This window comes from Tamandua tetradactyla, chromosome 2, assembly GCF_023851605.1.
Source record: "Tamandua tetradactyla isolate mTamTet1 chromosome 2, mTamTet1.pri, whole genome shotgun sequence".
Taxonomy (NCBI): domain Eukaryota; kingdom Metazoa; phylum Chordata; class Mammalia; order Pilosa; family Myrmecophagidae; genus Tamandua; species Tamandua tetradactyla.
Genome location: NC_135328.1, coordinates 175,927,949 through 175,999,081, shown reverse-complemented (window position 1 = coordinate 175,999,081; position 71,133 = coordinate 175,927,949). Strand labels below are relative to the sequence as shown.

Below are 71,133 nucleotides of genomic sequence, written 5' to 3'. Positions count from 1 at the left end.
TGCAACTTGGCTTACTTCCTTGTCCCCATATCCCCGTCTGTGCACTTCTGAGGGCTTCAGCCTTCCATTTGGAAAGGGGCACATTAGGCTGTTTGTACCAGCTGGACGGTTTCAGGTTCTCTGCATCTCAGTTCTTCAACTTCGGCAACCAGGGCCTCCCTATGTGGTATAAAAGACCCTCCTAGGTCACTTACACCCTGGAATCACTGTCCCAGTTGCCTTCCCATCCCTTCTCAAGCTGTTCCTTGGGGCAGAGGTGAACTTGACCTAGCCTGTTCCACCATCTTCCTGGAACTTGCCTTGTACAGTCTTTCTCTACCAAAGGAAACATCCTCTAAGAACAATTCCACTCTCTTCTTAAGTCAATTGGCCCAGACTGCAGAGGACTTTTAAAAATAATGTTTTCCCCTTCCTGTTAGATAATTATCAAACAATCATATGATTATAAAATAGAGCTCTGCTGGAGGCTGGAACTGTAGGGAGTTAGAGAGAAGGGAGGGACTTTCTGCCAGGGGAGGTCATGGAAGGCTTCCCAGGGAAAGAGACATTTGAGCAGGGAGAGCATTTCTGGCAGAGAAAAGGGCACAAGCAGAGCTGCAGAGGTTGTCCTGGTCATGATAAGCAGGAGATGAGGAGAGACTACAGTGTAGGTACTAGGGACACTAGGTGGCCTATAGGAATCAGCCTGTGCAAAGCATGGGAGGCAAAAGTTTTGGCTTCCATCCCAAGGGTAAGAGGTGCTAGGCCATCTGAAGGTTCAGGGTAGGGCAGTGCTGTGATTCAAATAGTTTCCTGTCTGTTCCCTCTTCTGTTATTTGTTCATTCCATTCTCCCACCTGAAGTGTTCTGTGCCATTCTCTTCCTTATATGAGAAGAATTTCTGACCTCAGTCCCACATTCTACTTCCTTCACCCCTTCTCCTTAAACTTACATCTCATGGCACTTTGATTATAGCTGCCATGAACTTCCAGGCTTCTGAATTTCTTTTTCTCTCCTTTATCTCCAAATCTTTGCTTTTGCTGTTCCCTCCTCTTCCTATAATGCCCTCCACATGAATCTCTTTGTCTGGCTATCTCTTTACTCATCCTCCAGATCTTGGCTTTCTAGCTGCCTCTCCAAATCATATCCAGGCCCCCACACTGAGCCAAGACCCTCCCTCAGATGTTTCTGATGCAGATCTTTTGTAGTGCTCCACAGGTCGGCCCAGCCTAACTCTTGGGCTGTTGGTTCAACCTGTAGCCCAGACCTGCCGGGACAGGATGGCAGAGTGGCCCTCTGGAGTGGCTGCCTTTGGCAGAGGGAGCAGGGAGGTGGGGTGGGCAGCACTCCCAGGCCTGGAGTCTGTTTCTGACCTTAGGCTCAAGGCACATAGTGTACAATAGGATTAGTGAGCAAATAATTTGGCAGCTGTAAGTGAGGTGTGGCCCCTGGGAGGGGAACCAAACCTTATTCTAGATTTTGTAGGCCTAACTCTGGTCTCAGAATCAGAAGATCTTGTTACCAAGCAAGAGCTTCTTGCCATATGTGCACAGATGTCAATGCTTTGACACCAGGATTTCAACAAAATAGTTTTTATTGCAGGGCAGCCGAGCAAGGAGACAGGAGGAAATAAAACCTCAAATCTATTTCCCTGAGTTTAAAGAGCTTAGGTTTTCTTTTTTTATGGGATTCAAACAAAGGAGGTAGAAATAGTGATGTCATATATTGATTGGTTATGTTTCGGTTAAAGTTAATAAGGTATGTAAAAGCAGGCACTCAATAAGCCCTTTGGTAGTTGGGGTAAGCACACACTGGCTATAAATGAGAGCTATAAATGGCAGGCTATAAATAATAAACAAGCATCTGGTTACAGCAAAGTTATAGATTACACAGTTCAATGTTATAAATCATTATCTTAAGATAACAATAATAACAAGTAAAGGACTGGAGATAAGACCAAGACACTCAGCAAGCTATGAGAATTTCCTTGGAAGTTGTCCTAGGCCTAAGTACTGTCTAATGGCCTGAACTGCCACAGGTAGGCTCCACAGGATGGCATTACTATAGCCTGAGCCAGGTAACTTGACCACTTGCCTCAACTTGCACCTGCCCTAGCAATCCTTGCTCCTTGCTGGAAATTGGCCCACCATCTGGCCTGTTTTACTAAACTGGAGCCAGTCTCCCAGAACTAGAGAGGAAGGGGTCTCTGAGGGCATAGGTTCAGTCTTCTTCCTCTCCCCCACCAATGGGAGCCCCAGCCCCTGCTTGCTCACTTCCAGTGACAAAAAACTTGCTATCTCATAGTTCAGAGGTAACTGCCTGGCAGGCTGGTTGTGTAATGGGGTTAGTATGGGAAGAGTTCTGTAACCGTGAGTTCCTTGTCCTTCACCGTCTCTAGGTAACGGTGTATGTTGAAGAGTTTTCTACCCACTGGTTCTGAACCAAGCCTGTTGCATTTTTTATGAATCCCTGTAGTGGCTCAACCTTGCCCTATGGCTCAGGAGAAACCCAATGAAAGGTCCAAGAATGTACATAGAACTCCTTCTTTCCATGCATGCACAAATGTCATGGCATCTAATCTTCACAAGAACTCTGGTTGGTATAAGTAAATAAGTGGTAGGTTTTGGAGTAAGTAAATAGGAGGTGTGTTTTGAAGATGCCTAGAGGATTTGTCTGCTACATTTGTATAGCAAGTGCTTTGCTTTTACTTAAATTGCATTTCTGAAGGATGCATTGGTGGGAGGCTATTGGAGACTATTGGGCTAAAACACCCAAGCTGCTCCTTGGGCATTGTCACCAAAAATGTCTTCAGCATACATATACACCACTGTTCCCACTCCGTCCCCTTTCAAAAGTGCCCTCTTTTCCTCCCCTAGCCCACCCACCAAGGGCTACACCATCTTTTTTCCATTTTATTTTGTGAGTTCTACTCGTCCCATTTTTTCCATATTTCTTTTTCTCTCTTTTCTTGAGTTCTTTTGGATTGATGGAATATTTTTCTATTTTTTACCTACTGGTTTAAAAGTTATTAAATTCTGTTCTTACATGGCTATCCTAGAATTTTTTTTGTTTTTTTTTGGCATGGGCAGGCACTGGGAATTGAACCCGGGTCACCAGCATAGCAGGCAAGAACTCTGTCAGTTGAGCCACTGTGGCCCACTCTATCCTAGAAATTTTATCATGCATACTTCACATATCAAAGTCTAAAATTAAAGTGAAAATAATATTTTTATACCCTCTGAAATAATTCAAGGACCTTCAAACACTAACTCTGATCTTCCCTGCAGTCCCCCCACCTATATTACTATCAGTTATCTTAGTTCTATCTTTTTTTTTCCGTCTCACTAGACATTATCATTGTTGCCATATACAGTCAATGTTTATTTGAATTTATCCACATATTTGCCTCTTTCTTTTTTTATTAATTAAAAAAAGAATTAACAAAACAATTAGAAATCATTCCATTCTACATGTACAATCAGTAATTCTTAATAACATCACATAGTTGCATATTCATCATTTCTTAGTACATTTGCATCGATTTAGAAGAAGAAATAAAAAGACAACAGAATAAGAATTAAAACGATAATAGAAAGAAAAAAAAACAAAAAAAACCTATACCTCACATGCAGCTTCATTCAGTGTTTTAACATAATTGCATTACAATTAGGTAGTATTGTGCTGTCCATTTCTGAGTTTTTATATCCAGTCCCGTTGTACAGTCTGTATCCCTTCAGCTCCAATTACCCCTTCTCTCTTTTTTTTTTAATTAACGGAAAAAAAGAAATTAACCCAACATTTAGAAATCATACCATTCTACATATGCAATCAGTAATTCTTAACATCATCACATAGATGCATGATCATCATTTCTTAGTACATTTGCATCGGTTTAGAAGAACTAGCAACATAACCGAAAAAGATATAGAATATTAATATAGAGAAAAAAATAAAAGTAATAATAGTAAAATCAAAACAAAACAAAACAAAACAAAACAAAAACCTATAGTTCAGATGCAGCTTCATTCAGTGTTTTAACATGATTACTTTACAATTAGGTATTATTGTGCTGTCCAATTTTGAGTTTTTGTATCTAGTCCTGTTACACCGTCTGTATCCCTTCAACTCCAATTGCCCATTATCTTACCCTGTTTCTACCTCCTGCTGGACTCTGTTACCAATGACATATTCCAAATTTATTATCGAATGTCTGTTCACATCAGTGGAACCATACAGTATTTGTCCTTTAGTTTTTGGCTAGACTCACTCAGCATAATGTTCTCTAGGTCCATCCATGTTATTACATGCTTCATAAGTTTATCCTGTCTTAAAGCTGCATAGTATTCCATCGTATGTATATACTACAGTTTGTTTAGCCACTCTTCTGTTGATGGAGATTTTGGCTGTTTCCATCTCTTTGCAATTGTAAATAACGCTGCTATAAACATTGGTGTGCAAATGTCCGTTTGTGTCTTTGCCCTTAAGTCCTTTGAGTAGATTCCCAGCAATGGTATTGCTGGGTCGTATGGCAATTCTATATTCAGCTTTTTGAGGAACCGCCAAACTGCCTTCCACAGTGGTTGCACCATTTGACATTCCCACCAACAGTGGATAAGTGTGCCTCTTTCTCCGCATCCTCTCCAGCACTTGTCATTTTCTGTTTTGTTGATAATGGCCATTCTGGTGGGTGTGAGATGATATCTCATTGTGGTTTTGATTTGCATTTCTCTAATGGCCAGGGACATTGAGCATCTCTTCATGTGCCTTTTGGCCATTTGTATTTCCTCTTCTGATAGGTGTCTGTTCAAGTCTTTTTCCCATTTTGTAATTGGGTTGGCTGTCTTTTTGTTGTTGAGATGAACAATCTCTTTATAAATTCTGGATACTAGACCTTTATCTGATATGTCATTTCCAAATGTTGTCTCCTATTATATAGGCTGTCTTTCTACTTTCTTGATGAAGTTCTTTGATGCACAAAAGTGTTTAATTTTGAGGAGCTTCCATTTATTTCTTTCTTTCTTCAGTGCTCTTGCTTTAGGTTTAAGGTCCATAAAACCGCCTCCAATTGTAAGTTTCATAAGATATCTCCCTACATTTTCCTCTAGCTGTTTTATGGTCTTAGACCTAATGTTTAGATCTTTGATCCATTTTGAGTTAACTTTTGTATAGGGTGTGAGATACAGGTCTTCTTTCATTCTTTTGCATATGGATATCCAGTTCTCTAGGCACCATTTATTGAAGAGACTGTTCTGTCCCAGGTGAGTTGGCTTGACTGTCTTATCAAAGATCAAATGTCCATAGATGAGAGGGTCTATATCTGAGCACTTTATTCGATTCCATTGGTCGATATATCTATCTTTATGCCAATACCATGCTGTTTTGACCACTGTGGCTTCATAATATGCCTTAAAGTCAGGCAGCATGCATATTTGCCTCTTTCTTTATTCACTGTTGCAACTCAGACTTTCCTTCTATAATCTACTTTACTTAATTTTAAAGTATAGCCTTAGACTTCTTCAGTGAGGGTCTATTAGTGACAAACTTTCAATTTTTGTCTGAAAATATCTTTAGGTCCTCATTCTTGAAAGATAATTTTTCCGGGTATACAAATCTAGGCTGACAGGTCAATTCTCTAAAACTTTAGAAATATTATGCTACATCTTCTGGCTTCATTGCTGCTATTGATAAGGAAGTCATTGGTCTACTTGCTCTTCCTTTATTGGAGATCATCTTTTTCTTTTTGTTCTGCAGATTCACTATGATGTGTTGAGATTTATTCCACTTAGAATTCATTAAGTTTTTTATTTTGAAGATTGTTGTCTTTTATCAGTTCTGAAAACTCACACCTAGTTTATAATTTTTCTTTGGTTTTGTTTAATCTGTTATTGAAATTATCACTTAATTTTTTAATTTTGATTTGAATTTTTCTCATTTCTAAAAGACATCTTTGGTTCCTCTTCAAATATACTTTGATATTTGTTAGTTTCTTGATCCTTATAGTTTTAATCTCTAAAAAATTTCTTTAGGCTTGTCAACATACTTTATAAATTGTCTCTGATAAATACAATATCTGAAATCTCTGTGGATCTGATTCTACTATCTATTGTTTCTTTTGGCTTTTGCTCACGGTATCTTGTTTCCTTTGGTATTCTGTGAGTTTTATATAGAGTTGCTTTTATTTTCATGGATTTTTTTTCCTGTGGGAATTCTTTGAGGTCTATGTTGCATATAGGTTTCTCCTAATAGGATTTGCATTTGCTTTTGCTATGGGCTGGAGTTGGGGTTAGGGTGGGATGAGGACTACAAATCCAAGACTTCTCTAAACTAAATTCTTTGTTTGAAGTACTTCAGCCACCCAAGTAAATTTGGGTTGCTGTCTCAAGCTTGTGATTATAAATTCTCTGTGGACATTTTAGAAATTCTTCCCTAGCACTAAGGTTTGAGACAAACAATTTTTCCAGCTGTCTTCTTGGGAGGAGGGTAGTTTCTAGAAAATTCTTAAATAAATGGTGCAGATTTTTTATGTCTCAGACTAATAAATAATAAATACTTGAAAATTTTTTTCTCTTTTTCCCCTTAATCTTTTATTATGAAAAATTTCAAACTTACAGAAAAGTTTAAAGCATAGTATAATGAGTATACATGTACTCTCGATTCAGCAACTAATACTTCACTATGTTTGCTTTCTCTGTGGCAGCGATGAGAATGTACTTTGCAGACCTCCAGTTACTGAGAGTACAATTGACCAAGAGTCCTGCTACACTCTGAAATATACCATGTTTGCTCCAAGGTCTCTTCCCTTGGGCTGATCCCAACCACTGGCTGATATGGCAGGAATACTGAGGCAAGCCTGTTCCAGGGAGACTTTGTGCTTCTCTGATGTCCAACTTTGGTTCCTAGATGAACTTTCCTTAGACTATATGGCAGTCTTAGATATTTCCACCCTACCTTACTTCCTCCTTCACTTAGGGTCAGTCTTGCATCACAGTCTGATGGCTCTCCTAGCCTCTTAGGTTTCATCCTTATTTTTGCACACAGGCATTTTTCCTAATAAAAATCCTACATATTTAATCTTGTCTTGATATCTTCTTTTCAGAGGACCCCGGTTAACTCTCTCTCTCACTATATATATATATGTATGTATATATATATATATATACACACACACACACAGACACATACACACAAATACACACACATAAACATATGCACATATATACATATATACACAGTTCTACACACATAAATGTATTATTACACATGTGCCACATATATTATATATTATACACATGCATTAAATCTATATACAGTATACATATGTATTATACATAAATATATGTTTTTATGTTTGCTAAACTATTTGCAGATAAGCTGTATTAAACATGTTACTTCATTCCTAAATACTTCAGCATTCATCTGAAGTATGCATTTGAGCATTTCTTCAATAAAAGTTACAAATATATCATTCATCTGGGTAGAAAAGACATTTATTAAAAATTCCCATTTCATGCTCATTGAGCAAGTCCATGTAGGATTATGTACTTCTGACTCAATTATCCAATAAAGGAGGATCTGGGCAGTCCTGGGGGAGGAGGTGTTCCTGTAGCTGAGTCCCAAAGGATGAGTAAGATATAAAGGGGATCAGAAAGGGAGAGGCAACCGCATGCTCAAATGCACAGAGGCAGCTGGAATGAGCTTATAAGAAGGGGCAGAGAAAAAGTCAGCCTTGTGTATCAGATGGTTTACATGATTCCCTGGAAAAATGTTTGGAGGTGAGATGAGGCTGGATTGTCAGGCAGGAGAGGCAATGCTGGGTGAGGTGGATGATGGGGAGGTTCTGCTTTGTTTGAGAAAATTTTGGTAGATACATTATTCTGAAGCGTATCCACCTTCTGTGACCTGGCCTTGGGTATGCTCCCTCTGCTCTGGTGTTCTGAGAGTCATCTGTGACTGTATTGAAAGTTCCATGATCACTTTTGAGTTTGAGAAAGAGAATAAAAGGCTGAGAGAGGTTCTTGCCACAGTGAAGAAGCCAAGATTGCAGTTGCAGTTTGTGGTAGAGGCAGATGTCCTGAGGTGGGGACAGTTGGCCTTTCTTCTGAGCTGTTCCAGGAGTTGCTGGAGTTGCTGATTACTTGAGCTGTATCCTAGAAGGTCCAGGTGGGATGCTGGATCTAAACATGGATGATGGATGGAGTCGTCCATCAAAGAGGTACAGGAGTCAAAATGAGAAGAATGGAGGAATCAGGAATGATGAGCATGAGAGGAGCAAGCTAATGAGGGTGGGCTTTATCACCACAGTTCTGCTTGGGTGGGCTAGGTCCATTTAAGGAGATGACAATGGGATAGAGAAGAATGGACCCAGAAGGCTAATAAGTCATCAGGAGCCTCGAGGCCATGTTTGCAACAGGACTGGGTAAGATATGTCCAGAACAGAGGGTGATAGAGTGTGCTTCATAAAGCAGAAAGAGGAAGGCAGAAGCTCCTCGATTTCCTTCCATCTTTTCTGTCCTGAATAAGAGTCTTTATGTGTAATGGATACATGTGGCTAATCCAGGGTTCAGGTGAGGCAGGAGGTCATCACAGATTTCTGTTCTCTGCTCTTAATAAGCACGTGGAAAATGTGTCCAACGCTGGGAGTGTCAGTGTGATGGTAACTGAATGTGGTCTCAAGGAGGTCATGAGAAGCCAGAGAGAAGGGTTAAACCCATTAAGATGATATATACCAGGGACAATTGTAAAATCCTGGAAAATAGTTCAGAAATTCATCTATAGGTATTACAGGATGGGCGAGATATTGATTATCATCAACACAGGAACAAAATTGAGGCAGGCTTAACTCAGTACAAGCCAAGGCAGAATTCAACCAGGGGAAACATTAAAACAAGGAAATCTTTCTTGAGTTCCAGCCCAGTGTTGTGGACACTGAAATTGAAGTCTGTAGGGACCACACTGTGCCAGGGCTGAAAATCCTGTGAGCTTCTCTTTCCTGTCTCCCATCTTCTCTATCCCCCATTATTCATGACTCTGGGCTGCACAGAGAGCAAGCCACCTGACAAATCTCTGAGCTGAACGGATTGTGATGAGTTTGGGTGTGGGTGCCCTTAATCCAACTGTTAATTCTTCAGAAATAAGACCAACTAGAAAGGAGGAGGCAAACGGCTGGTGGCGGAAGCCAAGGGATCAAGTTATTTTGTCTCCCGCCCCATCTCTTCCCTCCAAGCTTGAGTCCCAGAGGGAGCAGTTTGCCCTTTCCTGAAGGAGGGCTGTGCCTCCTTCAGTTATATGTGCCTTTCCCAATTAATATGACATAAGGCAAAGCAATGTAGGCCCAAGTGCTCTGGAGTTGGGATGCAAATGTGTGTGCAGGAGTAGATGGCTGGGGATGACCCAAGGGTCACCCTAGAATCTCCTAGGGTGACTTCCCCATTGTCTGAAAGGGGAGGGTGCCAGTCTGTTGGGAGATGGGACAACATCATAAAAGAACACCAAGTGATGCAAAATGATGAAAACCAAACTCTTGAGAGGAAGAAACTGCAGCTGCAATTTTCAATGCCTCCTTCAGCAACTGTGGAGAAATAGGCCTCCCATGTTCTCAGGTGCAAGCAGAGCTCCAGTGCATATGAGTGAACTTTGAAGGCATGAAATATCTGATGAGCAAGGGAAATGTTAGAAGACCTTTTTCTGCTTCTCTTTCTCTGCTTTCTTACTCTATGTACAAAATCCTCAGGGTCCTAACCATTCTGAAGGACACAATCCTGGTTCTTCTTGATCAGCTTCCATTCCCCCTTCTGGTTTTCTGCATGCATCACTCATTCTCTTACCACATATGGTCTTGGTGAAACTGTCTACCAAGATGCCTGCATTCCTGGTGAAGGAGTGAGAATGTGACTCCAGCTAGACCAATCAAGTGTGCTCTTCTTCAAATCCAAATTTGGAATTGACCCATTTAGTCTGAAACCACTGGACATGATTCATCTTAGCAGCAGCATACTGATGAGACTGACCACTAATTGTTGCTATCTGGATCCCAGAGTGCCTCTGATTCTTCTCACATCTGAACTGATACAGTTCGCAAGACTTTATAGTTGATTCAGACTCTCTGTTGTGTTAAAGACTTGTCTAATGTGTATCTCCACTGGGATAGGCCCACAGATATGTCAAGTTCCTACATCCAACTCTTTTTTATAATCTCCCACCCCTTTCCTTTTTTCTTAGTCTTCCTTCCTGAACTTTCTTCTCTTCCAGGCTTCTCTCTCTCAGTGAATAGCATCGCTATCCACACAGGTACTAAAATCAGTAATCTAGGAAATATTCCTGATTCCTTTCTTTCATCTTCCATCTCCAATAAGTCATTAAAACCTGTGATTTCTTCTGTGTTAATATAACCTCCAATACTCCATGCCTCCTGGGATTTATACCCATGTATAATTCCCTCTCATATTGTATCAGGGTCCTCTTTGTGTTCAGTAGAATATGGCAGAAGTAATGATATGACAACTCTGAGATTAGATTATAAAAGACACCGTGGCTTCCTTTTTGGTCACTCTGTCTTACACTCTCTCTTTCTTGGATCACTTGCTTTGGGAAAGCCAGCTGCCTTGTTCTGAGCAGCCCCAAGGGGAGGAACTAAAGCCTCCTGCCAACAACCACTGAGTTAAATTGAAGCGGATCCTCCAGTCCTTCAGATGATTGCAGTCTCATCCGAGAGCTTGAATATAACTTCATTAGAGACCTGAGCCAGAATCGCTCAGCTAAACTGCTCCCCAGATCCTGACTCTCAGAAACTATGTGAAATAATGTTTGTTATTTTTAGATGTTAAGTTTTGGGGTAATTTGTTATGTGGTGTTTTAGTTTGTTAAAGCAGCAGAATGCAACATACCAGTAATAGAACAGCTTTTAAAAGGGGAAATTTATTAACTTACAAGTTTATAGTTTCAAGGCCATTAAAATTTCCAAGTTGAGGCCACAACAAGAGGTTACCTTCACTCAAGAAAGGCTGATAACATCTGAAACACCTCTGTCAACTGGGAAGTCATGTCACTGGTGTCTGCTGAGTTCCCTGGCTTCTGGACACTTCTCTCAGCTGGGAAGGTATATGCTGACATCTTCTAGTTTTCTCTCCTCATTTCACAAAGCTTCCCTGGGGGTGTTTTCCTTCTGCATCTCCAAAGATCTCTGGCTGTGTGGGCTTCATCATCACTAAAGCTTTTTCCAAAATGGTTCCCTCTTAAAGAACTCCAATAAGTAATCCCATCTTGAATAGGTGCAGATTCATCTCCATGGAAACCAACGAATCAAAAGTCACTACCCACATTTGCGTGGATCACATCTCCATGGAAACAACAGGAAAGATCTCACCCAGCAAAATTGAATGAGGGTTAAAGAACATGGCTTTTCAAACCAGCACATGCAGCAATAGATAACTAATATGGATAAGAAAGAAGGAGCCAGCAAAAGGAATGAGATGGAATGGTCAAAGAGGGAGGACAGCCATCTGGTGCTCTTGGAGGGAAAGGTTATATCTCCCCTATCACATATGGGTAACATGGATATACTGGAGTAAGAGATAAGGTCAAAGGGTGTTGCCAACTGGGTGAGCTGGCTAAGGTACTGTCTTCACTCCCCACTGCCCTCTCCTCTCCATTGCCCTGTTGGAGCTGAAGATTTCTTACCCCCTTGGGTTCTAGGTTGTATACTCTGGGAAGACCCAGAGAATTAGAGAAGATGCTGGAGTTTACACCTAGTACTCCCACCCTCTGGTCCACAGAGCTCAGGACCGTCTGGCAACTTTCAGTTACTGGGGACCCCATTGAATGAGACCTGTCTACCCACCTTGGGCTCCATTCACCAGGTAGCTCAAACTCATTTCTCCCTTGACAGCTAATTTCCCCTTAGGACTTCTAGCTTCAAAGCCAGGTACTTTCAGTCTCAGAGAATATATAACTCTAGAGAATGCAGTTCCCTTTCCCGGCTCCACAAGTGACTTGCTGGTCAAGTCTCTTTCCTCTCTGGGACTTATCTGTAATTGAGGGAGTTAACTCTAAGTTTTTCAGCTCTGAGCTCTGGGGTTCAGATGATAGGGCATGATAATTGACCACAGGCCAAAGAACTAAGGGGTGAGGTTTAGGGGTGTTTCCTGTGTGCTCCTGGATGTGGAGCAGATTGGAGAGAGGGATGTCAGATTTTGAAGGAGGCCTTAGGGGTTTCATGGCAAAGAGCTGTTCTCAATACACAGCCAGAGTTGTATGTGGTATCTCCAGGTAACATTCCTACCCTCTACCAAACCAGAACCTTCCTTGATGCTGAGAACTGTGGAATGCTGGAAATTTGCTGAGATGGCAGCAATGGATCAGCTAGGAGTCAGGACTCAGCTCTACTCCTAGCTCGGCCCAGGATTTCCTCTGCCAGAGACAGTGGTTCTTAGTCTAGGAACCTAAAATCAGATATGGGGTCTTCCAGCAATTTCCACTCAAAATGGAAGTGGCACTATTTCCTTTACTTCTCCTTATAATATTCCAGTAAGATGGCTGGAGCCACTACATGCCCAATCTCAGAACGTTCTTTGCTCCTCTCTGGTGTTTCTACTACTGCGATTATCTCAAGAAATCACCGGGAGCTTCCTGGGGTCAAAAGACCAGATATGGTTGTGCTTAGTTAATATGAGTACTCCACCATATGAGCCACCAGAAGTCAGGAGACCATGTCCTCACTGTCTCTGGTGTTGATGAAACCTGGCGCCATGTTATGTCCCAGCGAAGGCTGTTCCTGACACTGCTCCAACCCTTGCCGTGGAGCCAATGCAGATATTGCTCTTACCAACAAGGCATTTTAAATTTAACTTTTGAAACAAATAGAAAATACTGTATAAAAAGCAATAAAACAGGGTGGTACAACATGGCTCAGTGGCAAGAATTCTCGCCTGCCCAGCTGGAGACCCAGGTTCGATTCCCTGAGGCTGCCCATGCCAAAAAAAAAGCTATAAAACAGAAACCTATGAATCTACCTCCAAGACTTAACAGATGTGATCATTTTGCCCTATTTGTTTGCCCTCTCTTTTTTTAAAAAAGCAATTAAGTTTTAGATACAGCTAAAATCCTACCCTGATCGACTCTCCTCCCTCCCTGTTCCTGTGGAGATCTAATATGAAATTAGCATAAAGTGTTTCTATTCATATTTTTATATTTTTTCTACATTTGGGGTGCATGTGTGTGTGACGTGTTTTTTGTGTGTTTCAAAATTTTACATAATGGTTACTTCCTTTGAAACTTACTTTTTTTTCTCACTCACCTTTGCTTTTGAGATTTATCCACAATGTTATATGTAGCTCTGGTTGAGTCACTTTAATTGCTATATGGTATTCCATTTTATGGATTATTCAGTTTATATGCCTATTTTTCTAGAGATGGAAAGTTAGTTCATTTCCACTTTTATTTGTATTTTATTTTATTTTTTGTAACTATGAGCAAGGAATATCCTTGTATAGTCTATTTGGGCAACTGTGGGAGTTATGTGTGTGTTTAAAAGTAGAATTGCTGGGTGGTTAAGTAAGTGCTTCTGCAACTTTAATGAGCACTACCATATTGCTTCCCAACCTATTTTTAATAGAAATATAGGAAGGATTCCATTTCTCCATATCCTCACCAATACTTGGTATTATCAAACTTGAAAATTTTGCTAAGAATATGAAATTGGATCTTATCGTAATTAAATTTTCAGTTCCTTGATTTCTAGCAAGCTTGAACATTTTTCCATATGTGGCCATTGAGATATCTTCTTCTATGAATTGCCTTTTCAGATCTTTTGCCCATTTTTCTACTGGGGCATTTGCCTTTTGCTTATTATTTGCAGAAGATCTTTATATCTTTTGGGTATTAATCCTATGTCAGTTATCTGCCTTGCAAATATCTGATTCAATCTGTGACTTCTCTTTTAATTTTGGTTAAATATAATTTGAAATACACAAATTTCACATTTTAATACAGTAAAATTTATCAGTCTTTCCCTTTATGGTTTAATACTCTTCTAAAAATTAAAAAAAAATTTTAGCTTAATGTTCAGGTCTTTAATCCATTTGGAATTTTTGTTTGTTATATGACATAGAGATCTAATTTTCCCCATTTCCATGAGGACAGTCAATTGTCAAAGCACGACCTATCGAATGTTTCATTTTCCCCATTGATTTGTAATGCTAACTCTGTCATATACAAAGTTCCAATATAGATGTATTTTTGTTTTTAAGGTTTCTGTTCTATCATGCCATTATCACACTTGGTATACTTTTAAAATAAGTCTTGATGGTCTATGGGGGCAAGTTCACCCTGTTCTTTTCAAATTCTCTTGCCTATACTTAGCCCTTTATTCTTCCATGAGAACTTTAGGATCAGCTCATTAAGTGCCTTGAAAATTCCTGTTGGGGTTTTCTTTGGTAGGGCATTGAATTTACATATCAATTTCAGAAGAGGTGGCATCTTTGTGGTCCTGAGTCTTCTCATTCATGGATTTGGAGTATTTATTCATGTTTTAGCCTCTCAGTGACTGGTGAGACAGGAAGTAGGCTTTCTCCCTAAGGAACTCAGAGAATTTTGTGAGACCAAGCCAAGACGATGTTTGAGAAAACATCCAAAGTCTGCAGTTCTAAATGTGTTTTGTTGCAGTCGTAGCATGTTATTAAGACTATCCAATTCCTGGCTCTTATCTCCCTGAGATTAAAATTCATTAGAAATGAGCCATCCCTTTTGTTAACATTTTTTATCTTAATTTAATTCAACAAAAGCACTTACTGAACCAATGTGGATTCTTCCAGCTGGTCTAGCTGTCTCCTGGTGGTAGCCAATCATGAAAAGTGCTGAGTCACCTTTCTTGGTGGTGGTGGGAAAGGAGGAAAAAAGAGAAGGAAAGGGTGAAACAAGGAAGTAGGTCTTTTCAGAATGTCAGATAGAGTTTTCTCTGATGTGCCAAACACACCCCTTCCCACTGTGGGTCTGAGCAATTGAGAAATACTCAGGTCTCTTTTCTTGGCATTTGGGGCATTACGAGTGAAATTGTGTCCCCTAAAAAGATATGTTGAAGTCCTAACCCCAGGCACCTGGAATGCAACCTTATTTGGGACTTTGCAGATATACTTAAGTTAGGATGAATTTAGGTGGGTCTTAAATCCAGTCACTGATGTCCCTATAAGGAGTTCAGGTGAAGATACACTGACACACTATGAGAATGCCACGCTATGGTGGAGGCAGAGATTGGAGTATTGCCATTGGCCACCAGAATCTAAGAAGAAGTGGGGAAGATTCCTTCCTCCCCTAGAGCCTCAGAGTGAGCATGGCCCTGCTGACATCTTAAATTTCAGACTTCTAGCCTCCAGAACTGTGAGAGGAGAGATTTCTGGGTTAAGCCACCCAGTTTGTGGTATTTTGTTACGGCAGCCTGAGGAAACTAATAAACTGGGAATCTGGGTGTTCGCATGGCGTTTGCAAGTTTCAGGTTTCTGCAGGACCAGTCTGTAGGATTTGCTCACTCAGACCAAGGTGATCAGTGTAATAAAATGAGATTAGCACATACATTTAGTATTGGCATGTAACTCTTGGCCCCAGCCTTCTCATCTGTCACCCCAGCATCTCCGTGAGCACGGTTATATAACCATACAACTTAGCTTCACTTTCCCCAAAAGCAGAGCCTGAGGGAAGGGCTTGCTTACAGGTAGTGATCCTGAGGAATGGAGTGGGAAGCCTGGAAGAGTGAACAGGGAAGGAGGCAAAGATTATTTAAGATGTGTTATTGAGCTGTTAACTCTGCAGGCAAGCGGGGCTCAGTCTGGGGACCCTCTGAGGAACCAAGCTGTAGAACATGCCTCAGAATTGCCTGCCTGAGGCATGGAAGAGGGAAGTATATATCCATTAGTTCCTACTCTCCCTTGGTCAAGGGTTGCCCCAGGACTGTCAACTCGCTGGCCCCACCAGGTGTGTACCTGTGTGTCAGTGGTTGAGCAGGCTCCCACAGACATCCCGTTTGGCAGTGGCAGGGAAGTGCTAGGGCAGAAAGCAAGAGTTACAAAGTGAGGCATCAGTAGCTACACGTGCAGCTGGCTACTGCAGCAATGGTCAGAGCAAAAAGGGGGCTAGAGGATATGAGACAGGGCATAAAGTTTGCCCCAGCCAATGCACCATAGTGTGCACACATGGGGTTCACTTTCTAGACACTATCTGCTTCCCTGACACATCAGGATCTAAGGCACTAAGAGCAACAGGGTCTCACCTGAAATCACCGAATGAGCCCCGGGCACACCATGTTTTCTGACTCCTGTCCAAGGGTCTTCATATTATTAGGCATATACAGAAGCAATCTTCCCAGGAACAAGATGACCTCACATGCAGGAGAATGCCTGAGTTTTTTAACCTGGGCTCCTGGGAATGTAAGGCATCTTTTTTTTTTTCAGAACCGTGTCAGAATGTGAGCAACTTGTCTGTCTTGTTTATCATTTTATTTCAAGTACTAGCATCATATCTGACTCATATACATTGATAAATAAGTTAGTCAAGTTGGTGGCTGGTAGGAGAGAAGTGGTGCCTCTCCAGGCTTCTCTCCTTGTGTGAGCAGAGGAAGGAAATCTCTTCGATGTTTACCTTTTCAAGCTCAGACATGTAACTCAGGTCTGCTGAGTTTTGTTTGTCCTGTGATGCAGCCTCTGTTTTGTCCTCTCACCTTCTCCTTCCTCCCGTTTGCCAAGACTTGACCCACCTTTCCCAGGAATGCATTTCTTACCATTTCCTTTAGAGTTTTACACGGTGCACGGTTGCACACACAATTGATAATGTGTTACATAATACCAGGCAGAATGGTTGGGTCCTAGTGTCCCTGAAAGAACAGGGATTTTGAGACACATCCTACTCCATCCCACTGCATTCCTGGTTAGCTATCCTCGTGACAGAGCCATCTCTTGAGATGGGTCACTCCAGAAGCTACTCGTGACAGAGCTCAGTAGACACCCCCAGGTTTAGGAAGGGTGGTGGCCATCCCTCCCAATGTTACATGCAGAGTCCTGCAACTCAGCTGGAGCAACCAATGGAGGATGGGGTGAGGGGAAGATGAGGCTGATTCAGAGGTTGGTTTGTGTCTAGAGCAATGGCTTTCAACAAACAGTGATTAGGTGCTGAGGAAGTGGAGAGGACCTTGATGTGGAACCTCCTTAGAAAATTTACAGAGCCGTGGTTAAGAACAGTGCAGTGTGGTGACCATATATTGGCAATGTTCTTTCAACTCTGGCAAAACTTGTGCCTGCATAGCGCTCAAGTGTGATTCATTCTTTTGTTCTCACACCATATCATGGGTTTGCTGAGCGCTGTGTCTTTCTGACCAGGCTTAGCCCTGTAAGACGTGGGCAGAGACAAGCTCAGTGTCTAGATTAAGGCTGAATGGGAGGATTTGAAGATAAGAACAAGCAAGCAAGTACATGCCATAAGGGAGAAAATGAACATATCAGAGAAGAGCTGCTGATTAATGTGGCAGATTTAAAGCCTAATTGTTGTATCTGAGGTGGAGGAAAGGTGTGCAGGGGGCCTCCTGGAGCAGAAGAGTCATTGGGAAGGACTTGGATAAAGGCAGAGTCTCACTAACCCATCTCCTTCACACCTTCTCTTCCATGCCCTCCTCCCACAGTTCCAAGCCTCCTCTGACAAATGGCAGTTAATAGATGCTAGAGAACTGAGATTTCTTTTCACATGGCTTTGAATAGGAATCTTCCAGTCTTATGTCCTAAGTCTGTGTGATGGTTTGAAAGGAAGTATGCCCCCTAAGAAAAGCCATGTTTTAATATAAATCTCATTTCTTAAAGGTAGAATAATCCCTATTCAATACCATATATTTAAAACTGTAATGAGATCATCTCCCTGGTTGATGTGATTTAGTCAAGAGTGGTTGTTAAACTGGATTAGGGGATGACATGTCTCCACCCATTTGAGTGGGTCTTGATTAGTTTCTGAAGTCCTATAAAAGAGGAGAATGAGAGATTCAGAGAGAGCAGAGAATGCTGCAGCACTACGAAGCAGAGTCCACAAGCCAGCGACCTTTGGAGATGAAGAAGGAAAATGCCTTCCGAGGAGCTTCATGAAACAGGAAGCCAGGAGAGAAAGCTAGCAGATGACACTGTGTTCGCCATGTGCCTTCTCACTTGAGAGAGAAACCCTGAACTTCATCGGCCTTCTTGAACCAAGGTATCTTTCCCTAGATGCCTTTGATTGCACGTTTCTTTAGACTTGTTTTAATTGGGACATTTTCTCGGCCTTAGAACTGTAAACTAGCAACTAAATTCCTCTTTTTAAAAGCCATTCTGTTTCTGGTATATTGCATTCCAGCAGCTAGCAAACTAGAACAGTCTGTGCATAATGGAGGTCTCTTAGGCAAGGAGAGCTGCTTTCTTTACAGCCTGGGAGTTGGGACAGTATGCTTGTAAATGCTTAACAACTGGCTTTCCAGGGAGAAAAAGCCTTGATTTGTAGCATCTGCCAATTTCTATGGTGTAAACAATCCCATCATGGTCAATTTCAAGCTACCAAGGTGATGTCACTGAACCAAGCTTTGGGGAGAGATGCCCACAGTCAACTCTTGCAAATCAGTGCCAGCCTGTTCCAGCAAACTCGTGGGTTGGGAGTTAGTGCTAAGCTCAGTTGAAGTTTTCTAATGGGTCCTTGAGGGCAGACCTAAGACCTGTGGGTTGAAACTTCAGGGTGGCACATTTTGGCTTCCCATACTCACAATGCAAAGCTAGGTGCACAGGGGTGAGGTAGGATCAGAAACTGGAACTTGGTCGCTATCTAGCCTCTGACTCTAGCCACATGGTGAATTACCCTTTGTCCTAGAAGTCTGGATGGCTGCTAAATTTCAGCCAGGGAGTTGGGTGAAGGGTGTATGCCAATGGACCATGTGTCTGGCAAGAGATGGTGTGTGTAGGAAATCTGAGGCCACAAGCAATGTCCATTCTGCTCCTTGTCCTTCCTCTCCCTGGATGCCAACAAAGGCTGGGCTCCTGATCCCTTCAACACCAGGCCAGTCCAGGGTCATCCCCTCTGCCTCCTCCCTTCTTGCACTGTTGCATCCCACCAGAACCAGCACATCAGCTTCCTTTCTGATTTCCACCCCTGCTGGGCCAGAGCACTGAATGCACACAGAAGGGATGCTCTTCCTGAAATACACCTCTGATGCCCTTCTCCCTCTCCTTCAGAACCCTCCCATGGCTCTCTGCAGCCTAGAAGACAAAGTTGACTCTTTAGCCCTCTGTGGAGGCCCTGTTTAAGCCATTCTCTCAAAACTGCAGTTTCCTGATAAGTTCCTTCAATTCAGTTTCATGATATCTCAGATATTTGCTGCTCCTGAGAACTATGCACCTCACCTTGTCTATACCCAGATTGCTGCTTTTTCCCCTTTCCAGGAGCTCTACCCAGGCTAATCCTACTTCAGACTCCTCTTTCCAGTCAAGCCCACTGCTCAAAATATACCAGAGTAAGCCCAACGGGCTCTTCCCAGGCTAATTCCATTTGGCTTGTCCCAGGTTAACCCCATAAAAATACTTCAGTCCAACTTCATCAAGCTTTTCCCACTCTCCTGGGATTTTCTCAACACATCACTTAGGAATCCTTTGGTTTCAAGCAAAGAAAACCCAATTCAAACTGAACTTAAACAATAAAGGGGATTTATTGGCTCACGAAATTGAGATATCCAAAGGTACTTCTAGCTTCAGGCCAAGTTTGATCCAGCAGTTTAAACTACATGCCTAGTGTCTGTTATCTACCTGTATATCTCTCAGCTCAGTTGCGTCAGTATTGGACCTATTTGTTGGAATTTGCTCCCAACAAATTCTGCAGGTTTTCCATTAACCCTGGCTCTTACATTTCCCCCATTTTATTTTATAAGTCAGGGTGGCTGTGCCTGTCTTAGGTTGCCCTTAGGCTCTGAAGTTAGGGTCTTACCTGTCATTGGCTACCAGTCAAGCTCTCTGACTTTGATTTGGGAAGGAGCCAAGGGCTTTTGCCAGAATCACAGTGTTAGCACAGCTCTGCTTAGTGGTGCAGCTTGCTACTTTGAACACTTGTTTTTTAACACAGCTGAGGAGGAAGAGAAAGAGTATAAACAGCCCCAAACCTAAGTCTATAGTAGTCAAAAAATGATGTGATTTCCACCAGTAAGTAGGATTAAGAATTTTTAGCTCTTGGGCAAGTGATTGTATAACATCATCTCTGTTAGTTATATGTAAATTACTTTGAGATATATCTAAAACCCGCTTTTGTAATTTTAAAATATCAAGACTTAAACTATCTGAATGCCCCAAAAGATGCCTCTTTATCTTTTCCCATTCTATTTCAGAATGATTATATCTTAAAGGGGTAATACAAAAATTGCTCTCATTCCAGTCACATTTTAAACTTCGTAAAAAATGTAAATTATACATTTGGTCTCCAATATGAACCAATGTTGTCTCTATATTATTTAGTCTATTATTAATTTGCTCATCAATATGAGATTGACTATGCCACAGTTCACTGGTGTTTTTATGCCATCCTTTAACATAATGTTGCATCTGTAGAGTTTGATGCAATGCAGTTCCAGCGACCACAGTCACTGTGATAATTCCAATGATTTTAATAACAGCTGCAATAATGAGTCCAATTTCAGATATTCTTTTGCCAATGGATCAGGATCTGTGTTTCTGGAGAGGATTGCAAAGATCTTGACATCTGCACCGGCAGCCAAACACCTCTTCTCCTTGCTGCTATAATCGTCTCATTTTCCTTCAACATAAATGCTTGGAGACAAGTGAATAGAGAACAATTCTCACAATTAAAAGTTTTATTTCTTATATGCATATGACTTTTAACAAATACATATGGATCTCTAGTACATATTTGCAAATAATGTTTATGGCTGCTATTTGAAGAGAAGTTATAGTTATTAGAATTTGCTATAAAAATTCATCCCGGTCCTAGGAAAATTTTCCATAAATTTCTCTGATTAATGTTATATTTATCATCCCATGGATTTGGCACAAATCGTCCTCTCTGTATTAAGCTCTGATTTAGCTTGCCTGTCCATATAGTCTCAGTTATCTTCAAGTTAGAGATGGGAGGCCCCACAGGGGGTGCATCTCTTACAATTCCACAGGAATCATTAATTATGATAACTGCTCAATCCATATGACATAACTGCCATCCATTCCTACTTTCTTTCCCATCTAACAGGCAAGTATTATTTGATTCCATAGATTTGAAAGAGGGATATACATATGGGTAATTATGAGAATCATTCTGAGTCTTAAACCATGTAGTTCGATTACTTATTGCCATACATGGTAATTCATTGCCTATGCATATGGGTCTTTCTAAAAATGGAAGAGTTAAATTTGATACCATTTTTCCTTCTTCCTTAAGTAGTTTTGGAAGCCTTGAATCTACTGGACCTGGAAATCCTAAACTAGTATTCAGATATTTTGGTAAAGTTGGATCTGCCCATGTTAGGGCCCACAGCAGAGGTGGGTTAGGAATATAAACCCAATAAGTATAATTATGTCCCTGTCCTTCAGCAATTAAAGTTATATGTCCTATAATATACATTACCCATTTAGTTATTTTCATCCGGGTCGACATGTCTGGGTTTTATTCTCTTCGAGGGAATCCAAACCGAGGTTCCATCACCTGTAATGATGAGAGCAAATCCCCTACCCACACCTTTATCATGCCTGGTTTCCATAGATCATCCTTAACATCTTTGCAATAGATTGGCTGCATCTGCAGTTCTGTTTGAGTCATAACACTATTCTTTTCCAAATTACTAAAATGTTCTGCGGGAGTCTGTGATGAATTATCATAAATGTTTAAAAAATTTAAAGTAAACAGTGCTTTTGCTAATTGATCTTTAGGTGTACTTATTTTCACAACATCATCCTCCTGATCATCATCTCCCCCTTTTTATTTTATAAGCATGGACTTTAGCGTCTGGTTTGTTCATTCAATAATTTATTGCCCAGAGCGATTATGCAGAATTCCTGATATGAGTAATATGAAAAGTAGTATAAAATTTGTGAAATTGCTTTCTTATATAAACAGGACCATTGTCCATTTTATTAGATTGAGGGCATCCCATAACAGCAAAAGCATTAAGTAAATTTGATTAATCATGACAGAAACATTCTCCAGATTGTGCCGTAGCCCAGATGAAATGAGAAAAGGTGTTTATAATAGCATGTACACATATTGCATCTTACCAAAATGTGAAATATGAGTAACATCCATTTGCCATAATTTATTTGCTTTTTGACCTCGAGGATTAACCTCTGATGCAAATGGGAGTGCATTTAAACCTCCACATGTTGGACAAGTCTTAACATCTTCTTGAGCTTGCTGTTTAGATAAAGATGGAAATTTCTTTCTCAGCCCTTTGCTATTAATGAGTCAATTTGTGAAATGTTGTGGGATCCTGAATTATTCCCACAAGAGTATCTGCTTGATGATTTTGTAATGACAAAGACCTTCAAGATTAGTATGAGCTCTTATATGCATGATAAAAAGAGGAGTAATTTGACTTTTGACTAATGTTTGTAAATGTAAAAACATTTGGGACAATTCATTTCCTTTAAATAAAGAAGCTTTTTTAATGTGAGTAACTGTTTGGCAGACATACTCAGGATCAGAAACAATTTTAAGAGAGTGCGGAAAATTTTTTAATATTTGAATTATAGCTGCTAATTCAGTGCACTGGGCTCAGGTATAAGGTGTTTTTTATTTTTTGTTTTTTCTTGGGGTGACACATGCAGCCTGCCTATTATTGCTACTATTAGTAAAGATGGTAATGGCTCTCTCTAGTGGGGAGGCACTAACTATTTTAGGCAAAATACATTGTGCTCTTTTTAGAAATTGTAAAAGTTTTATTTATTTATTTATTTATTTATTTATTACATGGGCAGGCACCGGGAATCGAACCCGGGTCCTCAGGCTTGGCAGGCTAAACATTCTTACCTGCTGAGCCACCGTGGCCCGCCCTATTTATTTATTTATTTAAAAAAAAATTTAACAAATGAACAAAAACATTTCTAACATGTCATTATTCCATCCTATATATATAATCAGTAATTCACAACATCATCACATAGTTGCATATTCATCATTATGATTAAGAAATTATAAAAGTTTTGACACAGGTAAATGATTATCAATTTGTCCTTTAAAATTACTTAATGCTATTTGCCAAGAGCTATTGAAGATAAATAGACTTTGAACCTCTTCCTTTGTGAGATCACACACTATGTGATTAGGATCGTGACTTCTTAATTGATATCTTTGGTGACCTTTGGTTATTAAAGAAATGATTTTTTGCAAATACGTATTTAAACATTTTTGTTGATTGTTTGGTAAAAAAATCTATTCTAAAACACCATCTTGCCAAAATAGGCCTGTGGGAGATTGCAAGGTAAAGAAAATAATAAAATCAACAGGCTTCTCTAGATCTATTTGAATAAGCTGTCCTTCCTGGACGCATTGTTCAACTAATTGTAATTCTTGTTCAGCTGCAGCTGTTAACTGCCTTTTGCTTAATAAATCAGAATTTCTTGTAAAGTATCAAACAGGTTCTGTAACATATAATTTAGAATCCCTAAATTGGCAGGTAGCAAAAGTGAAAGCAGAGTGTCAATAGTAACATGTACCTATAGTAAATGACTGGATTTTGTAAAATGGATTCATTGGATTGATTGAAAAAGAATGCAGAAATGAGGATTTTTAATATTTGGCTGTGCATTTTTTGTAATTTTAAATTTATTGTATGCAGTTTTTATGATATTTTCCCTTAAAAGTGGTCAAATTCCAGTTTGCTTACATGACCGGGCCCAGTTAGGTCCTCTGGGAACTGGCTAGGGACCCAGAGGAGCTTCCTGGGACCTAAATATCTTTATTAAAGTACACCTCCTTCTGGTAGGATAGCCAGTCCTCCCAGCTAGAGTGCACGTTTTAATTGTTTCTTACCAAGATTATGTGATAGCAACATCAGGTGAACAGAACAGACTCCACAAGTATATTTTTTCTTGTATTCAGCCCTTAAATTTGATTTGCTCCCAACATAAGCCATGGTTATTTTGGGATAAATTTAGTTTATACATATGTAGTTTATATAAACACTGAACAAAGCATTAAAATATTTTGGCTTGAAGGAATTTAGGTATTTATATGATTTAAATACTATTTAGCCAGTAATAGATTCATTTACAGCAATATTACTTAGGTTAATAGATTAAGCCACCTGGTTTAGGGCAAGAAAAGAAACAGTTTTTTGCCAGTATAATGATACTTAGGAGAAAAATCAGTATTTTTTATACAGATAACGACATGATAAAAGTTAACATAAGTTACTTTTGATAAAACACAGACTCTTTGCTTTTTACACTGATTATTTAGAAAAAAAATTTTTTTATATCTTTTCATTAGAACAGGCTAACAGTCCAAGAAAACGTTGTCATTTTAGACTCATTAAATCTTTCTTGATTTTGACCGTAATTTCCATTTTTACAAACTCTTAGCAATTATTATATTAGTCTAGGCTTTGTCCTATATTTTTCTCGTTTTGTAAGTTATTCATTTTATCTTAAGATAAAATGTTTTTTATTGTTTTCCTATTAATAAAAATACATCTTTCATATTTTTCATACTTAAATCATTATTTTAAACAAATATTTTACCACATATAATTATCATCAATTAAATTTGTTAAAATAATGTTAAATACTTAAAATACTTTAGGTAATGCATATTTGAAACTTCAACATACAGTTTTTAACAAGAATTTTCAGTTTTAAAGTTCTGAAAATATATTTCCTTTTTAAATATGAATAGGAGCTAAACTCACGGTCAGTTTCTAAATTCCTGTTTGTCGAGGATCTAAGTTAACAAAAGGAGATGGGGCTGCCATTCCCATTCCTTGTCACAAGATTTTATTTGTAGCATTGGTATAAATTTCAGTAGAATAATTATTTAGATTAAACCAAGGTAATTTAACAGAACACTTTGAGTCAGAACTACAATCCTGAATTACATACCTTTTAGGGGACCAATCTGTTATAATTTTATAGGATCCATTAATGAGTACTGACTTCTGTTCGGCATGGCATTATTTTTGTGGGATATTTTCTGACTCAGGTGTATATGAATTTTTATATAAAGGCAGCTCATTAAGAACAAGCTCAGAAATTAATTTTTCTTTAATCTTGCTCTGCCAAAGGTATGGTAAAGAAGCAATTTTTAAAATCTATTATAATAATAGAGCAGTTTTTAGGAATTATAACTGGTGTGGGCAAGTCAGGCTGTAATGACTCTATAGGTTGAATTACAGCATTAACTTTTATCAAATCAGTTAACATTCTCCCATTCCTTGATTTCTTTTTTATAATAAATACTGGAGAATTCCAGGGACTATGAGATTTTTCTATATGTCCCGCTTTAAACTGTTCTTGAACTAACTGAGTTAGAGACTCTAACTTTTCTATATATAAGGGCCACTGCTCAACCCACAAAGGCTCATTTGTAGTATTGGTAGTGGATTTCCCTGGAGCGTCTCCTCACTTTTTGCTTTAAGAGTTCCCCTATCAGATCCCTGTCTGGGCACCAATTGTCAAGTCCAGCTGAAGCAACTGTCCAAACACAGTTAGAAGGGACAGTGGGAGATTTGAGAAAAAGTACAACTTAGAGTTTAAGAGAAAGCATGGGTTAGGTGGTTCATTGGCTGACTGAACACAATGACCAGATAGAAACAGGAATATCTTCCCCATTTTGTTATGTTCGCTGCAAAGCCTTCATAACTAATTTCCATAACTTAAAACATTACGGCCTTAAGGTTGAAACCAGTAACAATGCTCTTGAATGAGATCAAATAAGCTTAATAATTCAGATGTTTTAACAGGCACCCCAGTAGCTTCTAACAATGTTTTCCATACACACACATACTCCTCCAGCCGCCTATTGTGATTACCCGTTACCCTGATGCTCCAAGGAAAATGCTTACTTTACCAATATGACTCGAGTCCTCTTCTATCGGCTGGACACACATCCCTCTAATGGAGACTTTTCCTTGGTTCCTTAATATTGTTTTGGAGTCTTCTTTTTCTTCTTTGAGCCCCACGTTGGGTGCCAGATGTTGCTTCCTATGAAACAGAGCTTGAATGGTATTAAGGAATGATGAGAAAGAGAGAGAGAGAGAGAGAGAGAGAGAGAGAGAGAGAGAGAGAGAGAGAGAGAGAGAGAGAAAGAAAGAGAGAGAGAGAGACAGAAAGACAGAAAGACAGAGAGAGAGAGAGAGAAAGAAAGAAAGAGAGAAAGAAAGACAGAAAGAGAGAGAGAGAGAGAGAGAGAAAGAGAGAGAGAGAGAGAGAAAGAAAGAAAGAAAGAAAGAAAGAAAGAAAGAAAGAAAGAAAGAAAGAAAGAAAGAAAGAAAGAAAGAAAGAGAGAAAGAGAGAGAAAGAAAGAGAGACAGAAAGAAAGAAAGAGACAGATGGGTTCAGGGGGTCTGAAGCTTAGCCATAACAGACAACAGACAACTTTATTCTTAACTAGTTCCTGCTTATATACTGCAGGGTTTAGGTGACTAAAAGCAGGCATACATTTCGTGAAAAAACAGAGTGCCTACTTATCAGTATATTACTCTCTACATACAAAAGATAGCTAACAAGACCTTGGGGCTTAAAAAACATTCTCTCCCTCTCAGACTGTCCTCCAGTTAAGCAGATAGCAGTCTCCACAGTTTACTGCCGACGCCACTCTGAGGCCAGTTGCTCCCAACAAATTCCGCAGGGTTTCCGTTAACCCTGGCTCCTACACTCCTTCACGTTCTGCCTCAAACACTCCCTGCATCATACTGTTAAGCTGGGATCATGGTGATAAACAAATTCACCATGAAGTATTGAAGACTGATGACAGCTCATCTTCTTCCCTTACTCTCTGACCAGGATGACTTGCATTTTTAAATGGGATATTCAATGCTGTGACCCAGTGAAATGAAGTACAAAAGGTGGAATATTGGAAATTGTGAAAAACCAATGGAGATGACACCTTTGGAGTTCCTATTAGTCACAGTTACTTCTTACCTTCACTGCCTGTGCATAGGACTGGGTATGGCATTATCCTAGTAGAGGAAGATGAGGCTTGTTCTCTTCTGCCGGTAGGGACAAGGAGTGATGATGGCACCTGACCATTTTCTTAGCAACTTAGATCTGAGTTCTGTGATCCAAGTTCCAAGTCCATTTGTGTGTGTGTTGATTTGCCCACTGCCACCTCCGGGCCAGACCCAGTCCTTGGAGTGTCAGTGGGTTTTCCACTGTTTCTAGTCTCTGGATGTCTCCTCATATCTTGTTTGATCTCTTACGTTTTCCACCCCCTCTGAGATGTGCCCTGCATTCAAGTCTCTTCATTGGAAGCATCTGCAGTGAATTGTTTCCTGCTTGGACCCTGGCCTAGATACAACCCAAGACTAGAGGGAGAAACACAGGCTCTCCCTGCTGTCAAGGCTCTGGGCCTCAGCCTGTCAATCAATCCGGGAGGGATTGAATTTGATGATCCCTCCTCATCATCCTGAGAGTAATATTCTATTTTACTGGTTTCAAGTTTGAACTATAGTCCTGGGCCATTTTATGACTTAGGATCTCCTTCTGAGCATCTTATCCCTGAAGATGACTTAAAAAAGAGGATTCCAAAGCATCTTGGACCTAGAATAAGTGCAAGCTCTTTCAGGGATCCAGATTGATTTCATGCAACAAAGCACAGGCAAGCTGAGCCTTAGTTTCATTATCTAGTAAAAAGGCATAAAGGATTTTTATAACCTCCTGTTGTCTGAGTTAAGGAAACTAGTGTTCAGAAAGTACCTGGTACCCATAAGGTGCTTAAGGAAAGGCATTCATTTGCTGATGATTATATGAAAGCTTGCCTTCTGTTTGCTCCTCCAAAAAAAACCAAAGAAGGGTAGTTATTTCCTGGTTTCTTTCAAGCCCACTGCCTGGTTTCTCTTTGCCTGCAATTTGGGACAAGTCAGCCAAGCTCCCCCGCTTTATTGGCTGTGACTTTGGGATCTGCTGTCCCTGCCCTGTGGTGCTCAGACCAGTCAGGACTGCTTCTGGCTACAGGGTGTGGCTGGGGGGTGGAGCTGGCAGGGTGCCTGGATCCAGTATATAAGGGAGCCCAGGGGCAGCTGGAGGCAGTTTGGATGCAACTCCAGCCATGGTGTCTGCCTTGCTCTCCCTGGACCTCTACCGCCTGGGCCTGTGGGCTGTTGGACTGACCTTGGTCTTAGGCTTCCTCAAGATTGCTCGCCTGCTGCAGCGGAGACAGAAACTGGCCAGGGCTTTGGACAGCTTCCCAGGGCCCCCCACCCACTGGCTTTTTGGGCATGCGCATGAGGTACATGGGGGAGAGGGAAGGGTGGAGAGGATTTGGAAAAAGCTGCCTCCCTTTCTTTAGAGAATCAGGCCTAATGTCCCCCTTCTGGGACATGGGTTGGGGGATGGGGGGCAGGTGGAAACCTAGTGGTTGGAAAGGGGGTGATGCCTTGGGAGCCGTGGTCCCCACTCAGCTTTCTACTGGGCTCTCTCTCACATTCTTGCCTCCCAAGGTGGCCTCAGAGGGGCCACTTCAAACTAGACTGCAAGCAGCCCACATTCTCTTTCCTATTATCTTGAGGCCCAAGGTCTAGGTATGGCTCTGATAAAGGCCTGGGATAGTACCAAGGGAAGACACCTGGATTGTCCTTTGCAGTTGGGTAATCTGGTTTAGTGCTTCATCAGGGTGCTTTTGTTCAGTGCAGTGTAAACATTTTTGCACTATTTTTTAAGGCATGAAATGAAAGTGAAGGCAGAGAAGAATGCTGCTATGTGAGAGGCTGCCCAGAGCATCCAAGAGGCTGGTGTCCCCAAAAGTTCTCCCTGCCATGCCTATGGCTGGCTCAGGAGCCACACCAGCTTCCAGGGTTCAGATTCTGGTTCATCCTCAGGTGGTGGAGACCACTTAGTATAACTTCAGGAGCACTTCATAGTTCCAGAAGTGCCATTGGGTTCTTATCTTCTGTTGACTTGTATGCCTTCTCTACCAGACCATGACTCCCTGGAGAATGGGGATCTGGTCTGATTCATCCTTGTTCCCTCAGGTTCCAGCTCAAATCCTGGCACAAAGTAAGCACCACTGAATGAAAAAGAATTGAATGCTGGGGAGTAAGAGAGGAGAAGAGAGAAGAGAGACTGATGGCGAGGGCAGGGGGAAGGGTCAGGGGGCGTTTAGGAGAGGCATTGTTAAGTTCAAAAGGAGGATGGAACATAGGAAGGTTAATGTCAGATTCTGATGGGGTATGAGAAGTGTTTATAGAGAACTTCAATTCATTTTTCCCTGTGTCATTCCCCTTCTATCTGTTTCCATTAAAGCTGTGTTTGTTCTTAGCCATTGCGCTGGTCTAGGACAGGGAAGTTACTCCTTCCCTCTGCCTCCCATTAGAGCTGGCTACCTTCTTGCTCCAACTGCCCCTGCCCCACACCTTGAGAATGTGGAGAGGGCCTGGTACACAGCTTAGCTCTGGCTTCCTGGACCCAATACAAGTATCTAAAGAGCCTGCTGCTTGGCACCAGGAGGGCAGCCAAGTGCGGGGATGGGGGGGTGGTTGCTCTTGGGCACAGAGCTTCCTGGGGATCCATTGCAACCACAAACACCTCTGCTCTTTACCTGATGCATATCTAAACTTGAGACATGGGTAGGGCAGGGTGAGGATTATTTTTCCTAATATAAAGATGAGGAACTGAGATTGAAAGAGGGCAATATTATTGCTTAACTCTGCATAGTAGCTCAGAAATCGAGTCAAGGCTGCATCCAAGACTCCTGCATTTCAATTCAGCGCATGACCGGTACATAATACATAACTGTGAGCCCTGTTTCCTAGGCCTGGTGATGACAGTAGGAAGGGCAGGGAGAGAACAGGTGGGCAAAGGGCTGGCAGTGGGTAAAGGCTGTCCACCAGGATTAATTTTTGCATTCTAGGTCTCCAATTATGGTTTGGAGGCCCTGGTAAAATCTGCATGTCACCCACACCACTCAGTTCTCAGACATTCTCCTCTGGAAGCAGGGGGCTGTCCAATTTCTCTAGGGTTCCCTTCACCCCATTGTGAGACCCAGGGAGGACTTTGTACATAGTAAGTGCTCAGCTGCATTACTGACCTATGGTTGGGACTCCTGGGAGGGACTGATAAATCTGACCTGTGTATGTATGTGTATTTGTCTGGGGAGAGAATGCCAGCTCCAAGCCCAAGGAAAGGTGATTCCCTTGAAACTGAGGAGGCCTCTTCCTGGGCCCCACCCATCATGGGGACAGTCTGCGTGGCTTCGTGCTGTGCCATGAGGAGCCCTGGTCTGGGCTCTGCCTCATTTCTGTTCAGCAGATATTGATCATGTGCCTTCACTGTGCCCTACTGGGTAAATTGCCTCAGCTCTCTGTGCTTCCCTTTCCTTATCAGCAAATAGAGATAATGATCTTTACTTTGCTGGATTAGAAGAGGATCAAATGAGATCAAGTATAAGTACTTTACAAGCTGCTGTGCATTAGTTAACCTTATAGAGGTATTCTTACTACAAAACTCCATGAGGCATTTGCTTTCTTTATCCTCTTCCTCCTAAATCCACCCAGTCTTTGGGAGCCAGATAAAGCCCCTCCTTTCCCAAGCAACATGCCTTGTCTGATCAACACTCTGGGTCTTGCCCTTTACTGAGACATAAAGAACAAGACAAAGACCCTGCTCTGTAGGAACTCATCTGTAGGAAAGACAGGTAACTGCAGCACACATGCATTAAGTGAAAGTGTCTTGAGCCTAGAGAAAGGCACCATGGCCTTCTGATTATGGTGAGACAAATTCTAAAACATCCGGAAGCATAATCTGTAGAAGAAGGGACTGAAGGGCATAAAATGCAACCTGTGCAAAGGCACAGAGGCTAGAAAGAGCACTGCATATTTAAGGAATTTATTTGTTCAATAAATATTTGCTTTTTGAGGTCTAGTATGGGACTGGAGTATCTAGAAGTACTGTTAGGAACTCAGTACTTCTCAAGTGGTGAGTGAGAAGATAGAGTGGAGAGGATGCGACTGGAGAATTTTCAGAGCAGGTCAGATAGGTCCTTGTAGGCCACATCCAAAGATTTTACTTTATTCTAAGGTCAGTGGGGAACCACTGAAGGGATTTAGGTAAGGAAATGATAGTTTAGATACATGTTTAAGAAAGATCACTTTGGCTTCAGGGTGGTGAATAGATCGGCAGAGACAAACAAGCAGCCTGAGACATGGGTGGTGGCTGAAGCAGTAATCTAGGCAGAACCAGTGGGTTCCTGTGCCGTGGGGTGGGGGGAGAGGGATGCATCATGGCCTTCATCATAGCAGAAGTGAGGGTGTCGGTGATGTCCCCTTTGTGCTCTAAGAAAAGGGGGACAAAGGAATTCCTTTGGAAGTTTGTTAAATGGTGGCATTGGCACAGCTGGATCACAGTCACCTAAAAAGAGTAGATGTACACATGAGCTACAGAATTAGGAAGAATGAATTTTGCTATATAAATTTAAAACGGGGGGGATTGTAGACCCAGAGAGGGGAAGCATAGGACTGGCAGCACCTGTCATTAGATTTGGGGAATTTCTTGTCTCATGGTGAGGTCATCCTAATGTAAATTGCTATACCAGGCTCTCTTAGCTCTGTTTTGCTGATTCCAATGTAAGTGCCACTTGGCTGACCAGTCAGGAGGGAGGGGTATTTCCATAAACCATGGGGAATCTCCATTCCAGGTTCTGGTTGTTATTCAGATGTATGAGAGTTCCTAGGAATAGGTGTAGGAGGAGGAGTAGATACTGGGAGCATGCTGGGGGAGCTGTAGAACACAAGGTAGAGATAAAGGCAGTGCTGTGTATGTTTTTGTTGCTCAGGAGAAAGATGAGCTGAGATGAGCTGTCAATTCGGAATTCACTGGCAGGTATATGTCAAAGGAAGCCATGGGACTGGGTAAGAGGATATAGGGAGAAGGAGTAGAATGAGAAGAGGCCATTGATGGAATTTGGGGGAGCATCTGTCTTTGATGAACAAACAGTAGGTGAGGAGCTGCTGAGCATTCACCACCAGGAGAGGTGAAGGATATCCAGGAGGCAATTCAAGAAATAGAGAGAGGGAGGGAGGTACCAACAATGTCACAGCAGCTGGAAGTCCTCTGGCTTAACATTAAGGAGGACACAGATCGCCTTGGCAAGAGCAGTGTTTGAGAGGTGAGGATCCAAGTGGGAGAAAATGTGAAGACAACTCTTCTAAGAAGTTAGGTTATGAAAGCAGGAGGAAAGGGAGTAATAGGGTGTTAGATGAGGCAGTGGAATCAAGGGAGTTTTTACTTCCCTTTTCCTTTAAGTGGGAAAAACTTGAGCGTGTTTTTAATAAAGATGGGAAGGAACCAAGAGAGGGAGTGAGGACTGTGATATGAATGAAGGAGGGGTTGACTGTTGGGTGAGGCACCTGAGGGGAGGGTCAGTGTCTAAAGGGTTTAGCCTTGGACTGGCCCAAGATAACTTATTTACCATAATTAGAGGGAAGCAGAGAGGCAGGGAGTGCCAGGGTAGGTAGTTCTTCTGGTCTCTTTTGGGAATTTCTTATCTGACAGCTTCTATCTTCTCTACGAAGTAGTGGAGGCTCATTTGCTGGGAGAAGGAGGGAAGGGTGAAAGGCATATTGTGGAGAGAGAATTTTTCAAGTAGCAGAGTGTGGCTAATCTCTGGGGCTTTCCAGAAGGCTTTTCTGCTGATCTCTGCTCAAAAGCCACCTCAGAGAAGCCTTCCCTGACCCACCTGACCCCACCTACAGTAGCAGTGCCCAGCCCTTATCCTGCTTTATTTTTCTGCTAGATTTATCACCACCTGAAATTATATTATTGATTTATTTGATCCATATTTATTTTCTTTCTTCCCACTGAGAATGTAAACAAGGGGACAAGAGAGCCTTTATCTTGATCACCACCATATCTCCAGGATCTAGCACCATGCCTGGCACAGAATAAGAGCCCAATGAATGAATCTTGTGGAGACCCAGCTTGGGGACCACAAAGCCACTCACACATACAGGGTGAGGACCAATGTCTGCCTCCCTCTGGATGCTTGGACATTTTGAAGGCCCCTGACTTCTTGTCTTCATAGAGTGTTTGGGTGCTCCCTTGCTGTCCCTTCCCAACCTGGTCATTCCTGGGGTTCCTCTTTGGATGCTGATGACAGGAGAGGTGTGGAAGACAGAGCACAGGCTTTGGAATCTAAAGACCTGAGTACAAATTCTATTTATGTGACTTTGGTCAAGGCGCACCACCATTTACTAGCCAATTCATAGTAAGTGGGTTCGGGTTGACCCGGGGTCCTACCTGCATCTTCTGTGTTCACACATGTTCATATGTACATAATAAGTACACTTGTTTCTAAAAGAGAGGAAGAAGGGTGATGTCACCGAGTTGTCACCAAAGTGGTGGGGAAGTCACTTCTCTGCCCCTTGGGGTCTTCCCCATAACATCCCTTCCCTCCAGCACCCCTATTTAGGATCTCTGCTAATTCCCATAGTTGAGTCCTCTAAGAGTCTATGTAAATTGAATCCAGTTTTTTCAGTGATTTTTATGGTCATTTCAGAAATGCTAGTTCTTTTCCCTTTTGGTTCATTATTCTTGCAAGGCACTACTAACCCTTTAGCTTATAATATACAGCTTTGCTGTCTTGACATTGGCTGGATGCACTGAGCATTTAGCAACATTGAGAGTCACAGGGAATGTCCAGGTTGGGGAGATGACCAGGCCTAGGACATCCAAGGACACATAACTATGTCCATCTTGGAAATGAGCAGACCCAAGGGTTTCTGTTCCCCAATTCCTCATCCCTGCAGGACTTTCCTGAACAGCGGGAACTCGTGTGGTCTCAGAAAGCAGAGCGAAGTTCAAGGTTGGAAAGCCACAGGCAGGCAGCTTTCAGTTCAGTGACTAAGGGTTTTTAAGTTAGAATAGTCTGAAGATGGGCTGGGCTGTTTTGAGAATATTAAGTTTCCTAAAACTAGAGATGTTCGCCTTCCTGGGTGAGTAGATTCTCACCTAGGGAAGTGCTGGGCCATGCAACCCTGGGGACTCTGAGTCTGAGGCCAACATGACCTACCTGGAGGAAGCCCCAGTATGCTGGGAAGGGGGAGGGGAAACCCCTCCCCTCTTCCCTCCCCAACTATTTGCTTTTCTTAACTCCCATCCCCATTTGGTGAGCAGATTTATTTTATTATTATTATTTTTTTAACAGAGCACGTGATTATATTGCATGGGTATAATATAAGACACAATCAAGCAGATTTATTTTTGTTCTCAAACAGCACCCCCTGGGGGAGCTGTGGCTGCAGCAGACTGGCTAAGCAGACAGCTTGGTTTCTTGAACATTGGCCTACTGAGATTCAGGTCACTGTGGGTAAGCTTGTTAATAGGAGGAACAGCAGGACGAACTTTAGTCCTGACTGCTGGTCTGCCCTGATTGACATGGAAAAATTTCTTTGGACTTTGGGTTCCCACTTATAAAGTGGAATTAAATGATGTTGAATTCCCTTTCAGATCTGATTCTCAGGGCAAAATCTACTTGAACTCTGGGGGAGCAAAGGAGAGAGTGATAACTTAAAGCTTGTGTTTCCTGGTCCTTCCTATTGTTTATTCTTGATGAGGTCAACAGTAAGTGCCAATGTGAGGATGAGGGGGCCAGGGTTGGGGCAGCTAGTGTCAGTGAATTGTCTCCATGTCCTGTTCTTTATCTGCTTCCTTCCTTTGGGAGATTAACAAGCTCAGACCAGACTGACCATCCTTGTAGGTGTCCCAGCTGAAGGCACCAGAAGTTGAGTCTGAGAGGTCCAGTTATGTAATTCAGAGGAGCTAAGTAGACAGCTTCATGTGCCCCAGAAAAAGGATGCTTCAGGTTCTCAGAGGGTCTGCAGTTCCAGCAGTGGGACAGGCTGCTTGGAGCCATTCTCTCATTAAATTCCTGAGTCAGTCAAGGGCAGTAGGAGAAATTTGAGAATGAGGAGGTAGGGGTGGGCTCATGCTGTGAATGGGATCAGGGCTCAGGCTATGAATGTGGTCAGCATGAAATCTGAGCCTCCTGTGACTGTGTGATGCTGCAGATGGGCACAATCCTGACTGATGAGATGAGTAGGGCTCAGATGAACCAGAGCAGCCAAAGATTCCCTCTAACCCTGAAGTCTTATGAGATTAGCTTCTCTGTGGCTTAAGCCTCTCCTTGCTCTGTCCAGTCAGTTACCTGGACTAGGGAGAGATGGGAAGAAGGGGGAGCAGATACGATGGCCAAGAAGGGGCATGGAAAACCTGGAAGGCTAGGAAGGAAAATAGGAGAGATAAAGGAACAAGGGGGCACTTTCAGGAACACTACCTGTGAAGGAAGGAGCGAAAGAGTCAGGGACACCAGATGGCTCCTTCTTATCTGTTCCCTCAGGTAAGAGGGATGAACTTTATCACTCTGTGCCTTTTTCTGACATTGTATGCCCAAGGACAGTAAGTGCTAGGTTGCTGAGTTCAGAGGCAATGAGGGAGGGGATCTGTGGGGAAATTACACTGGACTCTGCAGAGGGTCTGAGAAGAAAGGAACTCCAGAGAAGACACAGATGGGTTACTGGAGACTAGAATAGCCAGGTCCACTCTCCAAGACTTTTGAGTATAGTGGTCTGGGTCATGGAAGCTGGGGGTGGGGGCTACATTATCATGTACCCTGTGTCCTTCCTCAAGAATCTCTCTTGGAAGGTACAACGTGGATTGTTGAGTGGGTGGGAACTATGAAAGGGAAATTTATAGGGAGGAAAAATAGACTCAGCATATGTGTAGACCTCAACATGAATGTCATTCACCAGGACTGAGCAGTACACAAGTTATATAACAAGCATAGCAGCCTAAAATGCTTCAGTGTGCAGAAGAGTGTGGGGCAGATGTGAGCTAACATACTACTAACCTACTAGCAATGGTCAAGTCAGTTCATAGCTCCAAGCCTCAGTTTTCTCATCTGTAAAATGGGGATAGTTATCCTTCCCATATTAGGCTCATGAGACAACATATGAAGTCACTCATATCATACCTGGCACATAGTAGGCACTCAATGCATATCTCTTTTATTCCATTTTCTTATGTTGAAAGACTGGATGCTGAAACAAGGGATGAATCTGTACGTTAGCCAGAGCAGGCTAGGTCTGGCTGGGAAAAACCAATAGAAATCTACATATTGTTTACCACATAGGAAGTTTTGGGGAAGGAGCTTCTACGACCCCCTAAATTAAGCAAGACATCATGAGACGAATCATTTATGGCCAATGTTTAGATTAACCAGAAACTTGGTATGATTTCTCTCCTCCTGTTTTGCTTTGCCCTCTTTTATTTATTCCATTCATTCAATACCCACTTTAACGAGTATGTATTGTGTCTAAGACCCTGGGCTGAGTGCTGCAAGGGGTCCAGAGGTCCTGGAGATGTGGTCTCTGTGCTTGGGAAACTTGCTGCCTAGACGTGGAATCAGGAGCCCTGGTTGTGACTCACAGCTCCATTGCTAGCTAATTGTGTGACTAAGAGCGTTTTCTCATTTATGAAGTAGGAATCATGGTAGAATCTATTTTATACATTTTTCTGAGGATTAAATAAAAGAATGCCTAAAGCATGCTTAGCATAGTGTCTGACAAATTAAGTACTTAATGAGTTTCAATGTTAATATTATTATTGTTGTTTATACATCACAGATGCAAGCAATTATAGCACAACAGCCAAATGTGGGTAAGGTACTAACAGTGCTAGAGAGCCCCAGAGGAAGCAGGAATTCATTTGGTGTGGGATTAAGGAGGCTCCTGGAGAAGGGGTTTCAAGCTGGATTGTGTGGAACCGGCAGACGTTCAACAGGTGTTCTTGGGTGGAGGGTTACAAGGAGGAAGGAATGGTATAGGCAAGGATACAGGCATAGTACCACACCACAGGAGGTCATTTCGGGTCTAAACTTATAAGATAACAGAAGCACACCTAGTATCAGTCTACTTAGAAGAAGTCTACCAGAGGTTCTTGTGGTCAGGAACCACAGGTTGGCCAGTCAGCATCAGGATGCATGGCCTGTCAGTGATCCAACTTCTCCTAAGGAGATAACCAGGGGCAAGGAGATGAGATCCCACACTAGTAGGTATGGGGTTCACCTTGTCTTAGAATCCCCATGCTTCCTACGTTCTTTATGCCTCCTACCTGTCCCAAGAGTCACTGCACCCAGGGAAGCCCAAGGCATGGGCTTTTAAAGTTCATTCATTGTTCCTCCCAGTCCAGGTGGAATTCATCAACCAAAAGTCATTTCTACTGCCACCATCCCTAACTTTAATCACTTTCAAGTATGCTATTCAGTAGAATTAGTTACATTCGCAATCAACTATCTATCATCACTATCATCCATTACCGAAAGATTCCCATCATCCCATGGGGGCACTTTTGCCTCAGACAGTGTTGCCTAGTGTGGTGGTTTGGCATTGCATGTACCCCAGAAAACCATATTCTTAAACCCAATCCATTCCTATGTGTGTGAACCCCGTTGTAGGTAAGAACTCTTGATGTGTTACTTCAGCTAAGGTTTGGTCCAACTCAATCAGGATGGGTTCTATTACTGGAGTCCTGAATGAAATTCAGATGAGGAGAAAGCCACAGGGAGCATCCTGTAGCTGAAAGTCAATGGAGCCTAGAAGAGAACAAAGAGGCCAGGAGAGGTCACCATGTGACAGAGGCACCAAGGACCAGGGCTCTCCAGCAGCCGGGCCCAAACACCAGTCTTTGGGAAGAAAGCATCACCTTGATGATGATGCTTTAATTTGCCCTTTTTTTTAGCTTCAAAACTGAGGTAATAAATGACCATTGTTTATGCTGAACCACTGCAACCTACTTGCTTGAGCGACCAAGCAAATGAAAAGATTTTGGTATCAGGAGTCGGGTGCTGCAATTGAAAATACCAAAAAATGTGGAAACGCCTTTGGAATTGGGTAGTGGGTAAAGGTTGGAAGAATTTTGAATTGCTTGATAGAAAAAGCCTAGATTCCTTTGAAGAGACTGTTAGCAGAAATATGGATGCTAAAAGCATGTCTGTTAAGGGCTTAGAAAGAAATGATGAATGTGCTATTAGAAACTGGAGGAAAGATATTCCATGTTTTAAAGTAGTAGAGAACTTGGTGAAATTGAGTCCTGATGTCAGGTGGAAGGCAGAACTTGAAAGCGATGATTTTGGACATTAAGCTGAGGAGATTTCCAAACTAAACGTGGAAAATGCAGCCTGGTTTCTCCTTGAAGCTTTTTGTGAAATGAGAGAGGAAAGGATAAGCTGAGAACTGAATTTCTGGGCACAAGCAGACAAGAAATTGAAGATTTTGAAAATTCTGAGCTGTGAGTGTGCTGATAGTGTGCTGTGAGTCTAGAGCCAGAAGTAACTCTATTGTGGGCCTTCCTGAGCATCTGGAAAGCACGTACTGAGAGATTAGAGATCCATGTGAGTGTTAAATGAGCATGGGTCCAGTTAGCCATCACAGTGGACATCACGATTGGAAATGCAGTTATACAGGAAGGATCCATGATGAGTCCTTTGGTCTGATGGTTTGGACCTCTATGAAATATATGCAAAGCCAAAAATTTTTTTGTGAAATTTGTATGAACAGAACCACTGCCAGCCTTGACTAAAAGGGACAGAGAAGGGACAAACTGAAACAAGAATGACTTCAAGAGCATAACCATGGAAGCTGAGATCTGGACTCAAGATATTTCCTTGAGCCAAGAGAGTGGGCCTACCCAAGTGTGTGCAAAGAGTGGGTCAACCTTTGTGCTTGGAGGGGGTAGGCCTTCTGTCCCCTTGTTCAGGAAGAGTGCTGCCACCCCAGTGCTTGGAGATGGTGGGGCCTCTATGCCAGCATTTGTGGAGAGTCTGGCCCCCATGCCAGTACTCAGAGAGAATGAAGCCATGTTCTGTGATTTGTGGAGAGCCTTGCTGCCATCCCAATGCTCAGAGAGGGTGGAGCCTTTACTGCAGTATTTGGGGAGAACATGTCCTTTGTGTAAGCACTTGGAAGGGGTAGAGCTGCTTCTCCATGAATTTTTGAGGACAAAAATCTTTCTATAGATGACTTGCAGACCTTTAAATCTAATGGAGTTTGCCCTGCTGGGTTTCAGAATTATTTGGGACCCATCACCCCTGTGTTTCTTTCAATTTTTCCCTATTGGAATGGGAGTGTCTATCTTATGCCTGTCCTTCCCTTGTATATTGGAAGCAGATAACTTGTGTTCTGCATTTCCCAGGTACTCAGAGTGGAATTGTGCCCCAGGACAGAGCACACTCATAACCAATTTTGATGAGACTGTACTTAATGTTATTACTGAAATGACTGAAGGCTTTTGGGATGTTGTAATAGAATGAATGTATTTTCAAGTGGAAAGACCATGTCTTTTTGAAGTCCAGAGGGTGGAGTGTGATAGTTTGGAGCTGTATGTAGCCCAGAAAAACATGTTCTTAAGCCTAAAGCATTCCTGTGGGTGTGAACACATGGATCTTTTGATGAGGTTATTCAGTTATTGTGCAGTCCAACCTAATCAGATGGGTCTTAATCCTATTACTGGAGTCCTTTGTAAGTGGAATGAAACACAGATACAGAAGAAGTCACAGGGAGTAGCCAGAAGCTGAAATTCAACAGAACCCAGAAGAGAATGGAGAACCCAGAAGAGGCTGCCAAGTGCATTGCTGTGTGGTCAGAGGCACCAAGGACCCAATATCATCAGCAGCCAGTCCCAGAATGCCAAACTTTAGGAAAATGCATCATCTCAATAAGGCCTTAATTTGAACTATTTTTCGCCTCAAAACCATGAGCTAATAAATTCCCATTGTTTAAACCAATATACTGCAAGCTTCTTGTTTATTCCATCAGGGAATCTAAAACGCCTAGCAACACAGTTGACGTTCTAAAGATTTAAGCTTTCCGGGGGAACAGGATTGGACAGTATATCCCAATGTCAGTGTTCTAGTTTGCTAGCTGCCACAATGCAATATACCAGAAACAGAATGGCTTTTAAAAAGGGGGATTTAATAAGTTGCTAAAGTTAGGTTCTTGGCTACAGCTGAGAAAAAAATCCCAATTAAAACAAGTCTATAGAAATGTCCAATCTAAGGCATCCAGGGAAAGATACCTTGGTTCCAGAAGGCCGATGATGTTCAGGGTTTCTCTCTCAGCTGGAAGGGCACATGGCAAAGTCTGCTAGCTTTCTCTTCCAGCTTCTTGTTTCATGAAGCTCCCCCAGACGCATTCTCCTTCTTCATCTCCGAAAGTTGCTGGCTGGTGGACTCTCTGCTTCGTGGTTTTGCAGTGTTCTCTACTCTCTCAGAATCTCATAGCTTTCTCTCTTGTTGTTCTCTAGCTTTTTCCAAAGTGCTTCTTCTTTTAAAGGGTTCCAGTAAAATCAATCAAGACCTGCCTGGAATGGGTGGAAACATGTCTCCACCTACTTAAGCTTAGTATCCACACTTGATTGAGTCACATCTCCATGGAGATGAGCTAATTAAAATTTCCAACATACAGTACTGAATTGGGACTAGAAGAAACCGTTGCTCCTACAAGGTTGATTAGGATTAAAGCATGGCTTTTCTAGGGTATATAAACCTTTTCAAACCGGCACAGTCACATCCTCATGTGATAAGGTGCAATGTTTGATCCCCTCCTATGGCTTGTTCAGAGCACATTCTCTAGTGCGTTTAGAAGTAGGATGGGGCAGAAGGAAGTCTGGAATAGGGTTGGTGGAAGAGGTATTGGGGAAAGGAGGGCTTAAAGGGAAGGGAACTTCTAGTCAAAGGCTTACCTTGGGGAGGATCCAGGATTAGGTCCTTCAGTTCATTATCTCAGTTAAGAGCCTAAAATGCCTCACAACCTCAATATAAGCCATTACATACACTTCCTGCATGATTTCATTTAACACCAATGCTATAAGATAGGTATGATGATCCCATTTTATAGATAACAATTTCATGATGCAGAAAGCTTAAGAAAATTGCCTGAGTTCACAGAGCTAGAAAATGGGAAAATCAGATTCAAATCCAGGTCTGTCCATCTCCAAAGCATATGGGCCTGGAATCACATTTCCTTCGTTCACATCACAGGTCCACTCCTTAAAAGCTGGATGGTCCCCCACAAGCAACTGAACCTCTCTGTACCTTATGCTCCTCTTCTCTAAAATGAGACTTCACAGAGCAATGAGGATGGAGCTTAGAGATGTTAGGACCCAGTGACTTGCTAGGAATGGAAATGCAGGAATAGGGGAGGAAGCCCCCAGATCCTGCCTCAACAGCTCCCTCCCTTCCCCACACAGGGGCTTGGGGCCTGGCAGGTGATGCCAGGTTCCTGAGTGGCCCTGGCCCTCTGTTGCCATTGCAGATGCAGAAGACGGGAAGTTTGGACAAGATCGTGTCCTGGGCTCACCAGTTCCCCTATGCCCACCCATTCTGGATTGGCCAATTCATTGGCTTCCTGAACATTTATGAGCCTGAATATGCCAAAGCTGTGTACAGCCGTGGGGGTAAGGATTCCCGGAAGAGGGTGGGGCTTCCTGAGAGCACAGGACTTGGTGCATGGTCTGGAGTAGCGTAGGCCCATGGCCTAGGTCTGAGAAAGGGTGGCAAGGACCCTGCCCTATTTATCCACAAACCTCTTCTTGGTACCTCTTTGTCCCCACTTGACCCTATTTGGTTTCTTCTCCTGCAGACCCTAAAGCTGCGGATGTGTATGACTTCTTCCTTCAGTGGATTGGTGAGTGGGATGCACCTGCCTTCCATGCCTTTCCCATCCCAGACCCTTGGTGCTGAGTAGTTGGGATTCTCCTCTATCTTGCTCCCTCCCAATCCTGCTCTTACTCAGAGTTTTGGTTTGCTGAAGCTGCCAGAATACAATTACCAGAAATGGAATGGCTTTTATGAAAGGAATTTATCAAATTACATGTTTACAGTTCTAAGGCTATAAAAGTGTCCAAACTAAGGCATGCAGAGAAAATTACCTTGACTTGAGAAAGGCCGATATCTGTCATATGGGAAGGCCTGGGCCAAGAGGAGAAATACATTCCCATGCTTATTTACTCATCCAGTAATACAGGGGACGTTCTTTCCTGGACTTCAGTGATTCTAATTCTCTCTTCTATTTTCAAAGGGATGTAGTGAGGATAAATGAGAAGACGGGCAGGAAAAGGCTTAGGAAAATGAAGAAGTGGTTTGAAGATAGGAATGCATTTCCATCTCTGGGTGTGTGTGTGTGCCGGGTGTGGGTTAGGGGTTCAAGAGGAGGTCCCGTCCTAGGCCATGAAATTCAAACACTGCAGATTGTTCCCCAAGAGCTGAAGCTGAGACTTAAGGCCCAGCAGGCTTCCTTCCTGCCTAGCTGGCTTCGCAGAGCTCAGTCTCTTTTCTCTGAGTCCTGTTTCATCTGACTCAAGTTCCCAGAGCCCAGGAATCCTGTTCTGAAGTTTACTCTTCACTGCCACCTCCTGTGTCCTGAGGTCTTGGAAGTCATGAATGTTAATTCTGCACAAAGTCTCCTGGCAGCCTGAGGGTGGGAGCACAGAGGGCAATACCATGCCTCTTAGCAGCCCACCCCTCAAGGGTTCCAGGTGGGGGGTGGGGGGAGAGGAAGGGCATGGACTCAGGCCACCTGCTCGGCCCCAAGCTGCAAGGAATGGGGCAGGAGTGCCTGGGCTGACTGACCTTCCCTCTCCTATCGTTTCCCCAGGGAAAGGCCTGCTGGTCCTTGATGGACCCAAGTGGTTCCAACACCGCAAGCTGCTCACACCTGGTTTCCACTATGATGTGCTAAAGCCTTACGTGGCTGTGTTTGCAGAGTCCACTCAGGTTATGCTGGTGAGACCCTGGGGGCAGCTCCTGGAAGGCAGGGCTCCAGGGAGTTAGGCACTTGGAGGGCATCAGCTGTTGCACCAGCACCTCTGCACGCCCAGTACAGGCTTGAAGAGCTGCAGGAGGACAGGGTGGGGCTTGGCAGTGAAGGGAATCACTGATACCCATGTCCCTGTTCTGCCTGAGCCCCTGATTTGCCAGCCACCTGCTGCATGCCGGGAACTATCTGCTGATGCTCCCAGAGTCCAGGCAGACCCTGTTCCTTGTCTCCACCAGGAAACCCAGCCCTCACCTTCCCAGGCCAGAGGGGCCTTGCAAGGCCTAAATAAGGCATCTGATGTGGCAGATTTGAGGGTTGCCTCTATTTAAGCATATCAGCAAGGCCTTTCACATCTGTAATGTGTCTCTGTCTTCACCCTCTGCCTGCCTCAGCTGCCCAAAATAATGTAGCAACTCATTTTTAACGTTCTGATTTGCAAACTGCCGGGGAGAGCACCACCTCTGAGGCCCCTTATGCCCTCATAGGCGGCCCTGGTTGAGGGAGAGTGTTGGTGCGTGCTCTGCAAGACCTGCCCCCTGATCCTGCACTCTGAGCCTGAAACCCTGAGGCTCCACAAACCTCTGACCCTATAGCAGCCATATAGGGGCAGGGCAGGGCCAGCATGTGTGTCTGTGTTGGGGGCTTGGTGTGAGCGGCAGGCTGGGGGTTCTGGAGGGTGGGGCTGAGACATCCAGCCAGGTGATCCCACATTGCCTTCTACGTTTGGCTCTAGGACAAGTGGGAGGAGAAGGCTCGTCAGAATAAGTGCTTTGACATCTTCTCTGATGTGGGCCACATGGCGCTGGACACGCTCATGAAGTGCACCTTTGGCAAAGGAGACAGTGGCCTGGGCCAAAGGTCAGGGGGCTCATGGGGCTGACCATTCCTTCCCCACATTTCAGCTTCGAGGGTGAGATGGGTAGGGCTCCTGGATCCTGTATGGGAGGAGATAGGACCCTGGTCAAGGGAAACCCAGCTGGTGGGGAGCTGGGCTTTACCTATGTTGGGAACTCACATTTTGATTTCATCAGGATGTTTAGCAGGGAGGCTTAAGAGCAGGGAGAGGGAGGGAGGAAAGGGCTGCATTAGAGCATCTCTGGGTTCTACTCCTGGGTCCTGAGCACCCTTCCCTCTCTCTGCTGTTCAGGGACAATAGCTATTACCAGGCAGTCAGCAACCTCACTCTATTGATGCAACAGCGCCTTGACTCCTTCCAGTACCACAACGACTTCATCTACTGGCTCACCCCCCATGGCCGCCGCTTCCTGCGGGCCTGCCAGGTGGCCCACGACCATACAGGTGAGCCTTTCCCCCAGGACCCACCCCCTGGAAGCCTGGGTTCTCATCCAGCTCCTCTCCAGAAGCTCTGGGATCCTACCCCATTGCTGGGCCTCAGCTTCCCTTTGGGCAGAGAACGGTTTCCCAGGCAGTGACTCTTTGTGCTCCTGGCCAGACCAGGTCATCAGGGAGCGGAAGGCAGCCCTGAAAGATGAGACAGAGAAGAAGAAGATCCAGAACCGGAAATACTTGGATTTCCTGGACATTCTCCTCGGGGCACATGTGAGTGCAAATTTGCCCACCCTACCTTGTCGTGACCCAAGACCTCTCTGGGAGCCCCCTGTCCTTAGAAGGTGGGACTTGCTGGACAGGGAAGGGTTGTTAAATATTTTCTTCCTCTTTTCTCCAACAAAAGTGCATAAGGCTCAGAGTGAGACAGTGTGGGGTGTGGCTGGGCTGCGGCACTGGGAAGACATGTACGATCAGGGAGGCTGAGTCAGATGGTAGGAGGCTCTGAAGACCAATTCTAGAATGCTAAGTCCCTGAAGAATCCTGGCACACTAGAGTTCAGAACTTAGAGTTAATGTGCTCACTCAGTTTTTCTTGTACTGAGTATTCATCTACTTCACAAAATCAGTGAGGTCTTAAGCTTGTGTTTAAGAAAGAGATGAGAAACAAGGTAGTGGATGAGATGGGATGGATGTTGTGTAAAGATTTCCTCCTCTACCAGGGTGGCAGTAAGAACTGTACAAAGTCACGGTAGCTTAGCCTGAAGGATCATAGAAGGCTTCCTGGAGTGAGAGGCATCCCAGCTGGGCTTGGAAAAACAGAGGAACCTGGAGGATGAAGTCCTGACCCACGCTCTGAAAAGGAGCTTTCACTCCCTACTTTTGGCCTTTATTTGACAGCCAGTGTTATAAGTTCCTCTTGGTACCTCAAATGCCTTGGATGGTCCATGATGTCTTCCCTACCCCAGGATGAAGATGGGATCACACTGTCAGACGCAGACCTCCGGGCCGAGGTGGACACATTCATGTTTGAAGGCCATGACACCACCACCAGTGGCATCTCCTGGTTTCTCTACTGCCTGGCCAAGAACCCTGAGCACCAGCATCGTTGTAGGGAGGAAATCCATGAGATCCTAGGGGACCGGGACTCCTTCCAGTGGTGAGTGAGGCAATCAGTGAGCCCAGTCTGTCCTGCTGGGAGATCTGTGTCTTCTTCTTGTTGTAATCAAGATGAGGAGGGGATGGAGAAAGGTGGAGCTCAAACTTCTAAGTCTGAGTGGCCACTGGGGTTCTCGTGTGACCTGGGCACTTGGAGCCTTTGCGCTCCTTGCAATCTTTGGGAGGGGTGGTAGTGGTGAGGGGGAGGAGTTGGGACTGGGTTCTGCAGTGTCCCCAGAATGTCCTGGCTGTGTCCCTGGCAGGGATGATCTGGGAAAGATGACCTACCTGACCATGTGCCTCAAGGAGAGCTTCCGCCTCTACCCACCCGTGCCCCAGGTGTACCGCCAACTCAGCAAGCCTGTCAGCTTTGTGGATGGCCGCTCTCTACCTGCAGGTGGGATGGGACAGATTGGGATGGAGCCTAAGACCTCTCGGGTGCTCCTCCGACACCCTCTGTGCCATTGGCCTAATCTTTGCACCACTCAGGATAAAGCTTAGGAATGTGGTCAGAGAACCCTGGGCCCAAATCCCAGGTCTACAATGTTTAATCAGGTAAATGCCTCTACCTCCAGCCTCTATTTCATCATCAGTAAAATGGGGATAAGAAGAGTACCACCCTATTAATGTTTTTAAGATAAGGAGACAGTGTTCACCAGGGCTGTCATGGAGGGCCCTGCAGGTAGCACTGCACACCGTCAAGGGGTGTCACCACGTAGATTTTGATGTTGCTATGAATGGGCCTCCTTGTACAACTGCACATGATGGTGGCATAAAGAGTGCCTAGCCCAGTTGACTGGCATGTAGTAAGCACTCAATGAATGGTAAAATAAAATTAGGCATACAATTAGGAGTGCTAGCTTGCCTGAGCATCTTTTAATTGAAAGCAGATGGGTATTTGAGTCCCTGCCTGTCCTACTCGTGGTGGAGTGGGTTCATTCCTTCCTTCCTTTATTCCACACACGTCCCGGTCAGGTGCTGTGTGCAGAGCTGGGGCCACAGGAAGTGAGCATGATGATGACAAAAGCACTTCGGCCAGTCATGTGTGGCACTGAGAGTCCTGCCACTCAGACTGTCCAAGCAGGGACTGATGACCCGGTTAAAGGGACACAGGGTATTCTGGACCCAGGACTGCTGGTCACCAGGCCTCTTGTGTGCCCACAGGCAGCCTGGTCTCTCTGCACATCTATGCCCTCCACAGGAACAGCACTGTGTGGCCTAACCCAGAGGTACCTCCAATCCTGGGTTCAGAGGTCAGGGGATTGGGAGGGATGCCCAGGGTCCCCATCCTGGGGCCTGGCAGGTGTTTCAGTAAAGCCCTGTCCTCTCAGGTCTTTGATCCCCTGCGCTTTTCTCCCGACAACGTGACTGGACGCCACCCCTTTGCCTTCATGCCGTTTTCCGCAGGGCCCAGGTAGGGAGAGCACCCCCGGCCCTCAGGATCAGGGGAGGAGGAGGGTGGCGTTCTCCATGGGAAGGCATCATCTCAGACTACTTTGTGATTGAGGGGACTGGGCTGGAGTGGGGTGACCTTAATGCAGAGGGGAGCCAGGGGCCACCTGCTTTCCCTTATCATATTCCCATCCCTCTCCTGCGGGGTGGGAGGGGTGGGAGAGTCGATCCAGGAAGCACCCCCAAGTCAGACTCCCCCCCCCACCAGTGTGTGTCTCCTCAGTCTGGGACTCTCATCACACTCCCAGCTTCTGCTTCTCAAGCCCAGATCAAGCAATCAAAAAAGCCTTCCAAAGGAGATACTGATTTTTCATGGCCACCAAGAGCCCTGCATGTCATTAATTTTGCTGTCTGTTTCGTGGTGATTGGCGTCTGGTTTGCACTGGACACCCCCAGACCGATGGCCCTGTGTGTGCTCCCCTCAGGAACTGCATCGGGCAGCAGTTTGCTATGAATGAGATGAAGGTGGTCACGGCCCTCTGCCTGCTCCACTTTGAGTTCTCTCCAGACCCCTCACGGCCACCCATCCAGATGCCCCAGCTGACCCTGCGCTCCAAGAATGGCATCCACCTCCACCTGAAGTCTCTGGGCCGAAGACCTGGGAAGCAGCTGGGCTGAGAGTAGGGCCCCCACCAGCCCAGGCTGGGAATAGCAGTAGCTCCCTGACTTCAGGAGGCTTGTAGTTTAGAAAGGGAGTGGGCACTGACATAGATATTCACTGAGAGGATGGTGCCATGTACACATGTGTCTCTCTTAATGCTTGTGTTGCACGTATGCTGGAACTCATTCACCCAATAAATATTTAGTGGGCACTTACTCTCTTCTAGAACCTGCATTTGTCTCCAAGAATTGGCAATCTTTTTAAAATGTACAAACACTTACATCCCAGCCTTTGAACACACAGAGAACACAAGGAACCTTGTCTCAGAGTCTTGGTTATGACCAGGCACATCACTTACCTCATTCCACACGATAAAGTGTTGGCTTTAGGGTCTGGCTCCTTCATTTCAAATAAACAGAGGCATGTATTTATTTGTTTAGCTTTATCTTCTGTGCATGAGTAATTTAACAAACATATGGAGAAGTACATAAAATAACTGTGTACAGAACAATTAAAAATTTTAAAACAAACATCCTTGAAACCACCATCGAGGTCAAGAAATATGCAGTATTTCTTTCTGTAAACAACCTAAGGTTTCAGCAGCGGTCACCTGGGAGCTTAGCCCAGAAGTCAAAACAACCTTATATCCTTGTGTGACACCTGAGCCTAAACAATGTCCACTTCCCTTATCTCTTAGGATGGTGCTCTAGTTTGTTGTCAGAATGCAATATACCAGAAACAGAATGGCTTTTAAAAAGAGGAATTTAATAAGTTGCTATTTTACAGTTCTAAGGCCGAGAAAATGTCCCAATTAAAACAAGTCTCTAGAAACGTCCAATCTAAGGCATCCAGGGAAAGATACCTCGATTCAAGAAGGCCGATGAAGTTCAGGGTTTCTCTCTCAGCTGGAAGGGCACATGGCAAGCATGACGTCATCTGCTAGCTTTCTCTCCAGGCCTCTTGTTTCATGAAGCTTCCCGGGAGGCATTTTCCTTCTTCATCTCCAAAAGTCATGGTCTGGTAGAGTTTCTGCTTCATAGTTCTGTGGCATTCTGAAGCTTTCTCCAAAACCTTCTTTTACAGGATTCCAGTAAACTAATCAAGACCCACCTGGAATGGGTAGACACATCTCCACCTAATCCAGTTTAATACCCACACTGACACACTGTCTGAGTCACATCTCCATGGAGTTAATCTAATCAAAGTTTCCAACATACAGTACTGAATAGGGATTAGAAGAAACGGCTGTGTTTACAATATGGGACTAGGGTTAAACATGGCTTTTCTAGGGTACATGCATCCTTTCCAACCAGCACAGATGGTCAGGTAGCCTGTGAGGCAGGGTGGGCTGGGGACTTTTAATGGAGGGAAACTGCCAGGCACGTATGAGGAAGGAAACTAGTACAAAGACCTTCTGACTCTGGGCTCTTTTAACGAAGACTCCATAATTAATATGGAAACCCTCCCAGAGAGCAGATATCCATGAGAAAAGAGAACAGAGAGCTCGATGACCAGAGGGGCTTGGAGAGGCACCACCATGGTGGAGAGGAGGGTGGGGGGCCATGGGCACCAAGGATAAAGTCCAAGGACACCAGTCAGCTCTCCAAACTCGCTGCTGCCTCCTGTGATCCTGGCGTCTGTGTGGACGTGCGTTTGGGTGGTGGGTGGAGTGTGTTCCTGGGCATGAGCAGATGTGGGCTGTTGTGATGTCCCTGTGGGTGTGTGATGCTGGATGTATCTGGGTGTGACCTGAGCCCAGGCCTTGCCCATTTTCTGGAGTCAGCAGGGTCATTTCCTGGAAACTGCCCCAAGCCCATGGAATCCTGAGATTAGAGCACGTGTCCATGGTCTGCTCCTCAAATTCTGAGTTCCCATTTTTGGGTACTTCCTGTGCCTGGGTTAGTCTGAGCCCTTTGTACCTTCTGATGTCAGGGAGCAGCCATGCCCAGGTTGCTCCCAGGTTCATTCTCCTGCCCCCAGCTCTGAGTCAAGCACTGAGTTCCAGCCAGCTCATGTCCCTCCCCCTTTTTCCAAGCAGGGATCCACTGGGTCAGTGAACTGCCAAGGACAAGGACACCATGAGACTGGAAGGGAAGCCTTGGCTGCAGAAACAGCAGGCAAAGGGCATCAGGGAGTTTTGTCTCTGACCTAGGGCCCTGGGCTGAGGCTGGCAGGACTTGAGTTGAGAACCAGCAAGAGAAGGCAGAACCCAGTTGACAGAGGCTGATGGAAGCAGGGACACTGGCCCAGGGAACCAGGCAGGAGTGCAAATAGGGCCTGGTGCTAGAAACAGTATGACCAGAGGCCAGGTAACCACCCAGGCAGTCTTGATGGAGCCCCTTGGCCTGAGGGCAGCTGGCCAAGCTGCAGGGGAACTTGCTGTTAGGCACAGAGTCATTAAGAATTCTACACGAGACAGTGAGTCAAAACTTAATAGATTTATTGAAGGGATAAAGCAGGGAGGAAGCAAGTGAGAGAATGAAAGGGAGAAAGCAGATAGGAGCCTGAAATTGGCTCCTGCCTGGGGAGCCAGCAGGAAGAGAGAGGAAATGGCTCTGGCTCTTTGTTCTGGGAGCTGTGTCTTAAAGGGACAGTGACATGTTTCCTGATTGGATGGGGGCTTGTAACAGGTTTATAACTGGATCCTTGAACCTGCCAAGGACACTGAGGAGGGGGGTTGATGGGGGCTCAGCATCAAGAGCTCTTTTTGCTCTTAGAATTCTTTTTTGAGACCTAACAACTGCCTCAAGAGGCTGTCTTATGGGGAGAAGACAGGGGCTGGGAGCTGCCCAGGCTCTGACTTCTTCCCGCTGGCCAGACCCATTTGTCCCCCAGGCACCTGTCCACTCCTCGAGCCTTCTGAACAGCCACAGGCCTTTCAGGAGAGGCTGGCTGCTCTCTTCTCAAGGGTCATTTGGGCCAGGAAAAGCTGAGTCCCCAAGGCCCTCGTGGCAGACAGGATGTAAGGCTTTCTGCTCGGTGCAAGTGGTCTCTAGTGCAGGCCTACCCAAAAAATCTAGTGTGAGGAGAGCCGAAGAAGCACCGAATAGAATGGAAGCAGCGTATCTTTACCTGACAGGGGAGAGGTCCTCCCTACTGCGCTCCTGAGGGGAGAGCCTTTCTCTAAATGACTAACACAGGGGACTTTGGAGCTGGCAGGGTGTGGGGGCCTCTGGGACAGCTCTGAGTGGGGAGGCATGGAGGAGGGTGGGATGGGAGTGACGCATGGGGCTGGCTGGTGTCTGCTGAGTCCTGGGCCCCACACAGCAAAATTCATCCCCTTCTATTCCTCAGAAGGCATGTCTCTCCTCTGTCTTTCCTCCCCACTCCTCCTCTGCCCTTCCACCATCTCCATTACAAGGAAGACTGATGCTACTTGAAACATTGTGAACTTTATTCCAAGAAAGAAAGAAGGAGGAGGAGGTTGTGCAAATGACCAACGGGTAGAAGTAAATGTATGGGAGAGATTTAGGCGGACAGACCAGGTGACTGCCCGTCAAGTGGGCTGGATCATGGCACTGACCACATGTCATCTTTGAAAATATTAAAGATCTTGAAATGAGGTCATAAGCCTAGATTATCTGAATAGGATCCCTAAGATCTCAAGAGTCCTTAGCACAATGTAAAGACAGAAATAGGGAGGGGAATGAAGCTGTTGGATTAAAGATGGAGGAAGAGACCAGGAGCCAAGAAATGCAAGGACTGGAGCTCTAGAAGCTGGGAAAGGCAACAAAGGAATTCTCCCCTAGAACCTTTAGAAGGAATGTAGCCCCGCTGACACCTTGGTTTTTGCCAGGTGAAACCCCTTTCAGACTTCTGACCTCCCGAGCTGTAAGAGAATAAGTTTGTATTGTGTTAAGCCAGTAAGCTTGTGGTCTTTTGTTATAGCAGCAACAGAAAACTAATACAGGGACAGACAAGTTGGCAGAAGGGGAAAAAGATAGGTTGATGGTAAGACGGGCTAAAGGGCAGGCAGGTGATCAGGAGTCAGTGCACAAGTAGAGATGCAGGTGGGTGGGAGAACTAGAGAAAGGTGGACAGAGAGAAAGGAAGACAAGCTGGGAATAGGAAGCAGGATGGCAGTCAGGAAATCTCAGAGCAAAAGAGATGGGATGGGTGCAGACTGCCTCACCATCATTAGAGGAGCTTCTTCAGTTGCAGGTGGATCCCATTCTTAGATTTCAACACAACTCCTGGCAGGGGAATGGGGACCCTGTTGGGGTCCGGCCTCAGCTCAAAGCGGAGCAGGGTGAGGGCCACAGCCACCTTCAGCTCATGCATGGCAAACTGCTTCCCAATGCAATTCCTGTGCCAGTGGGGAGAGCCAAAGAGAAGCAGCCTCAAGTGGTACTCTGAGCAGGGCAGGCATTGGCTACTTGCCCCAGCCTGGAACTTGATCTTTAAAGGCCCTCCTTGATTTGGCCCAGCTACCAGTCCTTCTCTGTACAAGTCACACACAGCTCTACTCTTAGACCCTGGTTCACACTTTCTTCCTGGCCTCTGACAGTTCCTATCACTCTTAAAGTTCCAGCAACATTTCCCCCACCAAGCTCCCTTAGCACATAGAGAACTGAGCCCTGTTAACTGACTCTACCCCCACCACATTCTGTTCCTTGTATAACCACAGTGAAGCCAGGGATCTATGGGGCTCAAAGGAGGCTACTAATTTGATAGTAGATATGGGTCCAGTGGGTAAGAAGGACTGATTCCCAAAGGAGGGGACACTTGATCTGGGTTTTGAAGGATGTGAAGGAGTTCTCCAGGAGATAAAGGCATTCTAGGAGGTGGGAAGAACACAAAGAAAGAGAAGTGGCACAAGGATCAGAACCTTATCAAGCTTTCTCAGTTGGGTTTCTATGACAGAATTAAACTCAACAGAAAACAATTTGAGTAACCAGTTTCTTAATTCTAGCATGGTATAAGCTAGGCCATTTTGGATGCAGAGGGAAGAAATTAATTGATTACATTCAACAGATACCTTAGGACATTACTGCTGATTTTCTCATGGGACCTGGTTGAGAAGGGCTGGGTAGGACTATTTCCATGGGGACATTTGGGATTTAGACAGGTGTCTTCTCTTTCCTTCATAGGCACCTCAGCCATGGCTAAAGGCAACTCCTCTCTTTCTGGGATAAATCCCTCCTGGCACGTGTTAGTTGTTCAGTTGTGCTAGCTGAATGAATGAACTTGTGTTCAGAGGAAAATAAAATGTCTGATCATTTTTTGAAGTGTCCCCGTGAAGAAGCAGCTTAGAAATCATTTGGTAAAGAGGGCCAGTGTTCTAAGCTGGAGTTCAATTGCATGAATTACTCTAAAAAGTTCATCACTGGCATGTTCATTCCCTCCACAAGCAGTTTCTGATTCCATAATAAGAGGTCACTGTTCATGACACCGCAGGGGCAGGTGGACCACAATCTAAGTGCCTCACCATCCTGGGGACACAAAGGGACCCAGATCCTTGGAGAGAGAAAAAGATGGGGTGATATAGAAGCATCAGAGGGGCAACAGGGAAACTTCCCAGAGGGATCAAAGAGGGTAGGGATCTGGGAGACCCCCTGCTCTTCTCTACCTGTTGTACTATCAGCCTCTCAGACTCCTGCCTCCGCTCATGGCCTCGGTCACCCAGCTTCTGTAGCCTTCTAACCTACCCAAGAAATGTTCACTCCTTATCTTCTTTTCCCTCCATGCACCCTGTAGTCATGGCCCTGCTTAGCCCCTTATACGCTCTCCTTTGCAGGTAGGACAGAGTCCAAATGCCTCAGCTGGCATTTAAAGCCCTCCTCAGGCCAGCCCCACCCACTCCCCGCTTGTCCAGCTCTGCTGCACAGCTCAAGCTCTTGTTGTTGATATACCGGCCCCCACCTCGCTGTCCACATCCTCAAAGCTCAGTTCCAATGCCTCTCCCAGCTGTATCTTTTCCTCCCGTGTCCCCCAAATGACCTTTAGTAATTTATTCAAGGGCATATCACAGTCCAGAGGCTTAGACTATGCCAGGAACATGGCACTACTCAATGAGTGAAAAAGTTAGTCAAGGAAAGAAGAAAGAAAGAAACTGAAAGAAGAAAGGAAGGAAGGAAGAAAAAATACAGAAAAACAGAAGAAAGAAATATAGGTGGGTGTCTTGAGCTGCTGTTATTTATTTATTTCTGTATAACACATTTTCTTGACAGAAACCTCTTGGAGACAAAGGCAGTATCTTTCGTCTTGGTGCTCCTATCTCCCACCCGCCTCCCAATGCAGCACATGGGCTTAAAAATACTTTTAAAATAGAATTAAATTAATAGAATGGAATAGAACAAAATAAATATCAGTTCTGGCCTAGCAATTTTGCAATCCAAGGTTTCTACTGCCTTCTAGTGGTAGCAACATACTTTGCAAACGATGTCTAACAGGAAGAATCAGTTTGGGGGGAAACAATACCCAGAAAGCCAATTTGTGGAAGATGTTTTGCTTGTCTGGTTCTGTGAAAGTTGTTTCACCAATTGAAGACTTCAGAGAATTTTGGAAGCAGAAAACTTCGCTTACATTAAATGTAGAATTTATGGCAATTTGTATTTCATAGGCTTTTTTGAGCAGCCTTTGAAGATTTGCACCATGGTTGACTCAGAGTGCACTTGTGTAGCACAGCCCAAAGAACCATTTCAAGTATGTTTTATCTTTTACACACCAGGAACTTTTAAGTTGTATGCTTTTCTGAGTTTTCTTTAAAAATGGTTACCCTCATTTTCTTCTTCTCTTGTTTTTTGGTGGGTATTTTTGGGGGGAAGAGGGCCCCAAATTGAACCATATGGTTCTACATGTAAATTTACAGAGAACAGAGCCCAATTCTTATGAATTTCCAGTTGACCAACTGGAAGGTTTGTCATGGTTATATGAACATTAGTGGGCAGTCAAAATTTTGTTGAGATAGATTGAAAAATAAAGACTCAAATTGGTACAAAACTCCTTTCAAATTGAACAGTGGAGACAAGCAAGGAAGCTGTCATGCAAACTCTTCATTAAATTGGCAAACAGTAGAAAAGGCCCTGGGCTGCATTGAGAATGTGTACGAGGAGAGAAATCCATCCATTAAGGTTCCTGACTACTGAGGAAAGCACAATACCTGAAATTTAAAATACACGAGAAATTCTCATTCTGAACTGTCATAGTCCTAAAGTCAGGAAAACACCAGAATACACTGAACTTTGAAAAGCCCACTCATACTGGACTCAGCAGGCCATTGGGAAAGAGCGGTGGGAGCAAAGTCTCCATGGCGTGCCCTAGAACTCTACCGTGCTTTTGCACATTAGAATACGCCACGGGGCTTCTTTCCACAAACACTGACATGTGCAAGGCATAGTCACAGAAGCCACAGTTGAACAAGGAGGTCACCAACATCAGAAATGCGCCCAGAGACTACCTCCTCATGCCATCACCACCGCACAGGATGCCTCACCTTGATCCTCCTGAGAAGGGCAGGAAAGCATGGCTGTGTCGATCAGAACCAGGTGCAAATCGGAAAGGATCAAACTCCTGCAGAGAGAGCGCCAGAGCCAGGGCACCCAGGGGGCAAAGTGCTTCCAGTGGATGCAGTTCCAATCCATGAGGGAGCAGGACTCCCAGAGATTGAAGGGGAAGGGAGATGTTTGTCTGGAGAGACCATCCCATCCCCTCCTCCTAGGGCCCCCCTACCTCTGGATTCGGCCACACCTTTGGGTTGTGGTGAAGGGTGTAAATGGCCAACGTGACTAAGATTCCTGTGGGGCAGGTAGAGGAGACAGAGACAAGACTGTAGCCACAGGGCGTGGTCCTGGTCCCACAGAGCATCAGGGCAGGTACAGATGCAGGAAATGCCCTCCTGGTCTCAAATCAGAGCCACTTCCCCACCACTTTGAGTGGGAAAATCCTACAGCAAGGGAGGTGGGTTGGGCATGGAAAAACCCATGGGTGCCAGCAAGGATCAGAAAATAATGAAGCTAGGACAGGAAGAAAGAAAGAAGCAGAGGTTTACTGTCTACAGTAACTCAAGTGACAGCTCAGGTTGATTAAGGGACTGCTGTGAGCCAGTGGGGGATATATATGCACTCATTCAATCCTCAGAACCAGTTTCCAAGATTGATACTCATAGTCCTATTTTTCAGATGAGGCACATTAAGCTCAGAGAAGCTAGGGAGGCTGAGAACTTGTCTAGGATTCCTCAGGTAGAATGTGACAGGGCTGGGATTTAAGCCTCATGGGACATGAGCCAATTTACCACCTCTGCCATGGCTGTGGTCTCAGAACTGGTCATTGACTGCTCTCTGCTATCAGCCTAAGGGCTCCTCAGAGATTGGCCTACATCTGACCCATGACTCTGGGTTCTCTGACCTTCCTCATTTACCTGGAAGCCCCCCTAAGAAAGAATCATGTCTTCCTTTGCCTCTCTCCAGCCATCCACACCTCAGGGAATTAGGATTTCAGGGCTCATTTGCTGAGGGCACATCCAGAGGGTAACATCCCCTTGTGGAGAAGATTCCAGGGATTGCATCATCATCACATAAACTGCCATGTTTATATGAACATTCATTCTCTTATTACAAAGAATTTTCCCAGATATTTCATCAAAATGGGGAAATTAAAAAAGATGTGGCAATGAAGACAGGATTGGCCCCTGAGTCCTTTTTCCTTTTTTTTTTTTTTTAACAAGCTTTTGGTTTTATTAATTCTTTCTATTATTCTTTTTTTTTTCACATGGGCAGGCACCGGGAAATGAACCCGGGTCCTCAGGCATGGCAGGCAAGCACTCTTACCTGCTGAGCCACTGTGGCCCTACCCCTGAGTCCTTTAATCTTGGAGTCAGGTTTTGGAGCATGGAATGTTAGAATCAAAATACGCCAGGTTCACCAAATTGGCTCTAGCCCTAGTTTTATAAGACCATAGATCCTTAAGATGATGGAATTATAGTTCTGGAGAATGTGAGAAGCTTAGGATCTTAGTTCCCTGGAATATGGAATTGAAAGGGCTCTTACAGATCATTTATAGCAACCTCCTACTATGAAAATGTACTTCATCAATAGGGAAAGAAACTGACATTGAACTTTTGCTGTGGTGTGGCTCTGTGAAGGTACTTTATACACCTCATCCTAACTACAAAGCAAGTATTCATTTTATTGATGAGAAACAGAGCCAGAGAGGTTCAGGCACTACTCAAATGGTTAGATGGTGAGGGTAGTGAGGTTCATACCTTTGGGTAAGGAACGTCCATCAGGGAAGGTGATGGGCTTGCTGAGCTCTCGGCCAATGTGTGGCACCGGTGGATAGAGTCGCAGTGCCTCCTTGATGCACATGGTGGTATAGGGTATCTGGTCCAGGTGGTCCCTGAAACAAAACCCAGCCTGAAGAGCAGGCAGGGTCTGGGCCAGAGATAAGACAGGGCTCTTCCATCTCTTGAGCACTCACCATGTGATGGAGGTTTCCTCCCCAAGGAGACTCTGGATCTCCTCCCGGCACCTCTGCTGATGCTGGGGATGGGTGGCCAGGGCATAGAGGATCCAGGAGAAGCCACTGGCTGTGGTGTCGTGGCCCTCAAACATAAATGTGTCCACTTCAGCACGCAGGTCCTTGTCAGACAAGCTGTTTCCGTTCTCCATCTGAGGAAAGCCATGGTGAAAGAGCAGGGTTTGCCCTTGGGCTCTGTTCTTCTGGGCAAAGACACAGACCTCTCCACACTCACTTGGGCAAAGAGGAGGATGTCCAAGAAATCCAAGTGCCTCTTCTTCCTGATCTTTTCCAGCTCGCCCTCCTCCTGTAGACAAGCCTTTCTCTGCTTGATTACACGGTCTATCCCAAAACCGTGGTTACCAGTCAGAGCCCACTGTTGTGGGTGCACCAGCCACAGAAACACACACAACAGCCCCATCGGCCACACCTGGCCCAGTCTGGGTGCCAGGTCTGACAGAGGAGGAGCTCTGAAAGAGTGTGGGATTGAGCATGTGCCTAGAAGGAGCTCAGCATCATTTGATTCTGGTCAAGACTCCACTCAGTAGCAGAGCCCGTGAGCCTCTGCTTACAGCCTCCTGGAATGGAGTCTCATTCAACCATCACCAAATGTGATGACGCATGTGACCCCATGGGACAGGGCCTGGCACCCCATTGTCTCAGTACCCACCCCATACCCCAGAGAAGTGCCCATTCTGGGTCTCTACTAGGTCCTACAGGGGCTCCAATGGTCCCTGGCTGTGCCAGAGTCTTCAGGGCAGTTCTTTTGGGCTGGACCTTGGTGGAGGAGGGGAGTTGCCCAGGAGGAGGAGCCAGGACCTGTGTGTTGATGGGCCAACTGGCAGACGCGGTGACTCCAGCGGCCATCAGGGGTGAGCCAGTAAATGAAATCGTTCTGGTAGAAGAGATTCCTCCCACGGGTAAATAGCAGGTTGGTCAGGTCCGCAACAGCCTGGATGTAGGTGTAGGACTTCCTGATGGTAGAGTTTGCAGAAGAGACTGGAGGGAGGGAAGACTTTCTTCCTGAGGCATTCTGGGGCTCTGGGTAGTGTTCCCCTCAGATAGCAGAGATAGGCAGCTCTGAGGCAACCACGGTTTCTTAAACTGTGACCCACAGCCCTTTATAAACCAGGCTTGTAGCTGTGGTAGGTCAGGGGTCTGTGGTTGGCATCAGGCCTGACTCTGTAGCAGAATCCAGGACTGGTCTGGGCAGATGTTTAGACTTGGTCTGGGGCTCAAAGAAGAATCTTGCTTTGGATGGTAGCCCACCAACTGGCTATCACAAGTACCCTTAAGTAAAAGGATCATCACTGACCTGTCCACCTGGACGCTGCTGTCGTGGCTGAAGGCGCACTTCATGATGGTGTCCAGGGTCATCAAGGAGACATGTTCAAAGACCTCCAGATACGGGTTCTGTGAGATGAGCTTCTCCCATTTGTCCTGGGGTGAGAGGGGGACATTGACTGGACTCAAACTCCTCCAGAAGACGTCTGATAAATAGGCTAAGATCATCTCTCTATCCCCCTAGATATCCTGTTGGGAATACCTCACTTTATAAAACAAGTGCATTGTAGCAAATCAAGTCTATAAAGCAAATGCTTGTAAGGTGATACTCTTTTCTTGCAGACTTTTTTATTATGAAATTAAGCACAGCCTTTCATAATAGTTTGCATTGTTTTGAATTTTAGGAACAAGTTATAAATGATATCCACCTTTGAGTAGATAAAGAGCATGGAAGGACTCTTTGGTAGCCTGAGGGCTAGACAGACATGAGGGACAGGTAGGATCTCAATTTTGGGGAGCAATTTTGTCAAGGCAAGATAAAGCCTCATTGGCTAGGATGGGGGGAGGTCTAGGAAAGGGACATCAGGAACCTCAGTTCCTTTTCATTCAGCAAAATTTTGCATGACAGATCAGTCCTGATGTGGGTGACAGTATGACTGAGCCTGGCCTCTGAGGATGTAGACTTACTGTCCACATCACTCCATGGAATGGCTCAAATCCAAGCAAAAAACAACAAACAAACCAACCCGTGCCCCAAGCCAGATCCCCAGTGAATAAAACCCTTGATGCCTGCCCTGCCACTGAAGCTACCATTGCCCACATGCCTGGGACAATTTGTCCTGCAGTCCAAAGGAGATTGATTTCTCTTCCTTTCTACCATGCTGAAGACATGGAGCTAAGAGAAGAATTTCCCATTAGACCATGACCCTCTCTTCCTTGGACAATGAGCTGGTGGCTGGTACTGTCCTCTTCTACCCACTTTTGAGGAATCTTGATCTTACAGTAATGGTCTGGCTTTCTTCTTTTTTTTGGACGGTGCTATAGTTTTCTATCAAATAGGAGAGGGATTTATTTATACCGACACAAGAAAGAAGCTTTTCAGTGTTGGGAAGCCAGTAGAATGTGGGCATGTGCATGCATGTGTGTATGTGTGCATGCCATGTCTGTCGACTCTGCCTAACGTGTCTAACTATGTATTATGGGTGCCAGGGGATTGCCTGAAACATGTGTCTATGTGGAGGTGAGGACGTGTGTTTGTGTGTGACTCACATCAAGGTGGATGATGGTGCGTGTATGTGTCTGTGAGAGTAAACAGGTCCCAGATATACAAAGACACCGGAGCTCTGGACAATGTATATGTGCACCCCAAAGGGTGTGATGTGCAGGTTCGCGTTTCTGGGTGTGTTACTTTGTGTGGCTGTTTCTGACGGATGTCTGTGAGACACACGTTTTTGAGAGTGGCCCATGTTTGAGTGTGTGCTATGAGGGCATGCGGGGTCTGTGGAGTGAGTATGTGTGTAGGTGAGAGAGAGAGGGAGACACTGACTCACCAGCAGCACTCGGACAGAGTCAGCCATGAGCCCCACGTAGGGCTTCAGGATGTCAGAGTGGAAGGCAGGTGTCAGCAGCCGCCGGTGCTGGAACCACTTCTGCCCATTCAACAGGAGCAAGCCATACCCTGGGCCAGACATGGGCGCGTATGTTGGGGGTGGGGGGACAGCGGGGAGGGATGGGACCGGAGGAGCACCAGAGACAATTTGGGAGGCACCAAAGGTGGGCCTGGGGAAGAAACCCAGAGGAAGGCACCTCATGTGCAGGAAAAGCACGTGCATCTCACAAATGTGAATTTCTCGGTTTGGCTGGTGCAGAGGATCTGACTATAGTAATGATCAGATAAAGGTGGTAACTCAGTTGTGGTGGGGGGCAGATCACGGAGGTTCTTAAAGAAAGATCAGGCTGAGACATTTGGAAAGACCTGAGTAGTAATGTGGAAGGAGCTGAGCTTCAGGAGGATGCGCACCACCATGTGAATGGGGTTAGGGTCTGGTTAGAAGAAGAGAAATGAGGCTTGATCCAGGGATGGTTATGGTGACAGGGGTGGCTGGGCACCTGTTGGTTTCTGTGAGCTAAAGAGAGAGCTGTTGGCAAACCTAACTGCTGCATGTACATACCAATCCAGGGAGCTAAGATTCTGTAGGATGTAGACTTTGGATCTGAAAGGTAAAACAAGGCATTAAGAGGAGAGTGGAGGGGACCAAATAACGCAGTCTCCAGGAAGCAGCTATGGTCCAGACCATTGGCTGCCATCGGTTCCTGAAGAATGTCAGCTCACAAGCCACCTCCCATTTACTTCCCATCCCCGGGATCTTTATCCTGATAGTGTGGGCTCAGGAAGGCAGATTCAGTGTACTTTCTGTACAATAGCTACCGGGCAAGGATGCAAATTGGGAAGAAGCATAGACTGTTTTCAATGCCAAATAATAAGACAGAAGCCATGTGACTTTTCTACAATAATTGGTGGCTAGGCCATCCCAAGGCCCACAAGAGGCAAAAATCTGATGTACCAGACTCAATCCAGTATGGATTAGAAATTTTATGTCAGTTCTGGATCAATGTACATAACAAGCATCTCCATATGGTTATCAAAAAGGAGAGGGAAAAGAAAAAGAAATTCAGCTCCAGCTACCATTTAAAAGAATCTAGTACTAAGTAACTATTATTGACTTTAGGCTTTGGGTCAGTGGCTGGTAGAGTGTTTAGGTATTGACGGTTGAACTGCTCCTCTCTCCTGGAATTTTACAGACCCAGGGCATGTGCCCAAGATGGAAGATCTGCTCCAGCCATGACCTGGGTTTTGTTCTCACCTGATCTCCCCAAAATCACCTTCAAATAGTCAGGGTCATAGACTTGGAGGATGGCGTTACTCCCCCACAGCCAGCGAGGGCAGGCACATGGGAATTTCTCTGCCCATTCCAGAAACTTTTGCAATTCCTGGTCCCTTTGGAACTGTTAAAGATCAAAAGACAAACCAATAAATACATCAATTAGATCGAGGTCAGAGTTGGGGTGAAGTTAGGCTGGCTGCTGAGTTGACAGTTCTGGATCTCAGCAGAGATTAGGGGTTTGAAACTGTTTCTAATGACCTCTTGCATTAGTCTACTAGGGCTGCTGTAATAAAGCATTACAAACTTTGGTAGTTTAAAACAACAGAAATGTATTCTCTCATATTTCTGGAGCCCTGACATTGGAAATCATGGAATCAGCTGGACCATGTTCTCTTTGACGTCCCTAGGGGGAAGATCTCTTCCCACCTCTTCCTAGCTTCTGGTGTTTGCTGGCAATCCTCGGCCTTCTTTGCCTTGTAGACTCACCGTTCCATTACCTCCCTCCGTCAACACATGGCATTCTCCCTGTGTTCATCTGTGTCTATGTCCACATTTAAAGACACCAGTCATATTAGATTTAGGGCCTCTCAGTCCAGTATAACCTCACCGTAACTTGATTACATTTATAAAGACTATTTCCAAATAACATGACATCCATAGGGACTCAGAGTTAAGACTTCAACAAATGTGTTTTTGAGGACACGATTCAACCCATAACACCCAACCTCCCATCCAGGCTCGTGCTGTGTTCCTAGGACTTGGCCTAAGGACAGATTCTGTCCTCTCCTTGAGCTGAGCTGTGGGCTGTCACTCAGAGCTGCCTACAGAAACTTATGCACAGTTGACATTTGATAAATGATGTTCAGGGATTGATCCCATGGTGTATAAAACTTTGTCACACACCTACATTATGTAATCCTCACAGCAAACCTGTGGTTGGGCAGGGATTATTACTTTATCCTGTTTTGTAGAAGAATGAGGAAATGAAGGTAAAATGATAGGCCCCTGTAAGCTGGGTCTAAACCCAATCCTTCTGACCTCCAAGTGTCCTTGCCTGGGGCTTCCACACACCCTGGGTGTCCCTCTATTGTATATCATCTCAAAGTGTTCTAATTGCTGGGCGCTGTGTTGGGAAACTCACCTTTAATGTCTATCATCTCTGTTTCCTCAGAGCCCAGCAGAGAGTTTGACTCATAGGAATACATTTTTTTTTTTAAGGGAGGAATAAATGAATGAATACATGTAGGACAGTGAATGAGAGAATCTTCATTAAAATTCTTGTTGGGGTGCAAGGGTAGTTCAGTGGTAGAATTCTCACCTACCATACGGGAAACCCGGGTTAGATTCCTGACCCTTGCACCTCTGCCCCCCCGCCCCCAAAATTCAACAAATGGTGTGGCAAAAACAGGACAGTCATATGGAAAAAGTATGAAGTGTGAACTCCACCATACAGCATACAAAAAAGAAAGAAAGAAAATTTTTGTAGCAAGTGACAGATACATTCTTTTACTAACTAAGAATGTACTTAGTTAACTTACAGAAAAGAAAAAAAAAAGAAGTCTGGGGACATCAGGGTGTCTTAAGGAGCCCAAGGGCAGAGGGCAGCCAAAGTTCTGGAGAGCTGCTGGGGCACTGACTCTCCTGCACATTTTTCTGGCACATTCCTGTAATTAGTCATTCATTCGACAGCTATTTATTGAGGACCTGTCATGTACCACGGCTGTGGAGACTGCGGGCTATTTCCATTCCATAGTTGTAGGTTCTCCTTTCCACAGCCTGTTGGATTTCGTCCCTGTTTAATGGAGTGAATTGTTTAAACCTACCCAATACTCATCTCTCACAGGTATTAATATTCTTGTTATTTTTGCAAATAATAGCTAGCGTGATTGTAATCCTTACCCTAAACTTCCAACAACTCATTTGAGTACTATAATTTTTGGTGTTACACCCATTTACCAGATGAAGACACTGAGGCATAGACAGGGTATTTAAAGTTAAGAGGCAGAACTAGAACGTGACCCTGATAGCTTGGAAACAGAGCCCACACACCCACCTGCCACACCCTGTCCCGTTATCTGAGTTGAAAGATGAGGTTCAACCAATTACATGTGGCATTTCTAATTTCTGACTTTGCCAGTAATAGAAGTATTGAATAAAGAAAAAAATCTGAGAAAGTATTACAAGATCTAGAAAAATTTTGATTGCAATTGCTATTGGGCCAGCAGAAGTGGAGAGATGATCCAGCATCATGAATAATATTATTTATGTTAATAAAAATTATCTACTTAAGTCTATAAATCATCAACATGCATAAAGGAAGGTCCCTGGAAGAATTTTTATTGCCCCTGTGTCAAATCATAGCTCAGAAAGGAGCATCACTCAGCTAGTGACAACTGTATCAGTTGTCAGTTTCTGAAAATTAACAAATAGCCTGGAAGTCATTAGTACAATAATTTGCATGAAATACACTGGACTTTGACTGTTTCCCTTTGGTTGATTTTAACGCTTCCTCTCCTGGCTCCACTCTGCTGATAATCACGTTCCTCCTTCTCCTTCTCCGAGAAAAGAGGCCTTGGCTCTCTGCAACCCTCCATCTACTCCTCACATTTGTTCATTCCATAGACCCTTGGTGAGCCCCTCTCCATGTGGCCCCTGGCCTTGCTCTGAGCCCCCTGCCCTCCATGCTTCCAGTGCTGCCATGGGCAGGTGTTGTCTCTCCCCCAGCCCAGAAGCTGTCCCTCTGAACTGGGCTTTGTACTGGGTGCTGGAGTACATGGAGGAGCATGACAGGCCCAGCCCCAAGATGCTCACAGTCAGGGGTGAGAAGGAGGGGAAAGCAGGCAGGTCAATGGACAGTGTTACGGCCCAACTCAAACATTGATACCATCACATGGGGCCATCCTGGAGCCTTCCCTCACGTTTGCCTAGGACTGTCATGGTTTTTGCACTGAGGAATTGAGGAAAATTGTCAGTCCCAGGCTAATGAAACAGTTGGTGCCCCACATCTAACATCCTCCACCCACCCTTAGAAATCTTAGATGTGGCTATCTCCTCCATGCATCCTGAATCCTACAGACAGAATTCCATCATACCGATTTCTATGTTCTCTGAGCCATGCAGAGAGGATGGGATTGAGTAAGTGGGATTTTGAGAATAGCTGAGGCTGTGGGGTGCTCAGCCTGGAGGGCAGACTCAGGAAGGAAGAACCATTTTCCACCACCTATGAGGGGCTGCTAGGACAGACTCCAGATCTACATAAGGAAAGAATATCTGACGAGTCAAGTAAGACTAAGATGGGCATCTAGTGAGGAATGTCTTTAGGAGTGAGGAGCTGAGACTTGAAATGTGAGCTGGGTTTTCCTTGGAGGCCAAGTGCCAGTCATACAAGAACACTTTGTCTGATGGACTTGCTGACCATTCTCTCGGAGCCTTGGCCCTCCCTTCCCTCCCAGTCCCCTCACTCGCCCCTTCCTACCTCCTGCTTGTGTCCAAAGAGCCAGTGGGAGGGAGGTGACGGGAACTGCTGGAGAACTTTGAGTAGCCATTGCCTGTGCAGGTAGAACTGGGCTGCCTTGAGCAGTAGCAGAACCAGGCTGAGAAGCGCAGCCACTTGAAGGAACCCAGAGATACCACCCAGGAATCCAGTGGAGCTCAGGACAGACACAGTCATGATGTGGCTGCTTTTAGATCACTGACTGCCCCGACAGCTCCTGCCTGCCTGAATCCAGGGAGGATTGCCCTGCCCACCTGTGGGGAGGGTGAAGAGGGAGGGCAGAGCTTAGAGCTCAGCCAGCAGGGTTGAGCCACAGTGGAGAATCTACCTTAGGGAAAAGTGGGAGAAAGCTTTATTGACAGTGATAATGACTATGTACATATACACTTTCCCCTCTTTGGTTTCTCAACTGATATTTAATGAGCACCTACTATGTGCCAGACAGAGGACTAGGTTCTGGGACACAGCTAGAAGCAAAACAGACATGTCCCCACCTTCAAGGAATTCACAGTCTAGTCTGCCGCATTCAACAATGTTTATTCCAGTAGCACGTTTCTAAATTGAGGGGAGGATATGATTAAAGCACCTGTAAGTTTGCTCTGTGTTTACATGTCCTCAAGCAGTGGAAAACCACTGCCCTTGTCTGTCTGTTTGTTGGTTAAACTGAAAAGCTTAAGATGTTTGTCTGCTTTGTCTATCATTTGCATATCTGCCTGCTTTGCATTTGCCTATCTGGAACATATCCTCTACTCATGGGAAACTCCTGCTTTGTTCTTAAAATTAAAGATACCTCCTCTAGGCAAACAGGAACACCCCATCCTGGTTAACTCCAAATGGCCCCTTTACCTGATAAATAGCTAGCAGAAAATAAACCTGGGGCTCTGTCTCTCTTGGGACAGAGACTTCCTTGCTTTCTGACTTTGTGTCATAGGTTTTTTCTTCCTGCGCGGATTCTTTGCTGGACAAAGAATAACTGACATAGGTGGTGTCACCCATACTAAGTTACATGACCAATTATAGAATTCTCAATGATTTATAAGTTCAGATCCCTTTAATATTTATCTTTATTTATTATAACAACTTTACTACTAATGTCTTTCAACTATTCACTGGGTGAGAAGGAGTAGGAATTGTATAATTTCTATTAGTTGCATGATGATATGAAGAAAGATATTAATACAGCAGCCCTTCAAGCAATTTTATATAATCACATTGGAGATATGATTTCATGATATCAATAGCATGATTGCATCTCCATTCAAATACATAATTATTTCAACTAATCTTTACCCATAATCTTTTTTAAAAATCTTAAAATTTAAAATTTTTATTGTGGTAATATGTATACAACACATTTCCCATATTAAGTACTTTCAAGAATGCAGTTCAGTGGTGTTAATTAGTTACCTGTACCACCATTCATTACCAAAAGTCTTCCATCACCACACACTGAAACTTTTCCCCATTAAGTATTAACAGTGTACCCAATAAGTATTAACTCCCCATTTCCCACTCCACTCTTATGCCTGGTATTCTGTAATCTTCTTATCTCAATGAACTTGTATAACTTAATTATTTCTCTATAAATTAGATCATACCGTGTTTGTCGTTTTTGGTCTGGTTTATTTCATTCAACATGATGTCTTCAAGTTGTATCATGTATCAAAACTTTATTCCTTTTTGTACTAAATAATATTACATTGTATGTATATACAATGTTTTGCTTATTCAATAATCTGTTGATGGACATTTAGGATGCTTCCAACTTTTGGCTACTGTGAATAATGCTACTAGTTAACTTTTGTATATGGTGTAAGGTAGGCAGCTACTTTCATTCTTTCTCATGGGTATATAAAGTTGTCAACCAAGAAATAATGAACTGAGCTGTGAAGCATTAAACACGTTTATTTGGGGTCTTAGAATTGCAATTCAGGGAGCACAGATTTAGGGAGCAACCTAAAATGTGTCCCAAGTTGGGTGTGTCAGGCAAGAGTTTTTAAAGGGAAAAAGAGGAAGAAAAAAATAAATAAATTGGTTAGGGTGAGGGTCTCAGAAATAGGTTTTTCCCACTCTTTCAGAAAGTGAATGGTTTTGTTAGCTGCTTAGGTTTCACATATAAAAAGCTAGTTTCACGGTTTGGGGGTTCGTATCAGGGCCTTTTACATACATAGTTCTCCAACTCCATTTTAAGTCTCTTTGCCCAAGTTACTCTATTTTTCCTTCACACAGTTTTCCCAGCACCGTTTGTTTAAGAGACTATTCTTTCACCAAGGAGTGGATTTTAAACCCTTCTCAAGACTCAATTGGCCATAGATGGTGAGGGTTTTTTCTGAACTCTCAATTCTATTTAATTGGTTATTATGTCTGTTCTTGTGCCAGTACCACAGTTTTGATTACTGTACCTTTGTAGCACAATTTAAATTCAGGATGTGTGACCTCCAACTTTGTTCTTTTTCAAAATTGTTTTGGCTATTCAGGGCTCCTTGTAAGTTCCATATGAATTTGAGGATTGGTTTTTCCATTCTTAAAAAAAAAAAGAGCCTGCTAGAAATTTGATAGGGATTGCACTGGATTTGTAGGTCACTTTGTATAATATTGATAACTTGGCAACATTAAGTTTTTCAATCCATTATCACGGGATATCTTGGCCCTTTGTTTAGGTGTTCTTCAATTTCTTTCAGCAGTGTTTTGTAGTTTTGAGTGTATGTCTTCTATATCCTTGGTTATATTTATTCCTAAGTATTTTATTCTTTTAGATGCTATTATAAGTGAATCATTTTCTCAATTTCCTCTTCAGATTGTTCATTGCCAGTATATAGGAGCACAATTAAATTTTGCATAGTTGATCTTGCACATTGCTACTTTTGCTGAGATTGTGTATTAGCTCTAGTAGTGTTCTTGTGGAATGCTTTGAATTTTCTACATATTAGATCATGCCATCTACAAATAGAGATAGCTTTACTCTTCCTTTACAATTTGGATATATATTTTTTCTTTTTCTTGTCTAATTGCTCTGGCTAGAACTTCTAGTAGAATATCTACCAGCAGTAATAAAGGCAGCCATCCCTGTCTTGTTCCTGATTTGATGAGAAAGGTTTTGAGTCTTTTATTGTTGTGTGTATTGTTAGTTGTGGGTTTTTCATAATTGACCTATATCACATTGAGAAAGTTCTCTTCTTAGTTTCAGAATGCTTTTATCAGAAAAGAGTGCTGGAATTTGTCAAATGCTATTTTTTTTTTTTGCAACTTTTGAGAAAAATCATGTCTTTTTCCCCTTCATTCTAGTTAGATGGTATACTACATTGATTTTCATATGTTGAGCCACACTTGCACTCCTGGAATATATCCCACTTGGTCATAGTTAATAATCTTTTTAATATGCTATTAAATTTGGCTTGCCAGTATTTTGTTAAGGATTTTAAAATCCCTATTCATAATAGAAGTTGGTCTGTGGTTTTCTTTTCTTGTGATATCTTTATCAGGCTTTGGTATCAGGATAATGCTGGCTTTATAGAAGGAATTGGGAAGTGTGCCTACTTCCTTACTGATCTACTATCTCACTTTCTCAGAACTTGCCTCTCTCCTTCACTGTAGGTAGGAAGTGGTGATATATAGTTCCTCTGACCAAAGACAAGCTTGGCAATCCTATGCCTCCCCTCAGATTATAAAAGTAAGCAAATATTTAGGTTAAATAGTTCTTTACCTGGGACACACACTGTTTGTAGAGGAGTAAAAATAAACAAGATACGGTAGATTGCATCTGCATCAAACTCATCTTTATTAAGACCCGGAATGCAACAAGTCCCTGGGTGATCTACCCACAGGAGGAACCGCTTCAAGTTTTTGGTACTGTTCCCCTCTCTCTGTCTTTCTTTTGGCTGTAAACTAAACCAGGAAGCATCCAGGAATAAAATATTAATTTTCTTTTTAGACAGTGGCACCAAAAGTCACATATCATTGCCAGAGGCCCTATAATTGCCAAAACAATTTTGAAATAGAAAGAGCAAAGTTGGGAGACACTCCCTGATTTCAAAACTCACTACAAAACAATGTGGAACTAGCATAAATACAAACATTTAGGCCATGAAACAGAATCTTAAGCCAGTAAATAAACCAATAAATCCATGGCCAACTGATTTTCAACAAGAGTGCCAAGCGCATGCAATGGGGAAAGAATAATCTCCTCCAAAAATGGTGCTGGGAAAATGGAATTTCCAAATACAAAAGAATGACGTTTGACCCCAACTCATAACATATTTTAAATTAACTGAAAATAGACCAGTGACCTAAATATAAGGGCTAAAACCATAAATCTCTCACATAATATCATAGAAGCAAACCTTCATGGCCTTGGATTTGGCAATGGGTTCTTAGATGTGCACTCAAAGCTTCAGCAACAAAAGAAAAAGTAGACACATTGGACTTCGGTACCTCAAAGGACATTACCAAGAAAGTATGAAGATAACTTACAGAATGGGAGAAAATAATTGCAAATCACATATATAATAAGGGCTCAATACCCAGAACTTGTAAAGAACTGCTACAATACAATAACAAAGAGACAAATAAACCAAGTTAAAAAATGGGCACAGGATTTGAACAGACATTTATCCAAAGAAGATATACAGATGGCTGATAAATATATGAAAAGTTGCTCCACATTATTAGTCATTAGAGAAATGCAAATTAAAACCATGATGAGATGACCCTTCACACCCACAAGGATTGCTATTATTTTTAAAAAGCGGAAAATCAAAACTGTTAAAGATGTGTGGAGAAATTGAAAGCCCTGGTGTGAATGTAAAATGGTGCAGTCACTATAGAAAGTAGTATGTCAGTATCTCAAAAGAGTTAAATACAGAATTACCTGTGACCTAGCAATTCTATTCCTTAATATATACCCCCCCAAGCATAAAATTGAAGACAGGATCTTGAACAGAAACGTAAATATCAATGCTCATAGCAGTACTATTCACAACAGGCAGAAGCAAGAAACGACACAAGTTCATCAATAGATGAATGCACAAACAATATATGGTTCATAGACACAACAGAATATTATTCAGCTGTAAAAAGGAATGAAATCCTGATATATACTATGACATGAATAAACCTTGAAGATATGTTGAGTGAAATAAGCAAGGCACATAAGGACAAATATTGTATGATTTCACTCACATGAAATATTTAGAAATAACAAATTCACAGAGGAAGAAAGTAGAATAAAGGTCACAAGGAGTTGGGATGGGAGAAGAGGGAATTTTTGCTTGGTGCTTACATAATGCTTGAAAATTTTGGAAATTAAAAAATATATAGTAAAGGGACAGCAAAAGCAAAATATCAAAAGGAAATTCTCCATAAACATCATTTTCAGTGACTTCACTAAACTTTGCCCCATGGTTTGCCCTGAACTTTCTAAAAAAAGCCGCTCTGGATGTAAGAGTTGCATTTATACAAATATGTGAGGTTGATCATCTGAAACACCATCCTGCTATAAAATACTTGGAAACAATTCATAAATCATGGCAAGGTGAAATGCCTACCCCCCGCCCCACTCCCACCCCCCAAAACTTGGCTGCCACCATGTATGGACTGTAATCCTTATCTCCTTTAGCTTAATGATTAACAGAAAGTCTCTGGAGCCAGACTGCCTGCTTTGAATACCTGCCCCATTCCAATAGAGATGCTGGCAAGGATGGCAATTCCCTCCCCCCACCCCCACCCAGAAAGAATAAAGCACATGGCTGGAGTCCTAGCCAATATTCTCGGCTGGATCTTTCAAAAGGAAATATCACTAAGTTCTGGGAAGATGGCGGAATAGGATAGATTGAGTTCAACCCGGCTCCAAGGAACAACTAGAGAAGGGACAGGAGGGTGATTGAGAAGGTGATTCCAGGGTGTAAGTGACCTGGGAGAGTCTTCTGCACCATATAGGGCAGTCCTGGCTGCAAAAGCTGAGAAACTGAGAAACAGAGAACCTGAGGCCATCAGGCTGGTGCAAACAGCCTAACATGGAAGCCGGGAGCCCTCAGAAGTGCACGGACAGGGAGACAAGAATTAGGAAGTAAGCCAAGCCCCTTTCCTTGAATGTGCTACCCTCACCAGCGCAGCCCTGCAACCCATGACTCACCCCACACCCCACATACCTGAACCCCATCACCCACCTTGCCCCACCAACCCCTCCCATGGGTACCTGCCCCATAACCCCATCCCTAGCACAAGCAGGCCTGCCCAGTCCAACCCACCTCCCCTGCTAAAATGCAATCTTGCCCCATCCCTCCTGAGCCCTATCTCCCAGTCCCTGCTCCCTTCAGGCAGTTCAAAGCATGAAAAAGGCTGTGGGTGCTAACCTCCATACCCAGGCTACACCCACCCCGAGCCCATACAGTCGTGGAACCCCACCCTGCCCTCCCTGAGCTCTGCACACAGGTACATCAGTTTACGGCCCTCCCAGATCCACACTTGCACACAGCCCCCAGTCACACACCCCAGCTCTGGGCAACTGCTGACATGCACAGCTGAACCACATCCTCCCCAGCCCATGCAGG

At 44.0% G+C, this 71,133-nt stretch overlaps 2 protein-coding genes and 1 pseudogene across 2 annotated transcripts; 1 reads left to right on the top strand and 2 right to left on the bottom strand.

Annotated features, from left to right (window-relative positions):
- LOC143657912 (pre-mRNA-splicing factor RBM22 pseudogene) overlaps positions 1-29 on the bottom strand; it is a 6,220-nt pseudogene extending 6,191 nt beyond the window's left edge.
- Positions 30-28,183: 28,154 nt separating this feature from the next.
- CYP4B1 (cytochrome P450 family 4 subfamily B member 1) lies at positions 28,184-47,682 on the top strand. The gene is made up of 12 exons (XM_077149755.1): positions 28,184-28,395; positions 41,468-41,609; positions 41,795-41,839; positions 42,809-42,936; positions 43,704-43,828; positions 44,118-44,269; positions 44,424-44,530; positions 45,225-45,415; positions 45,678-45,811; positions 46,579-46,643; positions 46,746-46,828; positions 47,292-47,682. Exons 1-12 carry the CDS (start codon positions 28,216-28,218, stop codon positions 47,482-47,484), a joined length of 1,545 nt encoding a protein of 514 aa, XP_077005870.1. The 5' UTR covers positions 28,184-28,215; the 3' UTR covers positions 47,485-47,682.
- Positions 47,683-49,892: 2,210 nt separating this feature from the next.
- On the bottom strand, positions 49,893-64,879 carry CYP4A11 (cytochrome P450 family 4 subfamily A member 11). Its single transcript, XM_077149756.1, has 13 exons — positions 64,568-64,879; positions 61,072-61,213; positions 60,379-60,420; positions 59,758-59,885; positions 58,239-58,363; positions 57,743-57,897; positions 57,159-57,265; positions 56,885-57,075; positions 56,670-56,803; positions 55,139-55,203; positions 54,903-54,979; positions 51,600-51,773; positions 49,893-51,296 (listed from the first exon to the last, which is right to left on the bottom strand). The coding sequence occupies exons 1-12, from the start codon at positions 64,760-64,762 to the stop codon at positions 51,605-51,607; spliced, it is 1,530 nt and encodes a 509-aa protein (XP_077005871.1). The 5' UTR covers positions 64,763-64,879; the 3' UTR covers positions 49,893-51,296; positions 51,600-51,604.
- Positions 64,880-71,133: the final 6,254 nt, after the last annotated feature.

What these genes read in the sequence shown, in the direction of transcription:
- CYP4A11 (XM_077149756.1), bottom strand. Translation starts at nt 64,762, where the DNA reads ATGACTGTGTCTGTCCTGAGCTCCACTGGATTCCTGGGTGGTATCTCT. An exon ending in TCTTTGGACACAAGCAGGAG is followed by an intron (nt 61,214 to 64,567) that starts GTAGGAAGGGGC and finishes GATCTTTAACAG; the next exon opens with TTCCAAAGGGACCAGGAATT. An exon ending in GAGGAAACCTCCATCACATG is followed by an intron (nt 56,804 to 56,884) that starts GTGAGTGCTCAA and finishes GTTTTGTTTCAG; the next exon opens with GGACCACCTGGACCAGATAC.
- CYP4B1 (XM_077149755.1), top strand. Translation starts at nt 28,216, where the DNA reads ATGGTGTCTGCCTTGCTCTCCCTGGACCTCTACCGCCTGGGCCTGTGG. An exon ending in GACAGTGGCCTGGGCCAAAG is followed by an intron (nt 43,829 to 44,117) that starts GTCAGGGGGCTC and finishes TCTGCTGTTCAG; the next exon opens with GGACAATAGCTATTACCAGG. An exon ending in ACATTCTCCTCGGGGCACAT is followed by an intron (nt 44,531 to 45,224) that starts GTGAGTGCAAAT and finishes TCCCTACCCCAG; the next exon opens with GATGAAGATGGGATCACACT.